This window comes from Mus musculus, chromosome 18 (genome assembly GCF_000001635.26).
Source record: "Mus musculus strain C57BL/6J chromosome 18, GRCm38.p6 C57BL/6J".
Lineage (NCBI taxonomy): Eukaryota > Metazoa > Chordata > Mammalia > Rodentia > Muridae > Mus > Mus musculus.
The window spans coordinates 6,580,538-6,652,626 of NC_000084.6; the positions used below are offsets into that span (position 1 = coordinate 6,580,538).

The 72,089-nt window shown below is 41.2% G+C and overlaps 1 protein-coding gene across 6 annotated transcripts; it reads left to right on the forward strand.

The window, feature by feature from the left end:
• The first annotated feature begins 23,091 nt into the window (after nucleotides 1-23,091).
• Nucleotides 23,092-58,433, forward strand: 4921524L21Rik (RIKEN cDNA 4921524L21 gene). 6 transcript variants are annotated; one of them, NM_027598.2, is made up of 10 exons: nucleotides 23,092-23,139; nucleotides 38,770-38,873; nucleotides 39,567-39,708; nucleotides 42,929-42,987; nucleotides 43,417-43,516; nucleotides 45,786-45,994; nucleotides 48,944-49,154; nucleotides 49,516-49,628; nucleotides 55,278-55,407; nucleotides 58,062-58,433. In NM_027598.2, exons 2-10 carry the CDS (start codon nucleotides 38,842-38,844, stop codon nucleotides 58,380-58,382), a joined length of 1,317 nt encoding a protein of 438 aa, NP_081874.1. In that variant the 5' UTR covers nucleotides 23,092-23,139; nucleotides 38,770-38,841; the 3' UTR covers nucleotides 58,383-58,433. The 6 variants fall into 6 exon arrangements, with proteins under 6 accessions (NP_081874.1, NP_001349803.1, XP_006526307.1 ...); XM_006526244.2 differs by lacking the exon at nucleotides 38,770-38,873 and having other exon boundaries at nucleotides 23,099-23,139; NM_001362874.1 differs by lacking the exons at nucleotides 42,929-42,987; nucleotides 43,417-43,516.
• Nucleotides 58,434-72,089: the final 13,656 nt, after the last annotated feature.

A 72,089-nucleotide genomic window follows, 5' to 3' on the forward strand; every position in this document is an offset into this window, starting at 1 on the left:
GGAGCCATCTAGGAGAGGCTAAGGCTTATAGGTGGCCTTCCTGGAGGTGGGCCACCACTTTTGCATGGTCTGCAATGGGTGCGCTCTATGAGGCAAGGTACAAAAGGACTTCATCTCAGTATTGCTTCTTTCAGGTGATATGTCTTTTCTGTCATTATTAAATTAATATAATAATTCTTGGGCATTAGCCCACCCTATTGGACAGATTTTCTGTAGATCAACATAAGGATGGACTTTTATGTAACTATATGTAGCAGAGGATGGCCTAGTCGTCCATCAATGGGAGAAGAGGCCCTTGGTTCTGTGAAGGTTCTATGTCCCCAGTATAGGGGAATGCCAGGACCAGGAATGGGAGTGCATGGGTTGGGGAGCAGGGGAAGGTGGGAGGAGATTTTCAGAGGGAAAATTAGGAAAGGGGATAACATTTGAAATGTAAATAAAGAAAATATCTAATTAAAAAAAGCAAGAAAGCATGCATACATGTCTGTGCATGCACAAACACACACATATGCCATATATATATAAATTAAATAAAATTTAAAAACTCTTAAATCTATAAAAAAGATGAACTTTTATGAATTAAGACTGTTTAGATGAATTAATGATTCTGTAGAATTCCTGATTTGGTTCAAATAATTGTAGGAAGAAAGTTTGAAGAGATGGTCTAAGTTGTTTTGCTAGAAAGATGTTATAAAGTTAGAATCAAGAATAGAATGTTCCTGTTCCTCATAATAGTAAGCAAAGGCTGCATAATAAAGTACAATGAGCTTTTATAATTATACTAAAAAGAAAAACAGACTTGGATCTAATTTGTGTTCAGGGAAAAACCTTTAGGACCAAGGAAGAAGCTACAGGTGTGCACTATGATAAGGCAAGGCCATGTGAGAACTGCTTTGAAATTATAGTGAGCATATAGAATGAAACTCTGCTTTGAACTTAATATCAACATCCTTCTGTAATTCCCATTTATAATGTTTTATCTCTGATGTAATTTTCTAAGAGCATTTGTCTAAGAAGGTGTAAAAAGGCCAAAGAAAAGAAATAAGGTTGGTGGCTTGGGGGTTTCTGCTCCATCCATCCATCCATCCATCCATCCAAATGTATATGCCTGTTTGTTTACATGTACATGTGAAGTTATATAGGTATGTATGTAAGTATGCATGAACACTTGTGGAGTTGATGAGACAGATGACTGGGTCTGGACAGAGTGTGTGTGTATGAATCTATGTGTGTCTGTGCATATTTGCAAATTAAAGGATTTTAATTCTTTTTTTTCTTTGTAACATTTTATATATAAGGTAATTCTTTTTTTACACAGAGAACCTTCTTGTCTAAAAGCTATAAAAACCTGAAAGCAATAAATAAAAGGTGGTGTAGCCATTTTCTGTTTCATCTGGTGTGTGTGTTTTCTGTGTGACTCCTTTCTTTTCTGGTTTACAAAGAGTTAACCACCCAAGTCAGTAAGGGGCTCCTGGCTCCCTGTCCAGAGAAGGGAGCATTAGTAATAAATACTTTACCTATTTCCCTCCCCAACTCCCTTTTAGCAACAAGTGTCCAGAGGCCTGCAGCTTCTGGCTTCAGTAACTTAAAGCCAAGATAGGTAAAGGTTATTGTAGAAACCCACTCTTATCTCTCATAAGACCGAGTCTTACACCTGCTGATGCTTTTCCCCTTCAGCTACCTTCAAGATAGAACCAGAGCTCTGAGCTGGCCTCTGGCATGAACAAAACCAAAAATTTTCACTTGAGGGCAATGTCAAGGTTTTATTCATATCTCTTCCTGTGTTTCTGGATATAACCTGGAAACTACCTAACTACACTCAGCATGTTCTTGTATCTCTGGATAATGGCATTGATGACTACCACCAATTGGTGTCCAACATATGTGATCATGGGCAGCTAAGGTGCTGGTCTATCCAGTGGGCTCAGTCAGATTGTTCAGGGCTTCTTAGTGGTCACAGATCTGCTTACTATAGCCTTTAAAAAAAAAAAAAAAAAAACCTCTTTTTATTTACTTATTATATGTTAAGTACACTTTAGCTGTCTTCAGACACTCCAGAAGAGGGAGCCAGATCTCGTTACAGATGGTTGTGAGCCACCATGTGGTTGCTGGGATTTGAACTCTGGACCTTTGGAAGAGCAGTCAGGTGCTCTTACCCACTGAGCCATCTCACCAGCCCTTACTATAGCCTTTTAGGAATGAAGGGGACTCCACTCATCAGTCTTCATGAGATTATTCTTAGTTAAAGGTCATACAAGTCTCAGGTCTCTAGAAGCAAGGTTCTGCACTTCAGAGTCCATCCACATCATGGCATTTGAGTTTAGCTTCAGTAGGGATGTAAAGGGTGAGATTTGCTGACGTAGCCCTGTTGTGCAGGAAGTCAGTCAAGAGACCCCCATCCTGACACAGGTAAAATCAGGCTTCCTGGTGGTACAGGAATTCAGCATGTGCCAGTCCAACACAGCAGGGGACAAAATTAGTAGTAGCAGTGGACTGGCTGTAACATTATAATAAAGGAAATACAAGATGCTGGAGATACTTGTGTATACACACATGAACAGCAGTGGAAAACGCCCTCACAGGTCAGATTAATTAGATATAGAAGCAGTGAGCCACACATGGTCTCATTAGAGGTAATGAGGGACTACCAAGTCATATGTAAATTATGGATAAAATCTACATCTATATCTTTATGCATGAATGAGCTACAAGTGAAATTAAAATTGATATCAGTAAGATATACAAACGAGTATACTTAAAATGTACACAGTGAGAATCAGAACATTTAAAAGAGAATTTGGGTAAATAACAATAAAGAGATCCTGTGTTAGTCTGTTCATAGATCAAAGATCCAACAGTCTCCACAGTTGTCAGTGTTGCTTGAGTTGGCATCATCACTGCTGTCAGCAGCAAATCAAGGAAAACCATTTTGGCTCTCAGCGTCAGAGGTTCCAGTTCACCAGGGCAAGAAGGGCAAGAAGGATGAGGACGTTGGGGAGGGCAGAGAAGGCAAGGTACAGTTCAAGAGCAGTTCACACCACACTGAGTCAGGAAGCAGAAGAGAATTAGGGCACTTGGCTGACTTTCTTCTGTGATTCTGTACAAACCCCAGACCAATGGGATAGCGTTGTGCACATCCAATGTGGGTGTTCCCTCACCATTGAATTCTCCTCAGAAACTCCACCACAGGACACATAGGTGCACTTCACCAAGCTCTGGAATTTTTTGAATGCACTCAGGTCTATAGTGACATTGAACATGAAATGTACAGAACAATGAGTAGGATAGAAGAAGGCAAACAAGGACAGAGCGTTGGGTGGGTGGAGCAGATGCAGGTTTGCAGCTTGATGGAAGTTGGGATGGAAAGCATTTACCTGGGAGGATGACATGTGGAAGTGCCTCTCAGCCAGCATGTATGGGCTTCCTGTGTTTTAGTCACAAAGTAATTTTACTGGGGTGAAATAGGTACAGAGCTCATGAGGATTCCTATGTGGTCTATGTCCATTTCACAGATTTACTCAAGTATTTATATATTGCAACCAGAATAGCAGTGGCCCACTGAACTAAGGCTGAAGGGTGGAGAAACTTGGTACACAGTGTAGATCAGGTCCAGACCACCAGAACTAGAGCAGGATGTGGAGGTCACATTCTGCAGTGGATTCCAACCAAACGGGGCACAGATGTATCATGCTACAGAAGATGGACATGTGCTTGAGAGCTAAAGAGTTTATTTCTCTCCCATAGAGTTGTCTGAGGTGGAGAGTTCAGGACAGCTGGATAGTCTTACATTGGGCTCCTGCTACTGGCTTCAACCTGGTCCCATTCAGTCTTTCTGACTGCCGCTTACTAACTAGTCAGACGTAGAATACATAGAAAAGATTTTATGCTTTAGTGTCTTTTCCCCAGCTAGTCATGATCAAACTCCATAAACTCTCATGCCTGCTCATCCTGGTGCTTTACAAGAAGCCAGGAACCAGCCCTTGTCTTACAGATGATGGTCTTACAGCCAGATGGACAGGCACCAACACCAATTAGCCTCCTTCTTCCCAAGGCCAGTTCTTTATGGTACTGTCATTGACTGTGTGGCATCTCTGGTTCCTGTTACCAGGCCTGGGACTGGCAAGCTGTGCTCAGATACCTTGTTAATAGATGCTCAGAGGTGACTCCACAGCTGCTATGCGGGAAGTGGGAGGCTGTTTCTGGCAGGCTGTGGATCCTAGCAGCAGAGGTTGCCTGATGGAGACCTGGAGTGACATCAGAGTGGGATGTAGATGGAGGGGGATGAGAACATAGGTCTCAGGAGTCCAGACAGCTCAGATATCCAGCTCAGAGTCTGGGATGGACAGTTCTTCAGAGAATAAGGTTGGCAGAAAGTGGAGTAGGTGACTGGGAGGCAAGGAGGAGGAAGTCTTGCCTGGAGTGTTCTCAGGCTCCTGTGATGGTATGAGGTCTCTCAAAGCAGTATTTTGGCACAGTAAGGAAATTGATTTGCCAGGCAAATGAAGGGCTTATGAAATTAATCTTTTTCATTTTTTAGCAATTTCTTTTTTTAAAATTTAATTTTATTTGTAATTCATTTTTACACTCCATATTCCATTCCCTGCCCCTCTCCACCCACACTCCAACTGCTCCACATCCCACACCTCATCCCCACCCCACTCCATCTCCACGTGGATGTCACTAGCCCCCACCCCACCTGACCTCTAAACTCCCTGGGGCCTCCAGTCTTTTGAGGGTTAGGTGCATCATCTCTGAATGAACACAGACCCGGGAATCCTCTACTGTATGTGTGTTGGGAGCCTTATATCAGCTGGTGTATGCTGTCTGTTTGGTGGTCCAATGTTTGAAAGATATCAGGGATCCAGATAAATTAAGACTGCTTGTCTTCCTACAGAATTGCCCTTCTCCTCAGCTTCTTTCAGCCTTCCCTAATTCAACAACAGGGGTCAGCTGCTTCTGTCCATTGGTTTGGTGCAAATAACTGCATCTGACTCTTTCAGCTGCTTGTTGGGCCTTTTAGAGGGCAGTCATGATAGATCCTTTTTTTTTTTTTTTTTTTTTTTTTTTTGTGAGAGTTCCATACCTCAGTAATAGTCTCAGACCTTGGGACCTCCCATTGAGCTGAATCCCACCTTGAACCTGTCACTGGGCCTTCTTTTCCTCAGGCACATCTCTATTTCCATCTCCATAATCCTTTCAGATAGAAACAATTATGGGTCAGAGATGTGACAGTGGGATGGCAACCCTTTCCCTCACTTGATGTCCTGTCTTCCTACTGGAGGTGGGCTCTATAAGTTTCCTCCCCCTACTGTCGGGCATTTCTTCATAGTCTCTGACCTCCCAGGTCTCTGGTACATTCTGGGGTGAGGTGGGGGCAACTTCCTATTTCCTAAGGTTGCCTGTTTACAGTCTTTCTTCTGGTTCTTAGGGCTTCAGTCCTTTTCCCTCACCCAATACCAGATCAGGCTCCCCTCTATCCCCAATTGGCCCCCTACCCTGTCCACTTTGCCTCCGAAGTCACTCCCTCCCTCCCCACTTTTGATTGCTTTCTTCTCTCTCCCAAGTGGGACTGAGGTGTCCTCACTTGAGCACTTTAGCTTGTTGAGCCTTTTGAATTCTGTGGACTGTATCTTGGTATTCTGTATGTTTTCTTTCTTTCTTTTTTTTTTTTTTGCTAATATTCAATTATTAGTGAGTACATGCCATGCATTTCCCTTTGGGCCTGAGTTAACTCACTCAGGATGATATTTTCTACTTCCATCCATTTACCTGCAAAAGTCAGGATGTCGTCATTCTTAATAGCTGAGCAGTATTCCATTGCGTAAATGAACCACATTTTCTGTACCCATTCTTCTGTCATGGGACATCTAGGTTGTTTCCAGCATCTGGCTATCACAAATAAGGCTGCTATGAACATAGTGGAACATGTGCCCCTGTGGCATAGTGGGGCATCTTTTGGGTATATTCCCAAGAGTGGTATAGCTGGGTCTTCAGGTAGAACTATTTCCAATTTTCTGAGGAACTGACAGATTGATTTCCAGAGTGGTTGTACCAGTTTGCAATCCCACCAGCAATGGAGGAGTATTCCTCTTTCTCCACATCCTCTCCAACCTGTGTTGTCACCTGAGGTTTTTATCTTAGCCATTCTCTGATCACTAAGGACTTTGAACACTTCTTTAGGTGTTTCTCAGACATTCGAGATTCCTTAGTTGTGAATTCTTGATTTAGTTCTATACCCATGTTTTTGATTGGGTTGTTTAGTTTTTTTGGTGATTAACTTCTTGAGTTCTTTATATATGTTGGATGTTAGCCCTCTATTGGAAGTGAGGTTAGTGAAGATTTTTTCCCAGTCAGTAGGTTGCCGTCTTGTCTTATCACTATGTCGTTTGCTTTACAGAAGCTGTCCAGTTTTATGAGGTCCTATTTATCAATTCTTGATCTTAGAGCATGAGCCATTGGAGTTCTGTCTAGGAAATTTCCCCCTGTTCCAATGAGTTCAAGGCTCTTTCCTGCTTTCTCTTCTATTAGATTCAGTGTATCTGGTTTTATGTTGAGGTCCTTGATCCACCTGGACTTGAGTTTGTACAAGGTGACAAATATGGTTCTATTTTCATTCTTCTACATACAGACATCCAGTTAGACCAGCACCATTTATTGAAGATTCTTTCTTTTTTCCATTGTATATTTTTGGCGTCTTTGTCAAAGATCAAGTGGTGGTAAGTGTGTGATTTTATTTCTGGGTCTTCAATTCTATTCCATTGATCAACATGTACCAATACACCATGCAGTTTTTATCACTATTGCTCTGTAGTAGAGCTTGAGGTCAGGGATGGTGATTCCCCCAGCTGTTCTTATATTGTTAAGAATTGTTTTCATCCCAGGTGGGGCAGTCTCTGGATGATAATTCTTTCAGTTTCTGCTCCACATTTTGTCTCTCTAACTCCTTCCATGGGCATTTTGTAATACTTTCTAAGAAGGATTGAAGTATCCATACTTTGGTCTTTCTTCTTCTTGAGTTTCATGTGGTTTGTGAATTGTATCTTGGCTATTCTGAGCTAATATCCACTTATCAGGGAGTGCATATCCTGTGTGTTCTTTTGTGATTGGGTTACCTCACTGTCTTAGTCAGGGTTTCTATTCCTGCACAAACATCATGACCAAGAAGCAAGTTGGGGAGGAAAGGGTTTATTTAGCTTACACTTCCATACTGCTGTTCATCACCAAACTCAAGCAGGGCAGGAAGCAGGAGCTGATGCAGAAGCCATGGAGGGATGTTCTTTACTGGCTTGCCTCCCCTGGCTTTCTCAGCCTGCTCTCTTATAGAACGCAAGACTACCAGCCCAGAGATGGTTCCACCCATAAGAGGCCTTTCCCCCTTGATCACTAATTGAGAAAATGCCTTACAGATGGATCTCGTGGAGGCATCTCCCCAACTGAAGCTCCTTTCTCTGTGATAGCTCCAGCCTGTGTCAAGTTGACACCCAAACCAGCCAGTACACTCACTCAGGATGATATTTTCTAGTTCCATCCATATGGCTAAGAATTTCATAAATTCATTGTTTTAAATAGCTTCATAGCACTTCATTGTGTAAATGTACCATACTTTCTGTATCCACTCCTCTGTTGAGGGACATCTGGGTCCTTTCCAGCTTCTGGCTATTATAAATATGGCTGCTATGACCATAGTGGAGCATGTGTCTTTATTACATGTTGGAACATCTTCTGGGTATATACCAGGCAGTGGTACTGTTGGATCCTCTGGTAGTATGTCTAATTTTCTGAGAAATCACCAAACTGATTTCCAGAGTGGTTGTAACAGCTTGCAATCCCATCAGCAATGGAGGAGTGTTCCTCTTTCTCCACACCCTCACCAGCATCTGCTACAACCACCAAACCCAGACACTATTGTGGATTCTAACAAGAGATTGCCTCAAATAGCTGTCTCCTGAGAGGCTCTGCCAGTGCCTGACAAATACAGAAGCGGATGCTCACAGCCACCCATTGAACAGAGCACTGGGTCCCCAATGAAGGAGCTAGAGAAAGCACACAAGGAGCTGAAGGGGGTTGCAGCCCCATAGGAGGAATGTATGAACTAACCAGTACTCCCTAGCTCCCTGGGACTAAACCACTAACCAAAGAAAACACATGCTAGGATTCATGGCTCTAGTTGAATATGTATCAGAGGATGTAGGTCATCAATGGGAGAAGAGGCCCTTGGTCCTGTGAAGGTTCTATGCCCCAGTATAGGGGAGCGCCAGGGCTGCGAAACTGGAGTGGGTGGGTTGGTGAACATGGGGAGGGGGAGGAGATGGAGGGTTTTCGGAGGGGGAACCAGGAAAGGGGATAGCATTTAAAGTGTAAATGAAGAAAATATCTAATTTAAAAAAAAAGAATTGTTTTCACTATTCTGGATTTTTTTCCTTTCCAGATAAATTTGAGAATTGTTCTTTTCATGTCTTTAAAGATTTGTGTTGGGACTTTGATGGGGATTGCATTGAATTTATAGATTGCCTTTGGTAGTGTCTTCATCAGGGTTTCTATTCCTAGACTTTGTCATCATGACCAAGAAGCAGTTGGGAAGGAAAGGGTTTATTCAGCTTACACTTTCCACATTGCTGTTGATCACCAAAGGATGCAGGACTGCAAGTCAAGCAGGTCAAGAAGCAGGAGCTGATACAGAGGCCATGGAGAGATATTTCTTACTGGCCTGCTTCCCCTGGCTTGCTCAGCTTGCTTTCTTATAGAACCCAAGACTACCAGCCCAGAGATGGTACCACTCACAAGGGGCCCTTCCCCCTTAATCACTAATTGAGAAAATGCCCCACAGCTGGCTGGATCTCATGGAGGCACGTGCCCAACTGAAGCTCCTTTCCCTGTGATAACTCCAGCCTGTGTCAAGTTGACACAAAACTAGCCAGTACAGGTAGGATGTCCATTTTTATTATGTTAATTCTGCCAATCCGTGAGCATGGGATATCTCTCCATTTTCTGAGATCTTCTTCAATTTCTTTCTTGAGAGACTTGAAGTTATTGTCATACAGGTCTTTCACTTGTTTGGTTAGAGTTACCCCAAGATATTTTATACTATTTATGAATATCATGAAGGGAATTGTTTCTGTAATTTCTTTCTCAGCCTGTTTATCCTTTGTATAAAGGAAGGCTACTGATTTGTTTGAGTTAATTTTATATCTGGCCACTTTCCTGAAGTTGTTTATCAGCTGGAGAGGTTCTCTGATAGAATTTTTGGGGTTACTTATGTATACTATCATATCATTTGCAAATAGTGATACCTTTATTTCTTGTTTTACCAATTTGAATCCCCTTGATCTCTTTTTTTGTTGTCTTATTGTTCCAGCTAACACTTCAAGTACTATATTGAATAGATATGGGGAGAGTGGGCATCCTTGTCTTGTCCCCAATTTCAGTGGGATTGCTTCAAGTATTTCTCCATTTAATTTGATATTGGCTGTTGGTTTGCAGTAAATTGCTTTTATTATGTGTAGGTATGGGCCTTGAATTCCTGATGTCTCCAATACTTTTAACATGAAAGGGTGTTGTATTTTGTCAAGTGCTTTTTCTGCATATAAGGAGATGATCATGTGATTTTTTTCCTTGAGTTTGTTTATATAGTAGATTATGTTAATGAATTTTTGTATATTAAATCAACCTTGCATCACTGGGATTGAGCATACTTGATTGTGGTGAATCATGGTTTTGATGTGTTCTTGGATTCAGTTTGCAAGGATTTTATTGAGTATTTTTGCATCAATGTTCATAAGTGAGATTGGTCTGAAGTTTTCTTTGTTGGGTCCTTGTGGGGTTTAGGTATTAGAGTAATTGTGGGTTCATGGAATGAGTTAGGTAGTGTTCCTTCTGTTTCTATCTTATGGAATAGCTTTTAGGAAAATTGTTATCAGGTCTTTGAATTTCTGGTAGAATTCCGCACTAAATCCATCTGGCCCTGGTTTTTTTTTTTTTTTTTTTTTTTGGTTGGGAGGGTTTTAATGACTTCTTCTATTTCCTAGTTTGATATGGGCCTGTTTAGATAGTTTATCTGCTCTTGATTTAACTTTGGTATGTGGCATCTGTCTAGAAAACCATCTATGTCATCTAGATTTTCCAGTTTGGTTGAGTATAGTAGGATCTGACAATTGTTTGAATTTCCTCTGTTTCTGTTATATCTCCCTTTTCATTTCTGATTTTATTAATTTGAATACTGCCTCTTGCCATTTAGTTAGTTTGGCTAGGGGTTTATCTGTCTTGTTGATTCTTTCAAAGGACCAGCTTTTGGTTTTGCTGATTCTTTGTATTGTTTTCTTTGTTTCTATTTGGTTAATTTCAGCCCTGAGTTTGACTATTTCCTGCCTTCTACACCTCTTGGGTGAGTTTGCTTCTTTTTGTTCTAGGGCTCTCTGATGTGCTGTTAATTTGTTAGCGTAAGATCTCTCCTGTTTCTTTACCAGGGCACTTAGTGCTATGAACTTTAACTCTTAGCACTGCTTTCATTGTGTACCATAGGTTTGGGTATAATGTGTCAACATTTTCATTACATTCCAGGAAGTCTTTAATTTCTTTCTTTCTTTCTCCCCTGGCCAAGTTATCACTGAATAAAGAGTTGTTCAGTTTCCACGTGTATGTGGGTTTTCTGTAGTTTTTGCTGTTATTGAAGACCAGCCTTAGGCTATGGTGGTCTGATAGGATACATAGTATTACTTCAATCTTCTTGTATCTGTTGAGGGTTGTTTTGTGACGAATTATATGGTCAATTTTGGAGAAGGCACCATGAGGTGCTGAGAAGGTGTGTTCTTTTCTTTTAGGGTGAAATGTTCTGTAGATATCTGTTAAATCCATTTGGTTCATAACCTCTCTTAGATTCACTATGTTTCTGTTTAGTTTCTTTTTTTATTTTGTTTTTATTAGGTATTTATTACATTTACATTTCAAATGCTATCCCAAAAGATCCCCACCCACTCCCCTACCCACCCACTCCCACTTCTTGGCGTTCCCCTGTACTGAGGCAGATAAAGTTTGCACGACCAATGGTCCTCTCTTTCCACTGATGGCCGACTAGGCCATTTTCTGATACATATGCAGCTAGAGACATGAGCTCTGGGGGGTACTGGGTAGTTCATATTGTTGTTCCACCTATAGGGTTGCAGATCCCTTTAGCTCCTTGGGTACTTTTTCTAGCTCCTCCATTGGGGGCCCTGTGATCCATCCAATAGCTGACTGTGAGCATCCATTTCTGTGTTTGCTAGGCCCCGGCATAGTCTCACAAGAGACAGCTATATCTGGGTCCTTTCAGCAAAATCTTGCTAGTGTATGCAATGGTGTCAGCGTTTGGAGGCTGATTATGGGATGGATCCCAGGATATGGCAGTCTCTAGATGGTCCATCCTTTCATCTCAGCTCCAAACTGTGTCTCTCTAACTCCTTCCATGGGTGTTTTGTTTCCAATTCTAAGAAGGGGCAAAGTGTCCACACTTTGGTCTTCGTTCTTCTTGAGTTTCATGTGTTTAGCAAATTGTATCTTATATCTTGGGTATTCTAAGTTTCTGGGCTAATATCCACTTATCAGTGAGTACATACTATGTGAGTTCTTTTCTGATTGGGTTACTTCACTCAGGATGATGCCCTCCAGGTCCATCCATTTGCCTAGGAATTTCATAAATTCATTCTTTTTAATAGCTGGGTAGTACTCCATTGTGTAAATGTACCACATTTTCTGTATCCATTCCTCTGTTGAGGGGCATCTGGGTTCTTTCCAGCTTCTGACTATTATAAATAAGGCTGCTATAAACATAGTGGAGCATGTGTCCTTCTTATCGGTTGGGACATCTTCTGGATATATGCCCAGGAGAGGTATTGCAGGATCCTCCGGTAGTACTATGTCCAATTTTCTGGGGAACCGCCACACTGATTTCCAGAGTGGTTGTACAAGCTTGCAATCCCACCAACAATGGAGGAGTGTTCCTCTTTCTGTTTCAATGACTTGTCCATTGGTGAGAGTGGGATGTTAAAATCTCCTACTATTATCATGTGGGGCTCAATATGAGTTTTGAGTTTTAATAAAGTTTCTTTTATGAATTTGGTTGCTCTTGCATTTAGGCATAGATGTTCAGAATTGAGACTTTCTCTTGCTGGATTTTCCCCTTGATGAGTATGAAGTGTCCTTCTTCATCACGCTTGGTAACTTTTCATTGAAAGTCCATTTTATTGGATATTAGGATGGCAACTCCTGCTTGTTTCCTTGGACCATTTGCTTGGAAGAACTTTTTCCATCCTCTTACTCTGAGATAGTGCCTGTCCTTGTTGTTGAAGTGTGTTTCTTGTATGCAGAAAAATGTTGGATCTTGTTTGTGTGTCCAGTCTGTTAGCTTATGATGTTTTATAGGTGAGCTGAGTCCATTAATATTGAGAGATATTAAAGAGAGATGACTGTTGGTTCCAGACACGTTTGTTTTTGTAGGTAGTTTCATGTGCTTCTGGCTCTCTGCTTTTGACTTTGTTGTGAGATGCTTAATATCTTGTTCTTTCTTTAGTGCAGATATCTTCCTTGGGTCCCAACCTGCAGGACAGTCAAACAGGGACTTGAGGGGCCACCTGGAAGAGAATGGGGGAACAAGAAACACAAAGAATGGACAGCAAGTCTGATGATCAAGCTGACAAATTTTTATTTTTCCCACACAGGTTATATATTCATAGGAGCAGGAAGGGGAGTCGCTTTGTCTCTGGGTATTGCACCTGCTCCCAGGAACAGGATATTGACTGGGCAAACAGTTAACCAGGAAACTCAGAACAGAATGTGTTATTAGGCACCTATTCACAAGATTTATGGCTATTTGTTCTCCACTGACTTCAGAATCTATGTCTATTTGTACTCAGCTGGGCTAGTACTTTCCCACAGAGCCCAAGACTTTATGCCAACAGCACTTAAAGCAGTAAATGTTCAGACAAGGTCACTCCCAACATCCTTGTGTTGGAGTTTTCCTTCCAGCATCCTCTGTAAGGCTGGGTTGGTAGATAGATACTGTTTGAATTTGGTTTTGTTCTGGAATATTTTGTTTTCTCCATCTATGTTTATTGAGAGTTTTGCTGGGTATAGTAGCCTGTGTTGACATTTGTGTTTTCTTAGAGGCTGCATGACCTTTGACAGGATCTTCTGGCTTTCATAGTCTCTGTTGAGAAGTCTGGAGTAATTCTGATAGGTGCCTTTGTATGTCACTTGGCCTTTTTCCCTTGCAGGTTTTAATATTCTTTCTTTACTCTGTGCATTTAGTGTTTTGATAATTATGTGATGAGACAGTTTTCTTTTCTGGTCCCCTTTATTTGGTGTCCTATAGGCTTCTTGTACCTTTATGTTCATCTCTTTCTTTAGGTTGGGGGAGTTTTCTTCTATGATTTTGTTGAAGACATTTTCAGGTCCTTTGAGATGGGAATCTTTGTTCTCCTCTATTCCGATAATTCTTAGATTTGGTCTTTTCATTGTGCCCTGAATTTTCTGGGTTCTTTGGGTTAGGAGGTTTTTTTGTTTTTTTGTTTTTTTGTTTTTTTGTTTTTTTGTTTTTTTTTTTTTTTTATGTTGACAGTTGTGTCAATCTCTTCTACTGTATCTTCTACACCTGAGATCTATCTCTTGTATTCTGTTGGTAATACATTTGTAATTTCTTACCTCTTTCCTAGGTTTTCCATTTCCAGGTTTGCCTCCATTTGTGTTTTCTTTATTGTTTCTACTTCCACTTTTAGGTCTTGGATCACTTTATTCAATTCCTTCACTTGTTTGCCTGTGTTATCTTGGATTTCTTTCAGTGAGTTATTGATATCCTCCTTAAAGGACTCTATTATCTTCATGAGATAGGATTTTAGGACAGATTCCTGATTTTCAGGCGTGTTGGTGTATTTACAGCTTGCTGTGGTGGGAGAGCTGGGTTCTGGTGATGCCCACATGTTTTAGCTTCTATTGTTTATGGTCTTGTGCTTGCCTTTCACCATCTGGATATCCCTGGTATTTGTTGATCTGGGTGACTATATGGAATCTCCCTCTTTTGTCCCTGGGTTACTTCAGGTCTCCTGGTAGGCTTGCATCCCTGGCTGTATCAAACCACCTCTGGGACCTTCCAACTGAGGGCTCTTCACATGGGCAGAGAAGCTGTTGATCTCCTGGCAGGCCTTCAGACTGTCGGGTCTTCCATGGAGTAGTCAAGCTGTTATCTAACTGTGCTGAGTACAGCCGATCCTCAACTGCTCTGAGAGCAGTGGATCCTCAACTGCTCTGAGTGCAGAGGGTCTTCAACTTCTCAACTGCTTTGAGCGCAGTGTGTTCAACTGTGGGGCAGTGAGTGTTGGGGAAAGAGGGAGTGGGAGAGAGGCCGCGTCCCGCTAGAATTCTGGCGCTCTGGCGGGTGGAGGTGGACTACTGCATGCTTTCCAAGTGGCCCCGGGTGGGTGTCTGGCTGTGTGAAGCCACTGGCCCCAGATCAGCTGGTGGTGGACAAAGGGCAGTCCTAGGTACCAGGTTCTCAGCCTCAGGCACCCCAGATACCACTGGACACCACAGGAAGAGCTGAGAACAGAATGGGGCCCCAGGGGTGGCTTAGTCAGCCCTGGGGCCGAAGGGAGGAGATGGCAGGGAGAGAGGGGCGATTATTTCTCATGTGGCTGAGAGTCCTTGGTCCTGTCTGTGGCTGAATGCAGGAAGGCCTTTGGTGGGAGGTTAGATGCAGCTCGTTAGGGGAAAGTCTATCTCATCATTCAAGAGTGGTTGGCCTTGATGAGCAGAGGCAATCTATGGTTTTAGAGCTTTATTGTAGAAAGCAGGGGGGAAGAGACAAGGTAGAGAGAGAGAGAGAGAGAGAGAGAGAGAGAGAGAGAGAGAGGCCAATTGGAGAGGGGGTAAGGGAGAAAGAGAAGGAGGACAAGAGAGGAGAGTAAGAAAGGATGAGAGCTTAAAGAGAGCAAGGAGGGGGTCAAGCAGCCCCTTTTATAGTGGGCTGGGCTATCAGGTAACTGTGGGGAGGAGCATACCTGGCTATAGTCAGGTAACTGTGGGGGTGGAGTGTAGCCAGAATGTCAGGAGCTTGGGACATTGTCTGTGTGACTGATAGTGACACACCTCTCCTGTTGGGGCTGTGGGGGCGGTAACTTAGACAGGAGCCAGGGCCAGGGATCCAGGAGACAAGATTGAACACCTTCCGTCCCATGTAGGTGGAAATCACCACCCATTGGGTCCTCCGGGATTCAAGACTTATGTTGGACTGGAGACCAGGCTGTCTGTGTGCATCCCACTGCCCCATGTTCAACTGCTCTGAGTGCTGCGGGTCCTCTAAGATGTATTGGGATATGGAGTCGTCATGGGAGCAGACCAACTAGAAGTCTGCCGCAGCAAGGACCAGGCAGAAGGGGTGGGAGGGATGGAAGGACATGGAGTGGTATTCAGAAGGGCAGGGATTTTGATGGGTGATGAGTCCACCAGGCTCCCAGCAGCAGCTCAGGGACTTGGGCGAGGGGTGCATGTGGTGTTCTTACCAATTGCTCTGAGTGCAGTGGATCCTCTAGGATGGATTGGGATATGGAGTCTTCAGAGGAGCAGACTAACTAGGGGTCTGCCCCAGCAGCAAGGACCAGGTAGAAGGATGAAATTAACATTATACCATGATCTAAACTTAATAGAAGAAAACAAAAGTCAGGAGAACATGAACTTCAGGCTCTGGAGAGGGGAGGCCCAGGAGCAGGCAGAGTGCTTTTGCTAGTGTCTCCTGAGGCTGAGCTTAGTCTCCCTGAAACCTGAGATAATACCTCTTGTTACTTAATCGCAAATCAGCAGGATACCTCTAGTTACTGCACATGTGATATGATGGGGCATGGACTAGAGGAAGCTTAGGGAATACGGAGAGATTTTTCTGATACTGCACTGCCCTAAGGTCCGCTCTAGGGCAAGCCCAGTGCTATCCAAAATCTGCTTCTTGTAGGGGTATGAGTCTGCTTTGAGCAAAGGAGCTGATGCTACTAGAGTTCCCAGGTTACCATGAAGTTTTGTGACTTTGGGGGTGTTACACTAAATATTGTTGGACAAATGTTCTGAGCATGTGTGTGAAGGTATACCTGCAAACTCCTGGGTCTATCACTGTTTTGGCTGTCAAATCCCTAACAAGTGAGCAATCCTGTGTGATTGGTGTAGGGGTGCTTGGTGCTTACCCTAATCTCTCCACTGACTCTGGACCTGGGACTTACTCTATAAAGCCTAGGTAGGATAGGGAGAGGGGGAAGGCCAAGTGGTACCTGGCCTCCAGAACTCTAGCACAAGGTAGATTTGAATCTTAAAGAGTCAGGCAAGTCATCTGTAGTCTCCTTTTCTTCCCTTGTTGGGATGCAGGGCAGCAGCATCCTTACTGCTCAGACTGGTCCAGACACCTTACAGGATCCAGAGCCTTCAGGAAGCTCTAAGGCAGCCTTCATGAGCAATGTCATCAGAGTGCAGAGCCAACTTACACTCGTAAATTTTGTTTGAATGACAGGAAAGAGGGGAGGTTAGGAGACCTGGGAATGAAGGGTGTTGTATGTTATGAGGGAGAATGGTTGCCTTTAATGGTTGTCTTATAACAAGAGAAACCAGAAAGTGCTGGCTCTGCCTTCATCCAGTATGATGGTTCCTGGGTTTCTGTGCCCACCATAGTTGGGCCAGGAGCCCACCCACCTTACTGTGGTGAGCAGTAGCTTAATACTAGGACTTCAATTGGTGTCTTCTTCCTTTCAATTCTCTTTTAAGAACACATTTGTCACCATGTAAAAGTGTACAGTGGCTTGACAGATCGTTTAGTGGTGGAGAGCACTCTGCTCTTTCACAGGACCTCAACTTGGTTCTCAGCACTTTGCTCTAGATGGTGTACAACTGTGTATCTTTCACTGGCTGTAGAGTATATGGCCTCTTCTGGCCTTGAGGGAACCTTCACTAACAAGCTCACATACACAGATATATAATTTAGAAATATTTTTAAGTGTACAGAAAGACAGTAGAATCTAAAAGAAATGTAACAATATTCAGTTACAATCTTTGTGACAGCAGGCAAATCTAATAAGGATGACTATGGAGAAAGCTGAGGTCATCTTAGTGGCCTAGAGGCCTATACCTATCAGGGACCACTAGGCTTGCTAACTTTAGAGGCAACCAGATGGCTAGAGGCCAGTGTAAGAACACAATGAGCAAAAGGCAGGGCTATATGGCATGACCAGAACCCAGCTATCCTCCTGCAGCAAGGCTTGAATGTCTAAAACACATCTGAGTTGCAAGAAGATGATAGAGACCTTTAAAGAGGAAATGAATAAATCCCTTAAAGAAATACAGGAAAATACAATCAAACTGGTAAAAGAAATGAATAAAACTGTTCAAGATTTGAAAATAGAAATAGAAGCAATAATGAAAACACAAACTAAGGGAATCCTGGAGATGGAAAACCTAGGTAAGAGAACAGGAACTACAGATAGAAGCATAACCAACAGAATACAAAAGATGCAAGAAAGAATCTCAGGCATAGAAGATACCAGAGAAGACATTCACCCATCAGTCAAAGAAAATACCAAATCTAAAATGTTTCTAACACAAAATATCCAGAAAATTGGGACACTATGAAAAGACCAAACTTAAGAATAGCAGGAATAGAAGAGGAGTGAGCTCTGGGAGTCTTTTGGAAGAGTTGGGAGAAGGATTTAGGATCCCGGAAGGAATAGGGACTGCACAGGAAGACCAACAGAGTCAATAAACCTGCACCAGTGTGAGCTGTCAGAGACTGAACTATCAAAGAGCATACATGGGTTGGACCGAGGCCCCCTGCACATATGCAGCAGACAAGCAGCTTGGTTTTCCTGTATGTACCCCAACAACTGGAAAAGGGCCTGTCCCTGAATCTGTTACCTGACCGTGGGTCCCATTCCTCTAACTGGGCTGCCTTGTCTCACCTCAGTGGAAGAGAATGCACCTAATAATGCATTGACTTGATATGTGTGTGGGGTTATAACCAGGGAGGGCTTCCCCTTCTCAGAGAAGTGAAGGAGGAGAAAATGGGAGAAGGATCTATATGAGGAGGTACTGGGAGGAGAAGGGGACTGATACTGGGATTTAAAATGAATAAATAAATAAGTTTTTTTTTTTAAAGGCACGGATGTGAGCTTCTCAAGAGAGCAATGCACTTTGTTGTGTTTACAAAGACACATATTGTGGGACTGTGAAAGGCACCCTGATTCCTGGCTGAGCTAAGGCCCTGGTCACTCTGAAGGGACAGTAGGCTTTTCACTGGTTCCCGGGTACCAGGCCCCTCTCACTAGCCACAGCTCCCCATAGATTTGTGGCTTTCAGTCACATAAGGGCTATGCCCCAAGTCCTTCCACAGGTAGAGGACATGACTGATAGTCACATGGGCTCAAGATGGATTTCTATTTTAATGAGGTACCTAAATGACTGGCGGACTTAATCAATAAGCTTTCCTTCTCAGACACTCCTCCCTGAAAAATGTATTTAACCTCAGGCCCACCCTGAAAAGTGGGGTATGGTTTTACTCATCCACTTTTTGCCATGACAATAAATGCCTTAAAACCATGGGCTGTCTCTTCTCATTGGGATCCGCCATGACAATAAATGCCTTAAAACCATGGGCTGTCTCTTCTCATTGGGATCCGCTGTGGGGAGCCATGCAGAAGGCCTTCGCCTATAGAGCTGTAGTCTAATGTTCTGTAGAAGGCCTCTCTGGGATCCCAGTCATGGTTGCTACCAAGCCCAAGTTCAAACCTGCCGTCAAGCCAAGGACTCTCCCTGTGGGACCAGGCTCCCAGAGGCTCCTGGGTGTCCAAGAGCCTGAGAACTAGGTGGCCCTGGGCCGGGGACCTCCGAGCAACTATGATTTTCCATTGCTCTCCATTCCTGTGTTTTGGTTGACTTTTCACAGGAGAGAACTGAGGGGGCCACACCTGAGGGGTGCTGCCCTCAGGTGTGGGTTGTGGGAAGATGGAGCCAAAGCTGGGCTTTTCTCTGTATACTGACAATCTGCTCTTAACTTTCATTCCTGTTCTCCATTAAGGAGACTTGTTTTCTTAACTCAATCCTTTTCTATGCTGATGGATTTTTAGAGTAACCCCTTTTTGGTTCTTTGATGAAATTTTAGGGAGAAAACACTTGAACAAGCACACACTTACTTCTGATGGATCTAGAACCATGCCGTTTGTATACACGTGTTAATTGCTTCTTCACAGACAGATACATGGAACAGACTAGAAAATACAGAAACACCCAAATACATGTACAAATTTGTAACTCAAGGCAGAGAAAATTTCTAATAAAGTAGGAAAAAAAAGAATGATTAGAGAAAGAAACGCCTTTTAACTCTTCCTAGAAAAGTTACCTTTGTAGTTTTACAAAATAGTAAGTTCTATATGGAATTTTTAATAATACAAAATGAGAAATGTATCAGTAGACAAAGAAGTTCTTTTAAAAATGATTCATTTTGAAGTATGTATATGTCTCTCTGTATGTAACACATGTACTCAGTGCCTGTGGAGGCCAGATGTCAGTGTCAGGTCCCTTAGACCTGGAGGTACAAATGGCTGTGAGCTTCCTACTGTGGACTTGAGAACCGAATCTGCATCCTCTGTCCATCACTGTGAACGACTGAGCCATCACTATTCCAGACCCAGGGAGATCCAGTTCTTATCCTCACAGCTTTATTTTCAAATATTGGCCTGAGAACAACTTCAAAAGAACTTCTAGTTGGCTTTTTTTTTTTTGGTTGTTATTATTCTTATTTAGTTCTGGGGACTGAACCCAGGGCCCAGTGCTTGCTAAGCACGCATCCCTCCCTGAGCTCCATAACCAGTCTCAGAGAAATCATTGTGAAGGTTAATTTGTTGAAATGAAAATCAATCCTTCCTATGTAGCAGAAAACATGAAGATAAGCGAAGTCCAACTGTCATAATATTCACAATATGTTTGTCTCGGGTGAACAACATATCTCTACTTTACAGGCAGTTAATTATATCATAAGGAATGCCAGGCTTTGTTAATTCACCAGTGTTAGGATTTAGCCTTAGGCCACAGGAGGAGTATGCGTCCATCTTTCATGAAATGGTGCTGATCCAAACATGGTGGACAGGCACCACATCACTGGCCCACTGTGCTGTGTATATTGAAGGCACCTCATTGATAGCATGGTCTGCTCACACTGTACAAACACAGAGAGAAGAACAAGGCACAGATGACACAACTTTATTTCCCAAACACTCAAAGAGTACTTGTTTTTTGTTGTTGTTGTAATTCAGCTTTAATGATGGAACACTTGGTTTCAGTCAATTGTTGAGGGCTGCGAGTGACATTGTGTTTTAGCGTCAGACATTGCAAGTAACTTAGCAATTATATTACAGCTTTCAAATGGTTGTTGACGGGATATCTGCAAGTGAAGTCATAGCAATTTTGAAAGAGAATGTTAATAAAAATACACCTGCCTTGTAGTGGAAAGTGAGGCTTTAATATCTCTGCTTTGAAGTGAGGCAAAGCCTTTGTTTGGTATTAACTAACATTATGATGGAGGAATAATCTATCTTTCATATGTAAACAATTATCAGCAAATGACATTTCAAACCACAAGAGAGGTAGTTAAAGGAATTAAAGAAGAATGAGCACAGCTAATTTGAAGCTACTAGCATCATTTGGAAATGACAATTTTAAATCATTCTGAAGTCTTTAACAATTACAGAAAATGGTCAAAGAACAAACATTTATACAGTTACTGAGTCACTTTTAAGGAATATTCACATGTTCTCTTATTTGTAATTACCACGAAGTGTTTTCAAATAGTCATATCTTTCTAATGTTAAGAAACTATCACCTCATTCTATTCTTTTATGATTATCAAGTGACTGAATCTTGGGTCATTAGAAAAAGAGTATTTGTATTAACAGTGACATAGTAGGTACATTTGACTCTCTACCTCAAAGTGCAAGCACTCTGAAAAAAATATTTTGAGGTAACTTGTCAGCGTTTCTCTGTATATTTTGATGGTTTAAGAAAGTGGAAGAAGATATAGCCCTCTATTCTTCCATGCACACATGGGAAATACTTGCGAAAACCCCGAATCTGTTCAAAGCAAAACTCATATTTTTCAAAATCTTTTATTCAACAAAGATTTTTTTAACATAGTAAAGCAAAATGAGACCCCAAAACAGGCTCCATTGTGAAGAAAATAAAAGTATTTGTATTTTATAATAAGTGGAAATCTTGTTACTGTTGAAAATTATCAAAGTGATTTATATTTAGAAGCAAGACTACAGCAAAAAGAAGAGGAAGGGGAGGAAAATGAGGAGGAAGTGGAAAAAGGAAGATCAGGCATCCTATGTGAAGACCAGATTATAAACTAAGCTATGCAAGGGCATTGCCCAATTGCAATGCTAACAAAATGCTCATAGTCTAGATTCTGTGTATGAAAGAGAGCTGGAGCTAATAACCATCCCAACTGAGCTACAGACATGCCCAAGATGAGTTCCAGAGGCCCCCCAAAAAGCAAGTAGCACAAGTGTGACTGTGTGGAGCACTGTAGAAGGGTCAGAAGCATACTGCTGTGTTATTGTCTCTGGCAGAAGCAAGCCCTTAGGTAAGAGCTGAAACTCATTTCAACTCTTCAGTTCTTTGTTCCAGAATTTTATATGATAGAATCAACTTGCGTTTGGAATTTTATGGCTCCTAGCTGTGGAAATTAGCATTTTTAGGAAACAAATGTATCTCATTTCTTCATCTGGCCATATGTTCAGATGACAAGGGAACCAAGCAGTGTGGGTGAGTAACAAGGCTGAAGGGGATGCTTGTTTGCTTTTAATTAGACTGTCCATTAAAATGACCTGGGGAGAGTTTTGAATAATTGCAAATGCAGGTTATCCCTAAGCATCTGATTTAGAAGGCCTTATATGTCCTGGATGTGGATATTTAGGTGTTTTCTAAAGATTCTGACAATTCCTAATAAGGAAGAGTGTAATGAGTCCTGGGATCTCAAAAGCTTGGGAGAGTTCTATCAGTGTTGAAGTACGGTTATATACTATATTATATATATACTATGCCTGCAGTGTCTTCTCTTTTAATAATATTAGCCTAACCTTCTTCTTTCTTAGCTTCCATTAATTGGCAAGTTAAAAGAAATACTACTGGTTATAAGTAGTGGTTCACAGAATCCTATCATGTTTGCTGCAACTGTAAATGAGTCATTTCACTCACAAGGTCTTTAGAAAGTTGCTTTTTTAGTAAGTACAGGTTGCCTCTTAAAGACTTCCTATCTTCCTTTTCTTACTTCCATCCTCAGGTCAACAAATACGAAGGGCTAACGATTAGTCAAAGTAACACAATTTATAGAATATATATATATATATATATATATATATATATATGTGTGTGTGTGTGTGTGTGTGTGTGTGTGTGTGTGTGCGCGCGCATATATGCATATATATATTTATATATTCATAGAGAGAGAGTGGAAGGAGTGTGTGTGTTTGAGAGAGAGAGAGAGAGAGAGAGAGAGAGAGAATAGGGATTTACTAGAATGATTTACAGGCTGAGGCCAGGCTAATCCCACAGAAGCTGGCTATGAACAAAGTCCAAGAATCTAATAGTTGCTCAGTCCATGAGGCTGGACGTCTTAGTAGGTCTTCAGTATACACTGGCATTTTGAGGAAGTAGGCTCTAATAATGCCAGTAAAGGAGTGGGAGTCAAACAGGCAAAGGGCAAAATTTCCTTCTTCCATGTCCTTATATAGGTTTCCAACAGAAATCTATTAGAAGTGGGTTTTCCCAGCTCAAATGACCTGAATTAAACGATCTTCCTTATATTCCTCATTCAAGTCCCAGCTTAAAGGTGTGTCTTCCCAGATCAAGATCCTTACCTCAAGAGTCTGGATTTAAAGTGTATCTTCCTACTTTGAACTAAAGAAAAATCTCTCACAAGTGTGTCCTCCACATTTATGTTTTAGTTAATTCCAGATGTAGTCAAGTTGAGCTAAGAATAGCCATTGCAGCAAGCAAGCTTTTCTCTGAGAGGAGAGTAGTAGGAGATTCTAAACAGTTTTTTTCAGTTGAAGTTGTGTCTGTCGCACTGGTAGGAGATGGTGTCATCAGCTGGTATGTGTAAACACTGGAAACAATACCTTTAGTAAGAATACAAATAGAAATCGTTGTACTAGCTCAGTTTCAAGAATGTGTGCCAACTAACTGTTCAGTTACTTAGCAGGCTGGGAAAATTCAATGTAAATGAAGTGATAAGTTCTGGAGGCCAGGTGACAAAGGCATTGTGATTCCTTCTGTTTATGCTTGGACCTGAGTTTTTGGTAAAGTGTGATATTAAGAAAAGAAATAATTCCATATGCCAATAGTTGTTCAATCATTTGAAAAGATTCATACAGCAAAGACCCAATGATTTTGGCCTCAAACTGGCATACAGGTGTACTGAGTTTCCTCCATGATTTGATTTTTGGGATTTTTAAAAAGCATTTTCTTTGATATTTTTAACTATTCATATTCCCACTAGAATCCCTGGAAGCCTAATGGGACTGGTTGTGGTTTTTATTGAGGGAAGTTATGCTTCTTGCAAACAAAATTATATACTTCTCTTCAGCATTGTCCCTTAACAATGCAAGTGACTTAGTGACTTTCATTATGCTTAAATTAATATATAAAGAGATGTATTGGATTTTTTGATATTTCTACTCCTTATATACTTTACCTAAAATGAAAGATAACCAATGGTAATGAACATAGAAACGGAATAAACATTAGTTTGAAATAGTCATGTGACTAGCTGGAATTCAATTTTCTTCTCTACACATGACTTGGTTGAATATTCTTCAAGGTTAGTGATCACATGAAATATACTGAGTGTTCTTTAACATTAAATACACAAAACTTCTAATAACTTCAGTATAATGCTAAAAGCATGCTATGTATCTAATAAATAATTAGTAAGACAGTCTTTTTAAAGCTGTAGATGAGACCATAAAGACTATAGAGTCTTGCTTGTTGTAATAATGGCTGTATTATTTCCATTGTCTAAAAGAATGTTTATCCAGTTATTTTTTTAAAAGATTGAACACACACACACACAAAGAAATAGTCATGTGGCTGGGCGGTGGTGGTGCATGCCTCTAATCCCAGCACTTAGGAGGCAGAGGCAGGCAGATTTCTGAATTCGAGGCCAGCCTGGTCTACAAAGTGAATTCCAGAACAGCCAGGGCTACACAGAGAAACCCTGTCTTGAAAAACCAAAAAAACCAAAAACAAAAAACAAAAACCAAAAAACAAAAACAACAACAAACAAAAGAAATAGTCATGTGTACTGGGGTCATGGAATATCATTCTGTGTGCAAATACAATTCTCTATTGAACTTTTACACAACTGAACTATAAGCCTTTCATTTCTATAGGAGAAAATGCACGGGCCATTTAGTGAGAAGCACCCACAGAGTTCTGCATTATATACATGTTCTTTAATTCAGGACTCATTTTCTTTGCTTTGCTTTGCTTTGCTTTGCTTTGCTTTGCTTTTCTAGATTTAAAAAATTATTTACAATCCATCCATTGCCCCACTCCTAGCCCCCTCTCCCACAGTTGCTTATCCCATTCCTCCTCACCCCCCCTTCCTGAGAGGATGCTCCTCCCTACTAGGCCTCCCCGCTTCCAGGGCTTCAAGACGAGGCAGTCCTCTGCTATATATGTCTGGAGTGCCTTGGAATAGCTCATGTATGCTGGTTCGTGGCTCAGTGTCTGGGAGCTCCCAGGGATCCATGTTAGTTGAGACTGCTGGTCTTCCTATAGGGTTGCCCTCTTTTGTTTCTTCCATCCTTCCCCTAATTCAACTATAGGGGTCCCTGACCATAGAGGTCCAATGGTTGGGTGTAAGTATCTGCATCTGTCTCAGTCAGCTGCTGGTTGGGTTCTCAGAGGACAGCCATGCTAGGCTCCTGTCTGTAAGCACATCATAACATTAGTAATAGTGTCAGGCCTTGGTGTCTCTCCTTGGATCCCCATTTGGGCTGGTCACTGGACCACCTTTTCCTCAGTTTCTTCTCCATTTTTGTCCCTGCAGTTCTTTTAAACAAGAGCACTTCTGAGTCAGAAATTTTGACTGTCCCTCCTCTTGAGCCTGTGTTTATCTACTGGAGGTGGATTCTTTGAGTTTCCTCTCCCCACTGTTGGTTACTTCACCTAAGGTCACTTCCATTGAGTTCTGAGAGTCTCACCTCCCAGGTCTCTGGTACTTTCTAGAGGGTCTTCCTACCTCCCACTTTCTGAGGCTGCATATTTCTATTCATTCTGCTGGCCCTCTGAGTTTCTCTCCTGTCCCCCTCCCTTACCAGATCCTGTTTTCCTTTTCCCCTTCCCCTCCCCTTTCCTGCCCAAATCACCAATGCTCTGCCCCCCCAAGATTATTTTCTTTCCCCTACTAAGTGAGATTGGAACATCCTTAACTTGCCCTTTCTGCTTGTTAACCTTCTTAAGTTCTGTGGGCTGTATCCTAGATATTCTGTACTTTATGGCTAATACCCACCTATAAGAAAGTACATACCATGAATGTCCTTTTGGGTCTGGGTTACCTCACTTAGGATGATATTTTCTAGTTCCATCCATTTTTCAGCAAAATGCATGATGCCCTTGTTTTTAGCAGTTGAAGAATATTCCATTGTGTAAATGTACCACATTTTCTGTATCCATTCTTCTGTTGAGGGACATCTGAGTTCTTTCCAGCTTCTGGCTATTACAAGTAAGGCTGCATCATGGAGCATGTGTCCTTCTGGTATGCTGGGGCATCTTTTGGGTATATGCCCAAGAATAGTATAGCTGGGTCCTCAGGTAGGTAGGTCTATTTCCAACTTTCTGAGGAACTGCCAGATTGATTTCCAGAGTGGTTTTACCAGTTTGCCATCCCACCAGCAATGGAGGAGTGTTCCTCTTTTTTTCCATCCTCACTAGCATATACTGCCTGAGTTTTTTATCTTAGCCATTCTGATTGGTATACAGTAGAATCTCAGGGTTGTTTTGATTTGCATTTCCCTGATGTCTAAGGACTTTGAACATTTCTTTAGGTGCTTCTTGGCCATTTGCGATTCCTCTGTTGTGAATTCTCCTTTTAGCTCTGTACCCCATTTTAAAATTGGATTATTAATTTTTTTTGGAGGTTAGCTTTTGAGTTCTTCATATATTTTGGATATTAGCCCTCTATCAAATGTGGGGCTAGTGAAGATTTTTTTTCCATTCTGTGTACTGTTGATTTATCCTATTGACTGTGTCTTTTGCCTTAAGAGGCTTTTTAGTTTCATGAAGTCCCTTTTATCAATTGTTGATCTTAGAGCCTGAGCCATTGAAGTTCTGTTTAGGAAATTTAATGAGTTCAAGGTTCTTTCCCACTTTCTCCTCTATTCGATTCAGTGTATCTAGTTTTATGTTGAGGTCCTTGATCCACTTGGACTTGAGCTTTCTGCAAGGTGATACCTATGGATCTATTTTCATTTTTCTATATTCAGACCACCAGTTAGACCAGCACCATTTATTGAGGATGCCTTTTCCCCCATTATATGTCTTGCCTTCTTTGTCAAAGATCAAGTATACATAAGTTTGTGGGCTTATTTCTGGGTGTTCAATTGTATTTCATTGATCAACCTGTCTGTCTCTGTACCAGTATCATGCGGTTTTTATCGCTATTGCTCTGTAGTACAGCTTGAGATCAGGGGGTGGTGATTCCCCCAAAGTTCTTTTATTATTAAGTATTGTTTCTGCTATCCTGGGTTTTTTGTTTTACCATATGAAATTGAGAATTGTTTTTTCCATGTCTATGAAGAATTTTGTTGGAATCTTGATGGAGATTGCATTGAATCTGTAGATTGCTTTTGGTAGGATAGTCATTTTACTATGTTAATCCTACCAATCCTTGAGCATGGGAGATCTTTCCATTTCCTGATATCTTCTTCAATTTCTTATTTTAGGGATTTGAAGTTCTTGTCATATAGATCTTTCCCTTGTTTGGTAAGAGTTACACCAAGATATTTTGTACTATTTGTGACTATTGTGAAGGGTATTGTTTTTCTAATTTCTTTCTCAGCTTGTTTATCATTTGTATGAAGGAAGGATAACTGATTTGTTTGAGTTAATTTTATATTGAGTCACTTTGGCAAAGTTGTTTACCAGCTGAAGAAGTTCCATGGTAGATTTTGTTTGTTTTTTTGTTTGTTTTGTTTTGTTTTTGGGGGTTGCTTATGTATACTATCCTATCATCCACAAATAGTGATACCTTGACTTCTTTTTGATTTGTATTCCCTTGATCTCCTTTTGTTGTCTAATTGCCCTAGCTAGATCTTCGAGTACTATATTGAATAGATATGGAGAGAGTGGGTAGCCTTGTCTTGTTTCTGATTTTAGTGGAATTGCTTCAAGTATCTCTCTAATTTGATATTGGCTGATGATTTGCTGCATATTGCTTTTATTATGTTTAGCTAAGGGCCTTGAATTCCTGATCTCTCCAATACTATTAATATGAAGAGATGTTATATTTTGTCAAATGCTTTTCAGCAACTAATGATATGATCATGTGATTTTTCTTTTTGAGTTTGTTCATATAGTGGTTTATGTTAATGGATTTTTTTGTATTTTGAACCAACCTTGATCATGGTGAATGATACTTTTGATGTGTTCTTGGATTTGGTTTGCGAGAACTTTATTGAATATTTTTACATCAATATTCATAATCTAAATTTGTCTGAAATTCTCTTTCATTTTTGGGTCTTTGTGTGGTTTAGGTATCACAGTTACTGTGGCTTCATAGAATGAATTAGGCAGTGTTCCTCCTGTTTCTATTGTATGGAATAGTTTGAGGACTGTTGGTATTAGCTCTTCTTTGGTAGAATTCTGCATTAAAGGTATCTGGCCCTGGGTTTTTTTTTTTGGTTAAGAGGTTTTTGATGACGATTTCTATTTCTATAAGGGTTATGGGACTAATTATATAGTTTATCTGTTCTTGATTTAACTGAGATACCTAGTATCTGTCTAAATAATTGTCCATTTCATCCAGATTTTCCAGTTTTGTTGAGTTATACGCTCTTGAAGTAGAACCTGATGATTTTTTTTTTTTTTGGATTTCCTCAGTTTCTGTTGTTATGTCTCCCTTTTCATTTCTGATTTTGTTAGTTTGCATAAAGTCTGTGTCCTTTAGCTACTTTGGGTAAGGGTTTATCTATCTTATTGATTTTTCTCAAAGCACCAGCTTTTGGTTTGGTTGATTCTTTGTATTGTTCTCTCTATGTCCAATTTGTTGATTTCTACCCAGAGTTTAATTATTTCCTGCTGTCTACTCCTCTTGGGTGTGTTTGCTTCTTTTTGTTCTAGAGCTTCTAGGTGTGCTGTTAAGCTGCTTGTGTAGGATCTCTCTAGTTTCTTTATGAGGGCACTTAATGCTATGAATTTTCCTTTTAGCACTGCTTTCATTGTGTACCATAAGTTTAGATATGCTGTGTCTTATTTTTCACTGAATTCTAAATAGTCTTTAATTTCTTTATTTCTTCCCTTATCAAGTTATCATTGAGTAGAGTTGTTCAGTTTACATGGGTATGTGGGTTTTCTGCTGTTTTGGTTGTTATTGAAGTCTATCTAGCCTTAGTCTGTGCTTATCTGATAGGATGCATAGGATTGTTTCAATCTTCTTGTATATTTTGAGACTTGTTTTGTGGCCTATTTTATGGTTAATTTTGGAGAAGGCACAGAGAGGTGCTAAGAAGAAGGTATATTCTTCTAGGGTGAAATGTTCTTTGTTAAATCCATTTGATTCATGATTTCTTTTCTTCTTTTTTTGCCATTAGAAAATGCCTTTTGTCCTTTTTGTCTTTTTTGAGAGAAATACTTGTTTCTTTTTCTTTTTAATTGGATATTTATTTACATTTCAAATGTTGTCCCCTTTCCTGGTTTCCCCTCTGCAAAACCCCTATCCCATCCCTTACCATGCTTCTATGAGGGTTCTCCCCCACCTACTAGCCCACTCCTGCCTCACTACCCTAGCCATTCTTCTACACTGGACCATCAAGCCTTCAGTGACCAAGGGCCACCCCTTCCATTGATGCCAGATAAGGCCCCTCTAGCTCCTTCAGTCCTCCGCTAATTCCTCCATGGGGTCACTGTGCTCATTGTGATGGTTGGCTGCGAGCATCTGCATCTGTATTGGTCAGGATCTGGCAGAGCCTCTCAGGAGACAGCTGTATCAGGCTCCTGTCAGCAAGCACTTCATGGCATCACCAATAGTGTCTGGGTTTGGTGTCTGCATTTGGGATGGATCCCCGGGTGGGGCAATCTCTGAATGGCCTTTCCTTCAGTATCTGCTCACTCTTTGTTCCTATATTTCCTTTAGACAGGAGCAATTCTAAATAAAAATTTTGGACATGGATGGGTGGCCCCATCCCTCAACTGGAGGGCCATGCCTAACCTCTTGATATGTTCTCGAAAGATTCTCCCTGCCCTTTGGGGTATTTTAACTAATGTCATCCCTGTGAATCCTGAGAGGTTCTTGCTTTCCTGGCATCTGGGACTTTCTGGTTGCTACCCACAGTTCCTCCCACCCCCACACCCCCATTGCTACACACCTCTGTTCAATTTCCTGACCCTTTGTACATCTTCTCCATCTCCTCCCATACCTCCCATTTCCCCCCTCCTGCTCTTCTCTTCCTCCTGAGCCCCTCCCACCCTCTGCTTCCTTGGTTATTTTATACCCCTTCTAAGTAGGATGGAAGCCACTCTTTGGTCTTCCTTCCTTTTTAGCTTCATGTGGTCCATGAGTTGTATTGTTGATATCCCATGCTCTTTGCCTAATATCCACTTATCATTCAGTACATACCATGTGTAGTCTTTTGTGACTGAGTTGCCTCAGTCAGGATGATATTTTCTAGATCTATCCATTTGCCTGCGAGTTTCATGAAGTCATTGTTTTTAATAGCTGAGTAGTATTCTGTTGTGTAAATGTGCCACAGTTTCTGTCTCCATTCCTCTATTGAGGGACATCTGTGTTCTTTCCAGCTTCTGGCTATTATAAATAAGGCTGCTATGAACATAGTGGAGCATGTGTCCTTATTACCAGGTGGAACATCTTCTGGGTATATGCCCAGGAGAGGTATTGCTAGATCTTTTGGTAGTACTATGTCCAGTTTTCTGAGGAACTGCCAGACTGATTTCCAGAGTGGTTGTACCAGCTTGAAATCCCACCAACAATGGAGGAGTGTTCCTCTTTCTCCACATCCTCACCAGCATCTGCTGTCACCTGAATTTTTGATCTTAGCCATTCTGACTTGTGTGAGGTGGAATCTCAGGGTTGTTTTGATTTGCATTTCCATGATGATTAAGGGTGTTGAACATGTATTCAAGTGTTTCTCAGCCCTTTGGTATTCCTCAGTTGAGAATTCTTTGTTTAGTTCAGTACCCCATTTTTTAATGGGGTTATTTGATTTTTCTGGAGTCCAGCTTCTTGAGTTCTTCGTAAATATTGGATATTAGTCCCCTATCAGATTTAGGATTGGTAAAGATCCTTTCCCAATCTGTTGGTGGCCTTTTTGTCTTATTGACAGTGTCTTTTGCCTTACAGAAGCTTTGCAATTTTATGAGGTCCCACTTGTCGATTCTTGATCTTACAGCACAAGCCATTGCTATTCTATTCAGGAATTTTTTCCCCCTGTGCCCATATCTTCAAGGCTTTCCCCCACTTAGTGTCTCTGGTTTTATGTGGAGTTCCTTGATCCACTTAGACTTGAGCTATGTACAAGGAGATAAGAATGGATCAATTAGCATTCTTATACATGCTAACCACCAGTTGAGCCAGCACCATTTGTTGAAAATGCTGTCTTTTTTCCACTGGATGGTTTTAGCTCCTTTGTCAAAGGCCAAGGTTATAGGTGTGTGGGTTCATTTCTGGGTCTTCAGTTCCATTACATTGATCTACCTGCCTGTTACTGTACCAATACCATGAAGTTTTAAATCACAATTGCTCTGTGGTACAGCTGGAGGTCAAAGATGATGATTTCCCCAGAAGTTCTCTTTTTTCTTTTGGCTTGTTCATTCTGCTTTGTGTGTGTGTGTGTGTGTGTGTGTGTGTGTGTTTTGGATATTTTCTTTATTTACATTTCAATTGTTTCAATATTTCTAGGTCTCCCCTGCAAAAACCCCTTGTCTCAAACACCCTCCACCCCCAGCCTTTATGAAGGTGCTCCACCCCCCCCCCACCCACTCCCATCTTCCTACCCTGGCATTCCCCTACACTGTGACATCAAGTACCCTCAGGCCCAAGGGCCACTCCTCTCACTACGTCCAACAAAGCCAACCTCTGACACATGTGCCATCAGAGCCATGGGTCCCTCCATGTGTATTCTTTGGTTGATGGTCCAGTCCCCTGAGCTTCAGGGTGTCTAGCTGATTGACACTGTTGCTCCTCCTGTGGAACTGCAAACCCCCTCAGCTCCTTCAGTCCCTTTTCCAACTCCTCCATCAGGGACTATCCTGAGCTTTTGTCCCCGCCAGCAAGAACACACTCAGGACAACCGGAATCTTCTGCGGCAAAGCTTTTATTGCTTACTTATCAGGAGGGAAGACCCCGAACTGGGAAAATGGCACTGCTTATATAGCCTGCAGTGTGACGTTTCAGCACCTGATGTGGCGTGACAGCTCCTGATTCGTTGCTCGCCCATCACCCCATTACTACGTCGCGAGATGGGCAGTGACTAGGCATGAGTTCACTCTTGCACTTGTGCATAAGGCTTGTTTACTAGTTAGGTGCAGTGGAAGCCAGCGCCATCTTATAATGGCGATTGCTCACGGCACGGCTCTTCACAGGGGACCCCTGTGCTCAGTCCAATGGTTGGCTGCCAGCATCCAACTCTATTTGTCAGGCTCTGCCAGAGCCTCTAGGAGACTGCTATATCAGGCTCCTATCCACAAGCACTTCCCAGTATCCACAATCTTGTCCTGTACTTTCCAAGAGTTTTAATATGGAGGGGTGGTGAATTTTGTTAAATGCTTTTTCAGCATCTAATGAGAAGTCATGTTGTTTTTTCTTTGAGTTTTTTTATATAGTGAATTATATGGATGTTATGTCTCCCTTTTCATTTCTGATTTTGTTAATTTGGATGCTATCTCTGTGCTCTCGTTAGTCTGGTGAAGGGTCTATTTATCTTGTTGATTTTCTTAAAGAACCAGCTCCTGGTTTGGTTGATTCTTTGTATAGTTCTTTTTGTTTCGATTTGGTTGGTTTTGATTATTTCCTGCCTTCTACTCCTCTTGGGTGTATTGGCTTCTTTTTGTTCTAGAGCTTTCAGGTGATGTTAAGTTGCTAGTGTATGCTCTCTCCAGTTTCTTTTCAAGGTCACACAGAGCTATGAGTTTTCCTCTTAGCACTGCTTTCATTGTGTCCCATAAGTTTGGGTATGTTGTGCCTTCATTTTCATTAAATTCTAGAAAGTTTTTAATTTCTTTCTTTCTTTTACCTTGACCAAGTTATCAGTGAGTAGAGTGTTGTTCAACTTCCATGTGTCTTTGTATTGTTCTTTTTATTATTGAAGACCAGCCTTAGTCTGTGATGATCTGATAGGATGCAGGAGATTATTTCAATCATCTTGTGCCTGTTGAGGCCTGTTTTGTGACCTATTATATGGTCAATTTTGGAGAAGTTAACATAACATGATGAGAAGAAGGTATGTTCTTTTGTTTTAGGATGAAATGTCCTATTGATACCTGTTAAATTCATAACTTCTGTTAGTTTCACTGTGCCTCTGTTTAGTTTGTGTTTCCAGGATATGTCCATTGCTGAGAGTGGGGTGTTGAAGTCTCCCACTATTATTGGGTGAGGTGTAGTGTATGCTTTGAACTTTACTAAAGTTTCTTTAATGAATTTGGGTGCCCTTGCATTTGGAGCTTAGATGTTCAGAATTGAGAGTTCATCTTGGTAGATTTTTCCTTTGATGAGTATGAAGTGCCCCTCCTTGTCTTTTTTGTCTGTCTTTGTCCCTGAAATGGGTTTCCTGTATGCAACAAAATGTTGGGTCCTCTTTATGTATCCAGTCTGTTAGTCTATGTCTCTTTATTGGGGAATTGAGTCCATTGATATTAAGAGATATTAAGGAAAAGTAATTGTTGCTTCCAGGTATATTTGTTGTTAGAGTTGGGATTCTGTTCTTGTGGTAATCTCCTTTTAGGTTTGTTGAAAGATTACTTTCTTGCTTTTTCTCGGGTGTAATTTATCTCCTTGTGTTGGAGTTTTCCCTTTATTATCCTTTCAAGGGCTGTATTCATGGAAAGATATTGTGTGAATTTGGTTTTGTCATGGAATACTTTGGTTTTTCCATCTATGGTAATTGAGAGTTTTGTTGGGTATAGTAGCCTGGCCTGGCATTTGTGTTCTCTTAGAGTCTATTTGACATCTGTCCAGGATCTTCTGGCTTTCATAGTCTCTGTTGAGAAGTCTGCTATAATTCTAATAGGTCTGCCTTTATATTTATATTTGCCTTTTTCCCTTACTGCTTTTAATATTCTATCTTTGTTTAGTTCAGTTGTTGTTTTGATTATTATGTGTTGGGAGGAATTTCTTTTCTGTTCCAGTCTATTTGGAGTTCTGTAGGCTTCTTGTATGTTCATGGGCATCTCTTTCTTTAGGTTAGGGAAGTTTTCTTCTATAATTTTGTTGAAGATATTTACTGGCCCTTTAAGTTGAAAATCTTCATTCTCATCTATACCTATTATCTTAGGTTTGGTCTTCTCATTGTGTCTTGGATTTCCTGAATGTTTTCAGTTAGGATCTTTTTCATTTTGCATTTTCTTTTATTGCTCTTTCCATGTTTTCTATGGAATCTTCTGCACTTGAGATTCTCTCTTCCATCTCTTATATTATCTTGTTGATGCTTGCACCTATGGCCTCTGATTTCTTTTCTAGGATTTATATCTCCAGAGTTGTCTCCCTCTGTAATTTCTTTATTATTTCTACTTCCATTTTTAGATCTTGGATGGTTTTGTTCTATTCCTTCATCTGTTTGGTTGTGGTTTCCTGTAACTCTTTAAGGGTTTTTATGTTTCCTTTTTAAGGACTTCTACCTGTCTAGCTGTGTTCTCCTGTATTTCTTTAAAGAAGTTATTAATGTCTTTCTTAAAATCTTCTACTAGCATCATGAGATATGATTTTAAATCTGAATCTTGCTTTTCTGGTGTGGTGGGGTATCCAGGACTTGCTGTGGTGGGAGTACTGGGTTCTGATGATACCAAGTGGTCTTGGTTTCTGTTGGTAAAATTCTTAAGTTTGCCTTTTGCCATCTGGTAATCTCTGGTATTAGATGTTCTAGCTGTTTCTGGCTGGAGCTTGTTCCGCCTGTGAGTCTGTAAGCCTGTGTCAGTACTCATGGAGATCAGCTCTCTCCTGGCTAGACCAGTGCACAGGGGGCTGAGGAACAGCCCCACCGCCTGGCTGCAGATGTAGGCCAACCAATAGCTCCACCAACTGGTGATTAAGTATTCAAACATAGGAGAATATGGAGGCCATTCTCTTTTAAACACCATATAGACTGTTTCTCTTTCTTTCCCAGGAAAGCTTCACACTTTTACTTGAAACACAGGAACTTAGACAAATGGTGGCAGATTTTCATTACAAAATAAAGAAGCAAAACACATGACGTTGATAAGTAGGATAGGTACAGTAGTTAATATTTTAGAAGAATTATGTGTTATTCTAGAGTGGTAACAATCATCCAATACAGAAATACTTAATCGAAGAAGAGAAGTGGCTTCATGTAGTGAAAATTATGATACAGTACAAAACAGTAACATAGATAACCAACTAGGGACAGAAGCAAGTTTTTGGTTTGAGGTAAGTAAGGTTTGTGTAATACAAGGATTAATACTCCCTTGAACTGCTATCTAATGTGTGTATACACACACACACACACACACACACACACACACACACACACATATATATATCTGGCATCATCTAGTCATGTGACATTGGCTACAGGGCTGTTATATGAGTATTGCATGTTTTATCAGCACAGACTTTTGACTTGATTTTCATTGATGGTGAAATATCACCATTTTGTGGTGTTTTCCACCTGTGCTTTTCCCTTTTACAGTGGTATAGGAAGTATGCACAGGTTTTATACACATTTTTCTCTTAAATTAGCCTTTGCTTTACATTGTTTTATTTGAAGAACACTGGGGTGATATCTTAGTTGGGGTTTTACTGCTGTGAACAGACACCTTGACTAAGGCAATTCTCATAAGGACAACATTTAATTGGGACTGGTTTACATGTTCAGAGGATCAATCCGTTATCACCAAGGCAGGAACATGGCAACATCCAGTCAGACATAGTACAGGAGGAGCCTTCATCTGAAGGCTTCTAGAAGAAGACTGACTTTCAGGTACCTAGGATGAGGGTCTTAAAGCCCACATCCACAATGACATACTTTCTCCAACAAGGCCACATCTCCAAATAGTGCCAGTCCCTGAGCCAAGCATATACAAACCATCAGAGCTGAGTTCTCCCCCAAATGACTTAAGACTTCTCAGATGAGGGTTGAGAAACTCATTGATCTATGTATAGAAAGATAAATTATCGAGACAATTTAACACTATGTCAATTTAGCAGCATAATAGTAGTAGGTTCTCCCCTGAAGCTATGACTTGTCTAGACAGTTCTTGGCCTGATAATGGTGCTGAATATGGGGTCCATCTTGTGGCACGGTCTTTCAATTCAATCAGAAAGAGGTTGACTACTCCCATGATATTTGTGCCTCTGTAAGCACCCATACTTACTTACTTACTGGGCCAAGGTTACCTAATATGGCCAGTGGATGAATTAAACCAGGTTTGGGTTGGAGGAACTACAGTAAGACTGAGGCTGTGACAGTTTTATTGAGGACAATCAGACTTTTTATACCCTTATCAGAAGCAGAATATAGTGGTGATTGCCAGAATCAATACAGTTGTAGTTGCCAGGATACAATGATATTTGAAAGCTATGTTGGGTACATAGATTAATGTCTAAGGCCAATTGTCCTGCCAAGCTTCCATACTTCTTTGACTTCTAAGGGAACATACAGAAAAACACAGAGCAGCCTGAACCTTTCACTGCCTGAGGGAGTGCCTTGGTTTCTCAGGAGCTGAAAGGCACATAAGTGCTCCAAGAGCCATGACTCTAGCCTGGAAAACCTACGACACATGCCTTTCATGGCAGCTAGGCCAGGTTAACCACACGTCTATTGCACCAGTGGCCACTTGTTGTCAGGACAGTCTTTATTGTAGCTTGTTTGGAGGACACTGTGAATGGTATATTTTTTCTGATTTCCTCCTTAGTAAGTTTGTTTTTGGTGTGTGTAACTGTTACTGATTTTATAGTCTGCTACTTTACTGAAGATATTTATTGGATTCAGTGTATTTTAGAAATTAGGGTTCTCTAAGTATAGGATCATGTAATTTGGAAGCAGGGATAGTTTATTCTCTTCCTTTCTGACTTCTAACCCATTGTAGTTTTCTCTCATTATGTTGCTGCAGCTAGAGCTTGAGGACTATATTTAATAAGAGTAGAGAGAATATGCACACTTGTCTAGTCCAAGATTGAGAGAAAATGGGCTCAAATTTCTTATTAGTGTAATTCTGAATATAGGTTTATATAGTTTTTAAAGTGTTGTGATATGAGGGGATATCATTTCTATAAGTTTCTAGACTTATTTACTTTGAATGAGGTCTTCAGCAAAAAACTAAATATTTAAGGAACTTAAAGAATGCTTTTGATCTAGGTTTGTTGGCACATGCCTTTTATCCCAGCACTCATGAGGCAGAGAGGTAGGTCCAAGCAAGCCTGGTCTACATACAGGTCAATCAAGACTACATAGTGAGATCCTGTCTCAAATAACTTAGTACAAATAAAGAAATAAATTTCCATTTATTTATTCACTTTACATCCCCATTGCACCCTGTCTTCCCTCACAACCTCCCCCTCTATCCCACTTCCCCTTCTCCTCTGAGAATGGGGAGGCTTTCCTGGGTACCAACCTATGCTGGGACATCAAGTCACTGGAAGACTGGGCACACCTCCTACCATAGAAACCAGACAATGCAGCCCAGTTACAAGAACAGGATCTACAATTAGGGAACAGAGTCAGAGAACACCCAGCACCACTGCCACCCCTGCTTCAGTTATTGGGGGAGTCGCATGAAGATCAAGCTGGACATTTGCTACATATATATGGGAGCACTAGGTCTAGCCCATGTATGCTCTTTGGTTGGTGGTTCAGTCTTTGGGAGCCCCCAAGGGTCCAGGTTAGTTAACTCTGTTCATCTTCCTGTGGAGTTCCTATCCCCTCCAAGACCCTCAATCCTTCACCCAACTCTTCCACAAGACTCCTTGAGCTCTGTTTAATTCTTGACTGTGGGTTTCTGCATCTGTTTCCATCATCTGCTGGGTGGAGCCTCTCTGACAACAGTTATGCTAGCCTCTTGTTTGCAAGCATAACAGAGTATAATGGTTCCAGGGATATGTTCTTGCCTTGGATCTCAAGTTGGGTTGGTAATTGGTTGGCCGTTTCCCCAGTCTCTGTTTCATCGTTGTCCCTGAACTTCTTGTAGAAAGGACAAATTTTGGGTTAAAGGTTTTGTGGACCACCAAAAGAAAAGATGGTGGAACTTGTGGCTCTAGCTATATATGTAGCAGAGGATGGCCTAGTTGGTCATCAATGGGAGGAGAGACCCTTGGTCCTGTGAAGGTTCTATGCCCCAGTGTAGGGGAATGCCAGGACCAGGAATTGGAGTGGGTGGGTTGGGGAGCAGGTGGAGGAGGGAAGAGATAGGGGATTTTCAGAGGGGAAACTAGGAAAGGGGATAACATTTGAAATGTAAATAAAGAAAATAGCTTTAAAAAAAGTTTTGTGGGTGGGTTGTATACTTATTCCTTCTCTGGGAGTCCTGCCTGGCTACAGGAGAAGATCACTTCAGGATCCACATCCACCACTGCTAGGAGGCTGGGCTACAGTCACTCTCAAAAACCTCCTGGAGCTTCCCTAATCCCATGTTTTTGGCACATCCTAGGGATGCTCCTCCACTGCCAGCTGCCAATTTCAATTCACTCTCCCACACCTCTCTCCCCAGCTCTCCCCGTATCTGATCCCTCATGTCCTCTTCCCATCCCCTCTCCCACCCAGTTCCCTGCTCCATCCACCTCTGATGACTATTTTATTTCCCCTTCTGAGTGAGATTTAAACATCCTTTCTTTGGCCTTCCTTGTTATTTAGCTTCTGTGAGTCTGTAGAATGTAGCCTCGGTTTGCTGTACTTTATGGCTAATATCCACTTATAAGTGAATACATACTATGTGTGTCCCTCACTCAGGAAAATATTGTCTAGGTCCATCTATTTGTCTGCAGATTTTATGATGTCCTTGTTTTAAATAGCTGAGTAGTATACCATTGTGTAAATGAACCACATTTTCTTTATTCATTCTTTAGTTGAAGTGGTTTCTAGTTTCTGGCTATTACAAATAAAGCTGCTATGAACATAATACAGCAAGATCCTTGTGTGATTGTGGAACATCTTTTGGGTATAGTATATGTCCAGGAGTGTTATAGCTGGGTCTTAAAGTTTATAAAAATATTTATAAAATATATAATAATCCACAAGATAACTTGAAAATGTTATATTAAAAAAAAGGAGTTGAAAATGTGATAGCATCCAGGTATGAATGATGACATTGTATTTTCAGCATTTGAGAAACAGAGACAGAATCATCATCACAAGTCCGTAAGAGCTAAAGATTGAAATCCTGTCTAAAACAATGAATGGAACTCTATCTCAAAGTGATGTAAAGTGAGTAAATAAATAAATAAATGGAGAAAAATAAGATAAATAAAAATGGAGCTTTAAATGATAAAAAAAAATTGTGTGGTGACAGACAATAGACTTGGTAGCCTACTCTTACAGTTAGTAATATATAAATACATGACACTTGAAAGATATCTCAAGGTAGTCAACAGGATCACCTTTTATGAGAATAGAATTTCATTTCTAGAATTTATAAGTTAGTTTATAGTTTTATGCACTACTCTGTAATCTTATAAACAGTAACTTTTTTTAAGGCAAGATTTCTTTACATATTCCTGGCTATCCTAGAACTCACTATGTAGACCAGAGTGGCCTTGAACTAACAGAGATCTGCTTGCCTCTGTCTCCTGAGTGGGATTAAAGGCATGCGACACAATGCGACACAATGACTAACTTTTTCAAAATTATTTAATTCTAAATTATCTGGTCCAATTGAGGAAACATTTAGAAAAGAACTTTAAAGTTGCCAATTTCCTGGGAAAACCATAATGTTAAGTAAAATAAGAGAGAAGAGATACTTTGTTATTGTCAAAATGCTTACATTGTGACCATTTGAGTGTAAGTACTTTGTAAAAGTTCAAAGTGAGAAATGAAGAACAACATTTTACTGGATAGTAATTAACATATGAATAATAATAACCATATGAATAATTTCAATGAAAGCATCTTTAATTGCAGATTTGCCTCACAAGAGGAGCAGTTGCCTTTTGGAAACATGGAAAGCCTGAGATTTGAAAGACAGCGATCCCCTCAGAAGCTTGATGTGACCCTCACTGGAATCTGTCCATGGATAGAAACTGAGGCAAAAACTTGGAATGAGGTGAATTAACCTTTTATAAAATCTAATATTTCTGACTTTATTTGATCAATATAACATATAGCACTCCCTTGATTTGACATACAGTTGTGTTTTGCATAGAGACAGGGATTCAACCTGAGAATGTTGTGTTTGGCAATTTTACTATTTTGGAACATCACAGTCCTGTGCTCATACAAACCCCACATCACTATGTCCAGCAGGCCTGTGGTTCATGGTGGGCCAGAGCATTGTGTGATGTATGACTTTTATTTAGACTTAAAACAAAATGTCATCTCATGCTAAAAGTAAATGATGACATTAATGAATAAGTTTTTGACTTCCATTTGTTGTAAATCTTGGTGTATCGTGGCTGTTCAGCACATATTTTCTGGCATGAAAGGTGAACCGAGGGCAACCTCTAGGATAAAGGTTAGTTTCAGCACTGTTATGCAGTGTAGGCTTACTTAGCTCTGAAATCACCGTGATGTTAGTTAAATGTTTTGTAATGAGATGTACTATCTCTGCCTGCATTAAAGAACATCTTTTGTTTTTGGAAAATCATGCTGTCATTCAAGCAATTAGAATCTGAATAATATATATGAGAGAGCACTCTAATAGGCTATGTACTTTCAACAAGGTTTTGTTCTTGTAGGTTGTGCTCTTGATTACATATTTAGACCCCACAGACACCTTAATAGTTGCTCAACTTGCTTTGTTCTTTGAAAGTCACCAATCTACACCCTGTGAGTTTAATTTACATGCAAATAGTTATACAATATTTATCCCTTTAACTTGCTCCATTTAGTTAGCATAAAACTTTGGGGATTCTTCATTTTTTTATGTTGTTGTGCAGCATCTCTCATGTGGTCAGGCATGGTGGCTCATATTTGTAATCCCAGCACGGAGTCAGAAGAAGAAAGATAGGCTCAAGTTAAAAAAATAAAAGAACCTGGGTACCTAATCGGTACCTAATCGTATCCTGTCTTAACACACAGACACAGGCACACACACACAGACACACAGACACACAGACACAGGCACAGACACAGACACAGGCACAGGCACACACACACAGACACACAGACACAGAGACACACACAGACATACAGACACAGGCAGACAGACAGACAAACATATACACAAACACACAGACACACACACAAACACACAAACACATAGACACACAGACAGACACACACAGATAAACACACACAGACATACAGACACACACAGAGACATACAGACACACACAGAGACATACAGACACACACAGACAGACACACAGGCACAACACACAGACATACAGGCAGACATAGACACACAGATACACACAGACACACACAGAGACATACAGACACACACACAGATACACAGAGACATACAGACACACAGAGACACACACAAAGACCTACAGACACACACACACAGACACAGACACACACACACAGACATACAGACACAGACACACAGGCAGACACAGATACACACAGAGACATACAGGCACAGACAGACAGACACATACACAAACACACAGACACACACAGACAGACACCCAGACACACATAGAGACATACAGACACACAGACAGACAGACACATACACAAACACACACACAAACACACAGATACTCACACAGACGCACAGACATACACTGACTCACATACACAGAGATACACAGACAGACAGATACATACACACAGACACAAACATACACACAAACACACAGACACAGGCATACACAGATACATAGACACATAAACCATTGTGAGGCTGCACGACACACCTGTACCTTGGCTGATAACTGTGCTGTGAGTGTTGTTCCACCTGCTCTGTGTTCTCTTCTTGTTTCCTTCTGACTGGGTGTTGCCCTCCTAGCCAACTGAGTTCATGGTGCTATCTTTCTGCCTTTCCTCATACTGTTCTTTTTGGCTTCATATTTTCTCATCTGGCTTCATTTTTTAGGAGTGTCTCACCATTTCTCATCCTTGAAGCCTTCTCTAACTGGACTAATTTTTTCAAAGTCCATCTAGAACTTACCTGTTTGTTCAGAACAGCTTATCCTTCAACTTTGCATAATTATCTAAGTGTAATTGCAAGGAATATCAAACGATATATGACACTTTTTCTTAAATAGACTTAAAACGTTTTTGTGGGCTGGAGAGATGGCTCAGTGGCTAAGAGCACTGACTGCTCTTCCAAAGGTCCTGAGTTCAAATCCCAGCAACCACGTGGTGGCTATCAACTGTTGCGGCCGACCAGCAGCTCGCAAGGAATGGTTCAACTGAGATGGCAACACGGGCTGCAAGAGAGGAACTAGACGGGCGGAAGAAAAAACGAAGCCAAGTCAAAGTCACTCTGATCAAAGCTCCATTTTTACTGTTGCGACACTCAGTTATGAAGGAAGGGGGAGGGGACCCAATTCCCGCCAAATAATCTCGGAATCCAGTAGCAGGATGAGCACGTGTGTGGCTCCAAACAGCAAAACGGCACGGTCCAGCAGTGGGCGTGGCAGAACAAATGAGCAGGAAGCTCCACCCCTGAGCAAGCAGGTTTCAGGCTGGGGGAGGGGAGACTACAATCAACCATCCATAATGAGATCTGATGCCCTCTTCTGGTGTGTGTGAAGACAGCTACAGTGTACTTACATATAACAATAAATAAATCTTTAAAAATGCTTAAGTTATAGGATAAAATCTATATCATACCAATACTTTTTCCTGAGGACAAAGATGTTCTGAAGTTTTTATTTTCATATTCTGAGAATTATTTAATATTCTGAGACGTTAAATGTAAAATCAAATGCACTTAATAAATAGGAGACATTGTTTAATTGAGTGCTCCTATTTGCCTTAAAATGGAAAAACATATACCTGCCTTCTTTTCTTATGTAGCCAGAACTGGAGATTATAGATCTGGTGGGAAGGCCCCTGCAGTAGTTTTTCTATATACTTGTCCATATCACCTTAACCTGCTCCTTGGATGTGGCAAAGCAGGTTCATGTGACAGTTGCTGGGACAGACTAACTGAGGAACCTGATTCCACAATGGAGTCCATCCATAGCTTTCGCCTGACTCTGAGGCCAGGTTACGTCCACATACTTCTTCCAGTAGGTGCCATCTGTGCTGCATACGCGATCACAGCCTGCGATCACAGGACTGCTGAGACCTTGGAAGGTGTGGACTACTCTAAGTGGGCAGAGTATTACTGACTAGTTGTAACTTTACCCTGTTCTTTGTTCTAGTTACGAGGATCACTAGCGATGCTAAAAGCTGCCAAGAAGATGCGCTGTAGGATTCAGAGGTATAACTACATGCAACTTGCAAAGAATGCTGGCACGTTTATGAAGCAGACAGGCAGAGTAGTGTGAGCACTACACCTATGTGAGCAGAGATGCACATGTGTAAGGCCAGGGTAATATTTCTGTTTTCAGTCATGTTACATGATTAAACAGTTGCATGGGGCAGGGAATAAGTCAGTGGTAGAATGCATGTTTGCACAATGTAAGGCCCTGGTTTCATCCCCGTGCACCACAAAAATAAAAGGAGAAAGTAGTTATTTATGCAGTCTCTAAACCTCACAACTAACTACATAACACAGCTAGAAAAGTGATAGAGCAACCAAATAGCTTGTTTTTCAAAGAATTTGTTAAATTACTTTAAAGATAATTATTTAGAAATCATGTGGCATTTAAAAATTCACCCATGAGAATAATTCCTTTAAAATATTTAGGATTGAACTTGAAAATTCCAACTTAGTCGTCACTATTGAAAAACAAGCAAGAGAAATGAAAGCACTTGGTGAAAAACTGTTAAACACAGGAATCAGTGTGGTAAGTTTAATAGGTTTCTCATTAGTGCCATTACTACGGAAGAGATGTTGTTCTTTCTCTAGTACTATTCCATAGAACTCTGTTATCCAGAATGAAAAGGCTTATTGATAAAAATATTTTTTAATCATGTTGCTACTATTTATTAGTAGAGATGAAAGTCCTCTGGCTTTACAGAAATTGACTGAATTAATAAAAGAAATGATTTTGGTAGAATTTTTAATGAGAAACATTGATGGTCCTATTTTACATAGCCATCCATTGATGGGCACATACAATGCTTCTCACAGTTTGGTTGCTGTCAACAGTGTTGCTTTGGACGTAGTGAATATGTCTGGGTCTCTGATAAAAGTTTTAAATAACTCTTACATTCAGTGGTGGTTAGTTGAAGACTTCTGGCTTTATCTTGTTGCCAGTCTCTTATGGTTAGCTTTCGTTTTGCTTTCTGTTGCTGCCAACTTGGAGAGAAGAATATTATTTCACTTTAGATCTCCCCAGTCATAGTCAGTCACTGAGAGAGGTCAGGACAGGAACTGAAGGCAGGAACTGAAGGCAGGAACTGAAGCATATGCCTTGCTCCCCACAGCTTGCTCAGCTATGCTTTCTATGCAGCCCAGGTCCACATGCCCTCAGTTGGATGGGCCCACCGATGTCAGCAGTCAGTCAAGAAAATGCCCCCATACATGCCCCCAAGCCAATCTGACCGTGAAATTCCTCTTCCCAGATGTGTCAAGGTGGCAAGTAAAGCTAACTGTGACAGCTTTGGGGGAAAAATAACTTACAACAGAAGGTTTGTGTGTGTGTGCCAGAGAATTGCTGTGTGTTACTCACTCCTTTGGGTTTTAAAAAGAAAAGTTATGTTTGTAAACAACAACAACAACAAAACAAAACAAAAACAAAAACAAAAAACCATGGCTTCTTGATTGTCTTGGACCTTGCAGAGTACACTAGGACTCCTACCACTGACTGTCATCAGTGTCTGAGCTTCCCAACCATGTGACTGCCCATGCCCCTGAAAGGTGGATATTCCACTAGGATGGAAATGCTATTGTTGTAGAATGAAAGCTGTGCATCTGTACACCAACAGAGCATCCATGCTCTCCTTCCCGGAAGCTGACTCTTGTTGCATTGTGCACCCCAAATTGGGCCAACGAAAGCAGTTGCTCTCTTTACTCAGTGAGCCCAGGCTCTTTTCGTTTAAGCATCTTTCTTCAGCTCAGCTTGAACATTGATTTGCTCTTAGCATTGTGCTGCAAAATCCTCTGTTCATCAGACTTCATAGGCTTCCAAGCCCTAACTGCCAATCTCTTGAAGCATCAGCCGGTATCCAGTGACGTCCTTTGAAGCCCCTATGACTTTCATCTTTTCTATTCCCAAGATATACCATATTTAGCTTATCTTTAATTTTTAAAATGATCTTTATAATTTCTCACCTGGATAGACTGTGTGCTTGCCACTCCCATCCCTTTTCACTCCTCTCCCTCCTCACAAATCTCCTCACATTGTTGTCTATTCATTTGTTTTGTGACCCAGTGAAATTAACCAGGGCCATCTGTGTGGGCTCAAGACTAAAGATAGTGATGTTCCCTCTCCAGAAATTTTTTACATAGCTCCTTTTGGGTTACAGTGTTTGTGATTAAAATTTGTGAATTGATTTTATTATTTTGGGAATTATGAAATTACACAAGGCCATTCATGGCTGAGGATGTGACTCTGTTTGCCTAGATTGTGCCAAGGTTGGCTTTCAAAACACAGCACTTCACACCCACCACACTCTCTCTCTCTCTCTCTCTCTCTCTCTCTCTCTCTCTCTCACACACACACACACACACACACACACACACACAAACACACACACACGAGACAGATGTGATCACTCACACATGTACAGGTACATGCACACACATGCAAAGAATGACTCACAAATACTTATTAGTCATATTTAGTAAGTTGATATTGAAAAAAATGAACCTCAGTACTGTTTTTCTTTATTGAATTATTTTTTACTAGCATGCAGAGAAACAGTGGGACATTTTTGTGTACATATGTCTTTATCCATTGTTGCTAATTCTTCAAACCCCAGTGCCCCTCCTGGGCCCCCTTACTTCCCTATCCTAAGTCACTTTATTTCCCCAGAGTTTTCCTCAAAAAGTATATTCCATTCCTGGCATACTTACAGTTGCTGAGTTATGAGTGGAAACTGAAAATTTAAGATTCACAGAAGTTACTTACATTCTGATTTGTAAAAGTCCACCTTTGTTATTTGTCTTAGGTGGAGGCAGCACCGGAAGGAGAACCGGGGGCGACAAGGGAAGACGTTGCTGCATCGTGGAGTCAGATGGAGCTGATGGAGCTCACATCTGAGCTTGCTAAAGCAAGAATGCAAAATGATTCTTGTAAAATGGAAGTACAAAAATATAAGGAACTCTATCTAAAAGAATTAAGAAGTAATAATGCCTTACTCTCACGTCTTCAAAACAGGTGAGAGTGAGAGAGCTAGAGCGAGAGCGAGAGAGAGCGAGAGAGGGCGAGAGAGAGAGAGAGAGAGAGAGAGAGAGAGAGAGAGCAAGAGAGAGAGAGAGAGAGAGAGAGAGAGAGAGAGGTGTGCTGAGACCAAACTAAGCCGGATAATGCCAGTCACTAAAGCATACTTCTCAGTGAGCTGCATTCCTGCATCTGTGGTGGCGCACGCCTTTAATCCCAGCACTTGGGAGGCAGAGGCAGGCGGATTTCTAAATTCAAGGCCAGCCTGGTCTACAGAGTGAGTTCCAGGACAGCCAGGGCTACACAGAGAAACCCTGTCTCGAAAAAACCAAACCAAACCAAACAAACAAACAAAACCACCACCACCAACAACAAAACCCCACCACCATCACCATGAACAACAACACAAAACAGATTATGAGAACTAAGTGGACATTGTAATTCTGTGAAGTTACGCTAAAGCACTTCACCCCGGCAAGTTACGCTAAAGCACTTCCTTTGAAATGTTAATTCGGGACACTTCTTACTCCTCCATTCTTCACTTTATGTCTATTTCCACCGCAGTATTCTCACCTAGTTAATCTACTGATTTGTTAGGTGTTTATGAAAGGCTTTAGCTAACATGGTTGTTATTATAACTTGATTATTTGTGTTTTCATAAAAATTTATCTATTTTTGGAAGATTATAATCTAAACCCAGGCTGTCAAGTGCACCCAGGGCACATTCCGCATTGAATTTTCCTGTAGTCTTCAGTGTCACCACTAGAGGGTGCAGCAGAGTCACTGCCCTTCAGCGTTTCTCTCCCTGCGTTTTTGGGATACAGAAAAGACCAACCCTAGCTGAAGGGAAGCAGAAATCTCAGCTGGTTACAGAAATTCTTTATTCAGTTGGGGTGAGAGTGTGTGGCAGACAGAAAGGTCAGCTCCACCTTGCTGCCTTGGAAAGGATGTTCTGTTCCCAGGCTGCTTGCTTCAGTTTCTTGTTCTCTCTCCATCTTGACCTCCCTGACTCAGAACTCCTCAGGAACAAAGGCTCAGTTTCTTTCACGTCGAAGCAATGAATGTACAGATGGCAGAAGTAAATGCTTGTGGGTGTCTGTCTTAGTCAGGGTTTCTATTCCTGCACAAACATCATGACCAAGGAGCAAGTTGGGAAGGAAAGGGTTTATTCAGCTTACACTTCCACATTACTGTTGATCACCAAAGGATGTCAGGACTAGAACTCAAGCAGGTCAGGAAGCAGGAGCTGATGCAGAGGCCATGGAGGGATGTTACTTACTGACTTGCTCAGCTTTATCCTATACTAACTTCTAGTTCTGTTTTCTTGTGGGATCCCAGTTCTTGTATGTGGAGTTTCCTTGATTGCCCTGTGGAGTGTGGATAGCAGAGGCAGACTCCACTCAACCAGCAATGTTGCACGCCCACAGGCCTGCAGGGCTATGTGGTATTCAAAGCACTGTATGAAGCTTATACTTGTCCCTCTGGGGTGCTGATGGTGGCTCTGACAGCAGCTGCTGGGAGTCCTCCTGTGGGATACCTACTCACACACCTGTTTAGGTTTCCTGGTAGGAGTCTGGACTCATTGGTCACATTTGTAGTAGCAAGTGCAGTCCAGTGGGAGGGAAAGTTCAGGGCCTGGAGGTAGAAGGGGTTGTTGGGGTACTGATCAAGTCAGTTGTCAAGCTGGAGAAGTAACTTATGGGGTGATAGGAAACTCCTATTCATGGTGTTTTCCAAAATCATTATCAGACAATTGTTCTAGTGTAGCTTCTTGTCTTCTAGCTTACCTGGAAGTTTTCAAGATTTTATTTCTTTTAATCACTAAAGTGTTTTGCTAAATACAAGTGTATTAGTCAGCGTTGTCTAAAGTGTATATATGCATGTGTATGTGCATGCATGTTCACATTCACACACAAACAGAGTGGGGGCATTTATTATATTGTTTTACAAACTGCAGTCTGCGTAGTTCAATAATGGCAGCCACATAAAGTTGAGAATCTGCTATCTGCTCAGTCCATGAGACTGGATGTCTTAACATTCTGAGTCTGGCATTTGAGGATTCCTGGAGAGCTGTTGGTCTTTAGTCTATTGTGGAAGCCTAAAGAAATTGGTTCTAATGTTGGTGAAGAAGAGTTGCTGCAACTAGTTAGATGAATTTGCCAGCAAGAGTGAGGGGAAACGGACAAAAAGAGAAGTTTTTCTGTCTTCCATGTCTTAAAGTCTGGGCTGCACCGGAAGGTTCCACCTACATTTAGAGTGGGCTTTCTGCTTTAAAGGATTTGATGAAGAAAGACCAGCCTGGCCTAGGACTCACAGAGATCCTCCTGACTCTGCCTCCTAAGTGTTGTGATTAAAGGCATGCATTACCACTTCTGACTCAGGTATTTTTAACTTTTACTGATTGCATGTATTTAGTAGTATGGCATGATATTTGATATGTTCATATGAAATGGAATTATTATAATTATCAAGTATGCCTTTATCTTACAGTTACCCTTTAAAATTTAGATCTTTACAGGCACATTAAAAAAACCAAAGTAGATTCCTTCCATAGGCCATAGCTTTACCTCTTAAGCCACATATCATTAATCTGTCCTATATTGCTTGATTCACTAGTTGGCTCAAAGTTTCTGTTGTTGTCTTTTGAGACAAGGTCCACTCTGTAGATGAGGTTAGGCTGGAACTCACAGTCTGACCTTAAACTCACAACCTTCCTGCCTCAGCTTCCGAAGTGTGAGGATTATGGAAATATGCTTCCATACCTCAGTGTGTGTCTTGAGACTGATTCTAAGCCTATAACTGCGTGCAGACCAGCTTCAGAGTTCAATCACTAGTTTGTTTACTCAGATGCCACCATTCTCTGAGATGCAAGTCATGTAGGAACCCTGAAAGCATTTGAGGGAACATGAGACATACTCCACGTTAACATTTTTTCCATCTGTGCAGGACTTGCAAGTGTCCAGAGCAGTCATGTTCAAATCATGGGGAGGAGATGCGGTGGAAGACCTCTTCAATGGTGGCTCTTGTAGGGCCCCACCCTGAGTGCCCTCAAGTGCCATATCTAACAAGAAGCACCATGGAGCCACAAGGAAATGTGCCCCAGCCCTCCCAATGCCCAGAAGCCAGATGTGAATTCATGGAAAATCCTAGGAGCTGGGTGAGTTCCTTTGAGTTTTAACTTCCTGACATCACTTGGTGCTTAATTTGAGTGAACTCCTGAGTTATTTAGTTGATTTACACTTTGATAGGAGAAAGTCACAGTAATGCATATAAGGAAAAAAGAAAATTTATAATTAAGAATATTACCCTTGAGCTCACATTTTCAATAAGTACTGCTCATCATTTGTGTTAATACTTATAAATAGGTGGACAGAGATTAGCTTTGTCAAACTTTGCACCTACATCAAGTGTTGCAAAACATGCCATGAGGTGGGTAGAGGAGTCCTGCATTATTTTAAGAAAGTTGTGCAAAGTCTTTTTACTTAAAAACGTAACCTTCTACTACTTTCTTTCCACAGTCTGAAGATAAGGAAAAAGGATGGCTTGAACTGATCAGCTCCATACGTTTTCTTCATTGTGCTTTGCATCAAGAAACCAGGAGGACTAAAGAGCTACAAAAAGAGCTAGCCGAGTAAGACTTTATTCATTCAACCATTATTTGGCTTAGCTATAATTGCATGAAACCCTAAATACAAATTCACACTGAAAGTGCAATATTGTAATATGGACTTTAGACACTCAAAGTGCATCTTGAACAATTTTGGTTGTCAAAATATTACATTTGCTCTTTAATCACTTTAAAAACAGTAAGAATGGGGGCTGGAGAGATGGCTCAGTGGTTAAGAGCACTGACTGCTCTTCCAAAGGTCCTGAGTTGAAATCCCAGCAACCACATGGTGGCTCACAACCATCCATAATGAGATCTGACGCCCTCTTCTGGTGCATCTGAAGACAGCTACAGTGTACTTAGATATAATAATAAATAAATCTTTAAAAAAATTTAAAAAATACAGTAAGAATAATGCCAACTGCTCCCCTCTTCTTCTGCCTTGAATTTTTATTCCCATTTCTTTTATCTTATCCTAATAATAACTTGATTTAAAATAAAAGTGGGCCAAGCTTTTTTCCACGTTAATTTTCATTGTTGATAGCTAGTACAAAAAGAGAAACATGTACAATTATATCACACAAAAGTGATTTTTATTATTTTATTAATTTTTCACTGTTTCAGAATTTCATATGTACACATGATGTGTTTTGATAAAACCCACCTCCCCACCTTCTCCTCCAGTTTCTCCTTTGTGCCTCCTACACCGTTTTCCTCCATACTTTATGTGCTTTTTGTTTTTTAAAAGACACACCACAACCCTATAGGTGGAACAACATTATGAGCTAACCAGTACCCCGGAGCTCTTGACTCTAGCTGCATATATATCAAAAGATGGCCTAGTCGGCCATCACTGGAAAGAGAGGCCCATTGGACTTGCAAACTTTATATGCCCCAGTACAGGGGAATACCAGGGCCAAAAAGGGGGAGTGGGTGGGCAGGGGAGTGGGGGTGGGTGGATATGGGGGACTTTTGGTATAGCATTGGAAATGTAAATGAGTTAAATACCTAATAAAAAATGGAAAAAAAAAAAAAAAGAGCACTCTCATTGGTATGCAGGATTACATTTACAGTATTAAGTTACCTTGAACTCTATTTTATATTTTCTCATTTACCTGTATGTGTTTAATACTATAAAACTTAAGCTATGAATATACAACAAATATTGACTAATTTATAAATTAGAAAATTTCTGACTAAGAAAATTTGTAATGTCCTTTAGGAATTCTTAATAAATTTTCAACTCATGGTTTGGGATGCATAAGGCACTGTTAACAATATTATATAATAGGGGTCTTTTAAACTTTAGAGAATTGTTTATTCTATTACAATGGTTGCTTTTTGTTTTTCTTCATAATTACTTCTGTTAATACTTTATTCTGTTATATGGGAAATGATTCAAGCTGATTAAGAAGTGTCTCAGGTCTTACATATATAAAATTGCACAGGTAAACATTTGAATTAGTTATATAATCATATAGCTTTTGTGTACATCCATATCTTATATGTATAGCAATTTTACATATCACAAGCAAATGTTTAAGATGGTGGTGCAATTTTCTTTATGGCATTTTCACAAGTAGGGTCAGGAACAGGTATAACTGCCTAGTTATCAAGTACAGATTTTGATAACTAGGTTGTTTGGATAACTACAGCTTCAAAAAAAAAAAAAAAAAAAAAAAAAGACACACCAAGTCTCTTATTCCTGCCTGTATGAGAATGGATATAGGACTATCTACTAGAATATGGCTAGCCCTCCAAGGACCACATCCCTAAAGAAAACTGATTCTCCCTCTCCCAGCAGCTATTAGTTGCCAATAGCTCCTCATCTCAGGGTAGAAGGTTCTGAGCCCATGTGCTGCATAGTTTTGTGCCAACTTGACACAAGCTAAAGTCATCTGAGAGGAGGGAACCTCGATTAAGAAAGTTCTTCCAGCTAAGTGTGATGGCACACACCTTTAATCCCAGCACTCAGGATGCAGAGGCAGGCAGATTTCTGAGTTCGAGGCCAGCCTGATCTACAAAGTGAGTTCCAGGACAGCCAGGGCTACACAGAGAAACCCTGTCTCGAAAAAAACAAAACAAACAAGCAAACAAACAAAAAACCCAAAAAAACCAAAACCAAAACAAAAACAAAACCAAAAAAACTCCATAAGATCAGTCTGTAGGCAAGCTTGTAAGACATTTTCTTCATGATTGATGGGGAGGACTACCCTGGGATGGTGGTCCGGGCCTCTATTAAAAAAAGCAGGCTGAGCAAAGTCAGTAAGCAGCACCTTTCTATGGCCTTTTACATCAGCTCCTGCCTTCAGGTTCCTGCCTTATTTGAGTTCCTGTCCTGACTCCCTTCATTAATGGACAACTTAGGTAAATAAAAAGTGTAAGCCAAATAAACTCTTTCCTCCCCAACTTGCTCTTGGTCATGGTGTTTCTGCACAGTAATTGAACCACTAATTAGGCAGCTACCTCTCCCATTCTTTCTGTGATTTGTACTGGTTTGATCTTCTGCAGGTCTTACGCATGTAGTCGGACTACTTTGAGTTCATGTGTATAGCAGTCCTATTGTGTCCAGAAAATAGTTTTGCTTCTCGTAGATATCCACTACTTACTGCTCTTGCCATCTTCCGTCACACTCTTTGACAATGGTCCCCAAGCCTTGGGAAGGGAAGAATATGGTGATATAGGTCCCAGTTGGACCTAAGCACTTCCAGTCTTTATTCTCTGCATCTTGGCCAGTGTAGGTTACTGTGTGAATCACCATCTACTGCAAAAAGAAGCTCCTCTGATGAGGGCTGAGAGATGTCCTAATCTATGGGTATGAAGATATTGTGAAGGGAACTATAGAACTGTGTCCATTTAGCATATTAATATTAGTTTTCTCCTAGAGCCTGTGACCCAGCCAGCCACAGATTTGGGCCCAGTTAACAGTACCAGGCATGAGTTTGTTTTTGTGGTGTAGGATTTAAATCCAATCAGAAAGGGCCTGTTTCCTTCACAACATTCATGGTGCTGTGGTGGGCATTTATGCAAACCAGTTGTTATTGTAGCTCTCAGGAGTCACAGCCCTGCAGGACTGTTGATTGCTTCTAGTAGCAAGCATACTTCCAGCACCATGAAAGATAGCTGATGGGTGAGAAGTATGCAGGTAAATTGGGACCAGCTTGATTTCTCCACGTTCTATGAAACAAGTAAATGGTATCTTCAGCAGCAAGTCTTATTATCAAGTTCTAGAGGGGACTGAAGACAGTGGCAACAGCATGAAGTGCTTGTGGGGAGACTACGCAGTCCACTGATCAACACTTAAGAAAGGGCTTACTCTTACCTGGCATTGGTAAGCCTGGGGTATCTGGAAGAAGGAGTTTTCTCCTTAGCGTAACTCCGTGTAAGTGCCTTTATATAGTATTTGCATATATTTTACGAAGTGTCTATGTAGCTTTTCTTTTGTCATTTCCAAGAGTCTACAGTTTGTCATCCCTCCCATCCCCCACGTCATTTAACCCTTCCTATTCCATCATTGCTTCTCTGCTCCACATTGCCTGTGTTTCACATCCTTCCCTGAGACCCCTACGCTTACAGCCCTCGACTATTTCCTTCCTTTTGTGGGTACTCCAATTTAAACACACATGTCTACAGACAAAGCTAGCATCCAGGCATGAAGGAGAACATGTGACGATGGTCTTTCTGGGTCCTGGCCACTTAATTCAGAATTATTATTTCCAATTCCATCCATTTTCCTAAATGCTTATTTTTCTTTATAGCTGAATAAAATTCCATTGCGTATAGGTAGCACATTTTTATTATCCAAGTGACCACCTGATGGGTATTTAGGCCTTTTCCATGTCTCAGCTATTGTGTATGGAACAGAAATGCACATGGGTGTGCATGTGTCTCTGTTCTAGGATGTAGGGTCTTTGGAGACTGTGTATTGCTGGGTCATATGGTAGTTCTATTTCTAATGTTTTGAATCTAATATCCATCTTGACTTACTTAGTGGCTGTACAAGTTTTCCCCCTCACCAGCAGTGAAGGAGTGGTTTCTTCCTCACATCCATGCCAGAATTTATCACCTTTTTGCCTTTTAAAAAATGTTAGCCATCCTGACTTGAGTAAGATGAAATGTAACAGTAGTTTTGATGTGTATTTCCCTATAGTGAAGGATACTTATGTAAAATATAGTTCTTAGCCATTTGTATTTCTTTGAAATCTCTGTGTTTGTTCTGTCTTAGTTGCTGTTCTGTTGCTGTGGAGAGTCACCATGACCAAGGCATTATTTATAAAGGGAAGCATTTCCTGGAGGCTTCATCATTGTTTCAGAGGCCTCGTCCCTTATTATCATGTTGCTGGAGCATTAGCTAAGAGCTATGTATTGATCTGCAGGAAGAAAGAAGGAGGAAAGGAAAAAGAGAGGGAGGGAGAGACAGACAGACAAACAGACTGGGTCTGGCATGGTCTTTGCAGACCCCCATATGGCTGCAGTTATATTTATTTGCTGAGTGCTTGAGTTTTATTTGCTGAGTGTAATCAATTTTCTCCAATTTAACTTCCTGTGCATGTTTTTTATTTCATGTGTTTGGCCAATATTGTGTAAGTCAAGACATGGATTTTTTAAAAAAATAGTGGTTTATTATTCTTTGTGAACTTCCTTCCTCCAAAACCTTTTTATTTTTTGTCTTACTTTTTCTCTCTATAGAGATTTCAAAGACGTTTTCTATTTTCAACTATGAATGTTCTTGATGCCTGTGTTTTGTGCTGGCTCTGTGCTCAGAATGTGGCTTATAAACCCAGCTTCTAATCTCCCTGATGTGAGCTGCATCTTCTAATCTCCCCGATGTGCTCTCATGTATACTGTATTCTTTTTATAGAATGTATTCTATAGTTAACAAGGTATATTTTTACAGGTATTTTGAAAACATATAGAACTATTATCTTGTTTGCTTTGGCTACTGACTTCTGGATTATAGCTAATATTTAATACCAAGTTAAAGTATTGTTAACATACTGAAATTGATACTAATCATTATAGAATTTCATATATAGTCATAGTATGAACCATTTGTCTGCCATGCATATCAATTGTTCCGGCTAGTCTTATATCAACTTGACACAAGCTAAGAGGATGGAACCTCAATTGAAAAAAATGCCTGTATAAGATCCAGTTGTAGCAGATAAGCCTGTATAGTATATTCTAAATTAGTGATTGATGGGGGAGGACCTAGTTCATTGTGGGTAGGCCATCCCTGGGCTGGTAATCCTGAGTTCTATAAGAAAGCAGGCTGAGCAAGCCAGGAGGAGCAAGTCAGTAAGAGAACCTGTTCATGGTTTCTGCATCTCCAGATTCCTCGATGCCCTGTTTGAGTTCCTGTCTTGGCTTCCCTGATGGTCTGTGATTCAGGATACACATGCAAAATCAACCCTTTCCTCCCAGAGTTGCTTTTGTTCACAGTGCTTCATCGAATCAATAGTAACCCTAACTGAGACATCAGTTATCTACGATTATAAATGTAATCCAAGTGGTTTCAAATAAAGTTACTTTGAGACAGGATGTGATTTACAGGCATTTCTTACACATTATAGGGTATATTAATCTTAAAAAGAAAAACAAACAAAACAAAACAAAACACCCTTTCACCAACCACAAAAAGCCCCAAAACTCTCTTCCTTTGCTTTCTTGCAGAATGAAGAAGATCTTTAACATGCCCCCACAGGAAGGTCGTGGACATGAAGGCAGAAGACATAGTTGTCGTGAGGTTTCAAAAGTCAGTCAAGCTGAAATGGGTGTTCCAGTTGCCATGCTGAGACTTGAGGTGATAAAGTTTTGGGATGAAAATCACTTAATCTTGGGAAAAATAGCTGTCTGAAAATGCCCAAAATCCCATGAAGATTGAACTATAGTATTATATACATGACATCAGGAAAATACAGGATTAATTTTCTAATCTTAAAACTGGCTTATGTATAGCCGTAAGCAGCACACACCACGTCAGTACTCAGATTGCAAGTAGGAAATCATTGGCTTGTAGTCAACATGCCATGAATTGTAACCATGCAAATTACAGAAGCTAGTAGCTGTTAGTATATGCATAATTAAACTATCCTTACCTCTCTTTTCTATATTCCCCAATTTGAGGAAAACTTCTGGACACATCGGCCTTTCTGTAAGATTTTACAATAGAAGGGTGCTATGCATAACCTTCCACGTAGGCGTAGCCATAGAGTGCTTTGTGGCTTCTCATCAACATTGCTGATGGTGTTCAACCATCAACCCCTCCCTGCCACCCAAACACCAACTATTGTGGGGAAAGTGGCTGTCTTACTGAGTCTTTTGCAAGTCAATCTTTCCCTTTTTCCTTTTAGATCACTCAATTTAGTGGCTTCAGAGACTTATTTTCTTTATTTATTTCCTTTCTGAATCTGTGATTTGGGGAAACTTTGGAGACACCTTGTCTCTTATGCCTTTCAGCTGAGGTTGGGCCAGCTTGATGCCTAGGGTGCTGGGTGGTCTTTAGTTGCTGTAGATGTTGCTGCTATCCTGGGCTACCACTTTGGCTGGGGAGGCAGCTGGAACTCCTGTACTGGAACACCTGGGGATGTCATTTGAAGTGGCAGTTGGAACCCTCCTCCCACCTCCCACTGGAATATCTGATCTAGCTCTGTGGCTTAGTGACCTCACAGGGTAGGGTTGTGTCCCAGAGCAGCATTCTGAGACAGTTTTCTAATTTAATGTTGGAAGTCACATGTAATCCCTTTATCAGACTCTGTCACCCTTCTCTGTGGAATGACCATGAGAGGATGGCCTGTCCAAAGCCAGCATACTCTGCTCTTTGTTTGCAACGACTTACATCTCCCATTCAAAAATGTGAGTACCTGCCACTGTTCAGTTGTCAGACTTCATGCTGACTTGGAGCAAACTTGAAACCCCAGGCCTTACCAGCATTTTCAGGTCCCAGTGGGGCTGAGGGCCTCTGGATGTGGTTACTGTCCTTTGAAACAGTTTCTCTCTGTGTGGAGACTTCAAAGCTCAGGTGTCAAGCTGCCATGACCCAGACACAACATTCTTCCTAACCTGTCACACACATTTTTGATGCTATTTTGGTTATGATTAATCCAAGTGAATGAGCAATAAGTTGTTGTTTCTTAATTTCTCTTAAGAGATAGTCTTGGGGTTTTATTGCAGTCTGTGACACTATATATAAGAATCTGTTTTTGCAAATCTCTCTGAGATGAAGCTTCTCATCTTGGAATGCCCGGGACACTGTCCCCAAGCAATGCCTCTAAGATTTTTATAGCTTTATGGTTATAGAACTTTATAGGAACTACAGTACCAGTTTACATGTTTCTGAAGTCTTAGCACACAGCGATAGTGAAGGCTGGTCCAGTACACCGAATGTTTTCAGCAGCAGCCTGGATTTGATGTTACCTCAGAAGATGTTTATTTGAGAATTTTGTGGTGATGTTACTTGTGTTGTGGTTTCAGATGGGAAGTGCTGAGAGTGTATGCTCCTGCAAGCATATGCTGGCTTTTTTTTTTTTTTTACTTTATCTCTCCTTACTTCTCACATTGGTTCCACTCTGGGCTGCCCTTAGCTGAGTCCCTGCTCTGTCAGACTTCATGATCACTTCCCACTGGCCTTGAAATCCTCATCACCTCTGGTTTTTCTAGGCCTAGAGACTGTCCTTCTTGTAACTCACTCTTAAGTTACGCTGTTAAAGTTTTCAAACACCTTCTTATGAATTTCTGTATTGTCACATTACATGAATGCTAACACAAGTGTAAATCAGAGCTAAGTGTGGCTGAGTGGGAGAGAGCTTCCTAGCACATGCCAGGACATGCTTCCACACCACACCACTGACAGACACAAACCTGTACATGCACCGAGGATAAACTAAAATTGTTTAGAATTTTTTAAATTTTGTTTTATTTTTAAAACTTATGTGTGTGTGAATGTGGGTATGTGCATATGAGGGATGATACCCTCTGAGGCCAGAAGAGGGTGCTGTACCCTCTGGAATCAGACTTACAGGGGTTATGAGCTGCCTGACAAAGTACTGGGGACCGAATGGTCCTCTAGAACAGCGAAAGTGCTCTTAACCACCGAACCATCTCTCTGGTACCAATGAATATAAACACTGTAAGAGTTGTTGCTGGCCAGGCGTGGTGGTGCACGCCTTTAAGCTCAGCACTCGGGAGGCAGAGGCAGGCGGATTTCTGAGTTCCAGGCCAGCCTGGTCTACAAAGTGAGTTCCAGGACAGCCAGGGCTACACAGAGAAACCCTGTCTCGAAAAAACCAAAAGAAAAAAAAAAAAGAGTTGTTACTGATTTCAAATATTCAAAACTACAGAATTCTTTTTCCATGCATTTAAGTAGTTTTCTGAGTTACTGATACAAAATGAGTATTCGACACAGCATGGTTCATTGGGTTTTGATTTTAAATAACACACCACTTTCATTTGTCTCAGGGGGAAGCAACAACTGCAGAAAATTTAGTGTGCATTCACAAGACTCCAACTGCCTCATTCCTAACTCAGATGGAACTTGAAATGAAAAGTATTAAATCTGCCATCGCTGAAGTGAGCACCCAGGAATGCTTGGTTAAAAGAGAACTGGAAGTCATGAAGCACCTTTACCGAGGAGAGTTAGAGCACATAGACAGCGTGTCTGCCATTGGATCGGAATATGTAAATGGAGAGAGAGGAGGTACAGAAAGAGAACCCGGGCCTTTCTACAAAAGCAGAGCCTCAGAGAACCCAGCTCATGACTCACGTAGGCTGCAAAAGTAACTGGACAGTGTAACTCTGGACACTATGTTGATAAATGAGCTTCCTCTAAAATGCTAGTCCAGGACGGTTTTTCTTCCTCCATTTACATATGGCATTTGCTACCTTCTTACATAGTTGATTTAATAGATTTGATCTTTACTTGTTTGTATTATTTTAAGTTTTTTTTTCTTTTGGTTTTTCAGGACAGGGTTTCTCTGTGTAGCCCTGGCTGTCCTGGAACTCACTTTGTAGACCAGGCTGGCCTCGAGCTCAGAAATCCTCCTGCCTCTGCCTCCCAAGTGCTGGGATTAAAGGCCTGCACCACCACACCCGGTTTATTATAAGTTTTAAAATTATAGATTAATTATAGGTTAATTTTCAGAGTTCCAATAAATATAAACACCAAAAGTTTAACTGTTGAAAAAGAGTATAACCTAAACCCAAGCCTTCAAGTGCTCCTGACACTACTCTGGGCACATTCTGGCATTGGCAATTTAACGTTCTTGTGATATTCATTGTTACCACTAGAGGGAGCCTGCAGAGGGGCTGCCATTTGGAGTCTCTCTCCCAGGATGTATTGCTGGAATACAGGGAAGGACCAACAAAGGAGCTGACGTACCAGAACTTCCAAGGTAGTTAGAATAACTCCTTGTTCAGTGTGGGCAAGAATGTGTAGTCAACAGGAAGGGCAGCCCCACCTTGATGGCTTGGTAAGGATGTGCTAACAGCCTTAGAACTTGTTACTACATTGGACCTCAAGTTTGTTCAGAATGATTCCTGAGATCCAAACACTTCCAGCCTATGCGTGGATGAACAGATAAAGAAAACATACTGGTAATTTTCCTTGGATAGTTTTAAAAACACCTGCAGCTTAGTTTAATAAATGCAAATATTGTTGGATATTTTCCTTTTTAGTTCAATCTATTCTATTTAAGTGACGCTTTTAATAATTTATACCTAATGAAATACCTACTATAAGCAGATTGACACCCTTTCACCTTAGAAAGTTACCTTCTAAGTACAAGTATTCCTTTTTTATTATTAATTTAGTTCTTGGACAACTTCATACGTGCATATTACTACATTCTGGTTACTCTGTCTCTCTTATATCCCTCTTGCCCCATAAAGCTCCTCTCTACCCTACTTGCCTCTTTCTGAGTTTGTTTTGCAGTGAGGTCCCATAGGGTCTCCCAGACCCATTCCTGGCTGTTGCTGGTTCTGTCCTTCTGCAGACTCACTGCAAGCATATGCAGTTGTTGAAAGTCTATAGCTACAATGGCTGTCCTGTCCAGAAGATGGCATTTGGCAGCCTTTTCTGTCTGCCTTCTGTTTAGTGGTATCCCCCAAGCTTTGGAGGGAAATGGCATGTTAGTCTTATTTAGGCCTGAGCACTCCAGCACCCTTTTCTCAGCTCTGTAGGGATAGTGCTCCCAGTGACACACCAGGGGGTCTTCTCTACCGGTCTCTCCAGAAGCCACAGGATTCCTCCTGATATGATCCACTTTCCTTTCATTCTTGACTGCCCCCCCCCCCAACATATATACCTCTTAAGAATGACTGTAAACGACAGGTGTTTACAGTGAACCCATTCTGGTAGGTTTTTGGTGTTGAAACATTACTCAGTGAGAAGCTTCACTTGCAGCAAGTAAGAAGTTGAGAATGAAATACCCAGGTTTTGCAGTTCACAACCTCACAGCTCTAGTCAAAGCGGAGTGTTAGCAAATCACGAGGCCTCTGTGAAGCATGGTTCTGAATTACACTACTCTGACAGAGCCCTAACTTCAACTCTCTTGCACTGGAAATGTTTGTAAGGGTTTGGGACTCAGTGGAATCTTCCTGCCAAGAAAAAACCCTGGATGACACCAACTGCAAATTCAGGGCAGCTATGTTTCAGGCTGGAGACATTTTCAAGTGAGCTTAGCATTTCTCCTCTGAGTTACAGCTTTCTGGTATGATTCTTAATTTTTTGGAAATATTTATAAAAAATTATTGAAATACTGACCTGTTTGTTTAATCATCTGTGCTTGGCTGGGTATGGTCACAAAAGACCAATTACAAAAGAAAAAAAGTTTGTAATTTACTAAAACGGACCATCATGAGATGTACCTTTCTTAAGTTGATTCAATAAATGTGCTTCAAAATTATGAATCTGGACTGCTCCATGCACACAGAGAAAAAACCCTCAGTAGCTTCTACAGCGAATCAAATAGGGCACAAATATGAAATGCCCCTAAAGCTCCAACCAGAGAAATCAGAGACTGTGTTGTTGTGATGGCTTTATCTTTATTATTGTAGGGCCCATGATTCCTGAAGAATGGTAGCCCAGATTCAAATAGATTGTAAACACAAAGAGTGTTTTATTCTGCAGAAGTCCAGCATGTTGGTATCTACCATCTACAAAGATGGAGACCCCAACGTGAGCTCACAGGCCTGAATTAAAGCACATTAGGGGAATTCCAAGGAGGGGTAGGTAATCTTAATCTGTTGGCTCTATCTCAAGGGAAATTCCAGAACTATTGCTGGGTCCTGGGAAGATGGAAACTGTTGCTGGAGCAGCCTGGAAACTGTTGCTGAGGAAGTCTAGAAACTGCTGCTGACCCATTATCTTTGCCTCAGGTCAAGTGATGGGGCAGCTTCTGAGGCCTGGACTTACCAGTTCTTGGAAATAAAGATTTAGGCCTAGTCTCCTGAACTGCCAACTTGAAGTCTGTCATGTGAGAGGCCAAACCTGCTCTATCTTGGAAACAGCCTCCATCTTAAAGGGAAAAGAAAAGACCAGAGAACTTGGCCAACAGCTGAATCTAAGCTGCAACCAAATACCAGGAAGGACCCCACGGCTTGTCCTTGGCCAGAGTTACTCCCTAGTTACTTCCTAGCAACAGTTAGCCCAATATTAGTCTGATTGTTTCAGGTGTACTGTCAGACCATTTGTGATTGTATACAGTACTTGCTTCAGAGCACCCATAGTAGCCATTCTATTAGATGATTGTCAGGCTAGACATCCCTCCCCCGGCCCTTCCCTTGCTTGCCGTTTCCTATAAAACCTTGTCCCCATGAGAGTTTGGGGCTGCTGTCCCATGGGTTGACTGAGAGTAAGCCCAAACTCGAGTTTGTAGTAAAGAACCTTAATGTGATTACACTGGAGTTGGTCCCTTGGTGGTCGTCTGGGGTTCACGAATGCTTCCTGGCATAACACAGGGAGTCAGCCTAGTCTGTCTCATTGTAAGCACAGCAAGGTTCCTGACATAATGAGGACACCGTTTGGAGGTAGGAAGGGGGTTGGAAGGGTAAGGGACTCAGAGAAGACCTTCTGGAGTGTGGCTGCAAGCATGCAGGGTTGTGAGCCTCTCAGAAAGTGTGACTTGTCTTCTTCACATCTTCTCTAAGCTCTCCTTAATTATTTGGGCTTGCTAGTTTTCATTTTAGTCCTACTTCTACTCTGGCTTTAGTGGCACGTCTCCTTCTTCTTTCTTCCATTCTCCTCTGGGCAGCAGCTGACATTCTCAGCTTGCTTGCTCTGTGGTTATTTTTCTAAACTCTAAAATTATCCTTGAGTTTTTATTAGAGTCTGTCTTTAGTTTCTTCTATTAATGAGACTAAGAATCCCAACGGGAGACCCCAGTTTCCCCTGTATCATAAACTGGGGTGGGGGAGGGGGCAACTTGACTCCTGAAGACCCACATGCAGTGGTGGAATGTGTGTAATTGGAGAGTAGAAGGAGCTGAATCGGGGCCTGCAGTCCCTTCTGGTCCCTAGTTAATGTTCAGCCATTTTTGTTTCATAACTAATATCTGTTGTGCAGAAGCTCAAATTCCTCTGTTTAGCCACTGTCCTGATGAAGGCATCAACAAATGATTGACACTCAGTGTGAGATCTTCACCTTCACTATCATCTGGAGGTTTCTCTTTAAAAGTATAGGTGATAAAATGTAATGGCCAACTAGATGGCTTTAAGAGGCAGGAGGTTATGAGCTGACTAGGCAGGTGGTCTGCCCCCTTGCAGATGGGTATGGGTACCATTCAACAAAGGATGGGAGGAAGATGGGGGCTGTTCTTCCTTTTACCACACAGACAGTTGGGGGTTTTGGTGTTGTTTTGTTTTGTTTTTCTCCCTCCACAGAATTAACTTTCCCAGTTAATGGAACCTAATAGTATTATTTTGATTGTGGAGTTCCCAGCCTCCAGAACCATAAAAATTCATTTCTGCGCTTTTTTATATATAAATTATCCAGTCTCAAGTATTTTGTTGTAGTTGAGCAAAGACCTAAAGCATACTCTATAAACAAACTGTCTTTTTTGGACAGGAGATGGCTAATAAAGTTTAGCTGTATCAAGTCTAAAGACTTGAGTCCAAGAACCCATGATGGAAGAGGAGAACCAACTCCTGACAGTTGTTCTCTGACCTCCATACTTGCTGTGACACAACTATGCCCTCATTCATACACACACACACACACACACACACACACACACACCACAGAGATACACATAGACATATACACAGAGACACAGACACAGATGTACATAAACACACATATTTTTTAAAAGATATTATTTGAGTTATGGACAGAAAATACTGTGAACACGCACAGTTTGCACTGTTAGCAGTGAAGTTGGAAACAGTGGAGGAAATTTTTCAAAGTATTGACAGAAGATTTTGCCTTGACTTGAGGCTGAATCCACCTCAGTGAACACTAGGGTTGTTGTTGCCACCTCTGAGGTACAGCAACACAGGGATCAGGTTGAGCATGGACAGACACTTCCACTAAATTTCACACTGGAAACTGTGGAGAGCTGTGTCCACTTACTGGAAGAAGGAGTAAATGCTGCTATGACATGCCAAGGAGCATTGCATGAAATGAGTGTGAACACCACATGAAATGAGTGTGAACACCACATGAAATGAGTGTGAACACCACATGAATGAGTGTGAACACCACATGAATGAGTGTGAACACCACATGAAATGAGTGTGAACACCACATGGAATGAGTGTGAATACCACATGAAATGAGTATAAACACCACATGGAATGAGTGTGAACACCACATGGAATGAGTGTGAACACCACATGAAATGAGTGTGAACACCACATGGAAATGAGTGTGAACACCACATGGAATGAGTGTGAATACCACATGAAATGAGTATGAACAGTACAGGAGATGAGTGGGAGCACTTCATGAAATGAATGTAAGATTGTGGGGCAGTGGACCGTGAGAGATAGCCTGGTACTTGGTTGAGCTAAAGGCTTTGAAGCCCTGGAGACTCTGAAGGGACTGTACGGGCTTCTACTCCTGGGTATCAGGCCCCTGTCACTAACCACAGTCCTCCCATAGATTTGTGGCCATCAGTCACAGTAAGGGCAATGCCCTAAGGCCCTTCACATGTAGATGAGGCATCTCTAACATCTCAGACCAAGACAATAGGAAAAGAGACTTGACCTGTGGTCACATAGGCTCTAGAGATCTCCATGCTAATGAGGTACATAGAGGCCTGGCGGGCATAGGCAATAAGCTTTCCTTCCCAGACATTTCTCCCTGCAAAAGGTATTTAATCTCAGGCCTACCTTGAAAAGTGGGGTATGGTTTTATACATGTACTTTCCACCATGGCAATAAATAATTGAAACCACAGACTGTCTTTTTTTTTTTTTTTTTAATCAGGATTCGCTGGGGGGAGCCATGGCGAAGGTCTTTGCCTATAGAGCCTTTGTCTAATCTCCCATAGAAGGCCTCTCTGCACTCCCAACCACAACCACCACCAAGTTCAAGTCTGCTGCCCATCAAGCCAAGGACTACCACTATGAGACCAACTTCCCTATGGATCAACACCCACCCTGTGATGGTGTGGAGGAAGTGCAGTCAAACACCCCACATCCTGCCTCAACAAGTGGCAGAGCCCTGTGGCAGAGCAGACACGGGACCCACAACCCTACATAACATGTCAGTTTGTGTCACTTCTGGCCTTCAGATCTGATTTCCTTATTCTACTGCAGTTGTACAAGGACGTTGATATGGCCCTGAAAAGTCCCTTTTCAGTAATGTTTGTTCACCTTTATCCCAACTCTGTTCTTCAGGTAAAGTTTGTCCTTGCTTGATCATGACCCCTCCCCCAACTCTGGGATCAGGTGGTGGTGTCCAGCCCATGCACACACATGGCTTCCTGAATCCTCATCCTCTGTGACAGGCCAAGGCTCTGCTGACGTGTGATGGTACACACTTGTTCAGAACCACAAGAGTCTTTATTTCTGTGCCTGGGACCTTCATGTTCAGAGAGCACAGATGACCCTAAGCAGAGGGTAGAGTCCCTGAATCATTGTACTTTTTTTTCCCAGATATTTTATTTATTTACATTTCAAATGGTATCTCCTTTCTAGGTTTCCCCTCCCCCAACCACCCTACTCCATCCCCTTCCCCCTACTTCTATGAGGGTGCTAGCCCATCTACCTACCCATCCACTCCTACCTCACTGTCCTGGCATTCCCCTAAACTGGGGCATTGAGCCTTAACAGGACCAAGAGCTTCTCTTCCCATTGATGCCAGACAAGGCCATCCTCTGCTATATATGTGGCTGGAGCCATGGGATGCTCCATGTGTACTCTTTGGTTGGTGGTTTAGTCCCTGGGAGCTTGGGGGAGTGGGTGTCTAGTTGGTTGATAATGCTATTCTTCCGGGGTTGCAAACCCCTTCAGCTCCTTCAGTCCTTTCCCTAACTTCTCCCTTGGGGTCCACACACTCAGTCCAATATTTGGCTGTGTACATCCGCATCTGTATTGGTCCAGCTCTGGAGGGGCCTCTCAGGGGACAGCTATACCAGGCTCCTGTCAGTAAGCACTTCTTGGCATCAGCAATAGTGTCTGGGTTTGGTGTCAGCAGATGGGATGGATCCCTAGGTGGATCTGATGGCCTTTCAGTTTCTGCTCCACTCTTTGTCCCTGCATTTTCTTTTGACAGGAGGAATTCTGGATTAATATTTTTGAGGTGGGTGGATGGCCCCATTCCTCAACTGGGGGCCATGCCTATCCACTGGATACGGTCTCTATAGGTTCTATTTCTCCTTTGTTGGGTATTTTGGCTAATGTCCTCCCTGTTGGGTCCTGGAAACCTCTTGAGCCCCTGGTATCTGGGATTTTCTAGTGGCTATCCACAATTCCCCCTTCTCCACTGCTACACACCTCCTTTCAAATTCCTGACCTGTGTGTGTCTCACACTGTCCTACACAGAGTCCTGTTAAGTGGGCCACTCAGTCTTAGTCTGCAAGAACACATCCTGTTCTGTTTTAGTGACGTGTGGATTCACTACACTAAAGCCTCACCAGCAGCTTCTTGGTCATCTTGTGGTTGCTGCTGAGCTCATTTATTCAAATGCCTCACTGCCTCAGGTGGCTACCCAGCATCTGTGATCTCAGAAGCTTCAGGGAAGGCACCACATGCCTGACATATTTGATAAACAGGAGACTCCAGCAGGCAACCCAAGTGTTGTACACTCCTGCACTGCAGTCTACCTCTAAATAAAGCAGGCCTGACAGAAAAATCAGCAACGTGAGGGTGGAGCTTTGGCTGTATGATTCCTGTATCTCATGAAACATGGCTGCTAGATGCCTTTACAAATAACTGGGCAGGGTACTGAGTCCTACATGCGTGGCAAGAGCATCATAATTTCGTCTGGAAGATAGATAATCTATCTGAGCAACCCAACTGGCAATTTGTGTGCCATCTCACTGACTCTAGCTAGTGTGTGGATTTTTAAGTACCCTACTTGCTTGAAATTTGGAGATGGATTTACTGAGGCACAGGGTCTGGTAGTCCTGACCCAGGCAGCAGACATGGTGCTTTGGATATGTAGAAAGTTCTTTCAAAAGTGCTAAAGTGGGGTAAAACAGAGATAATAGGGCAGGATTGTCCTTAAAATATAGTGACTCTGCAGCGATCACAAACCAGTGACAGGCATATTCCTACCTCTTGTCCTGTCATGTGATCTACATGAGCAGCAACACATGAGTATGACACTGTTAGACATTCTCCTTTATGAAGCAGAAAAGGACACACACATGCTGTAAACTGAGTAGACATTGTCACTGGATGCACAAAGCTTTCCTTAGTGAGGGAGCCACTCAATTTCCATCCTCTAAGGCTGTGAGCAATTCATGTGGTATACAACTAACCAACCAGGTTATCAATGAGCAGGGTACTCACTTCACCAACCATGCTGATAGTCCTGAGATTATCATGTGGCCTGACACTTGTCTGGTACATAAGCCCCAGGCAGTAAGGCTGGTACCTATCTTGGCCAGTTGGACTGAAACACTTGGAGAAACATAAGTATTAAGCTACGCCCTCCCATGATTGTCCCTTATGTACACCAGGGACTCGTGTAGTTTCACCTAAGACTGACCCTGTCCAAGTTGTACCCAATGGCACACTGTGAGAGCTCATAATGGGTGTACACTGCTCTGGTGTACAGAACACCTCAATCCTAGGTAATGAGCAACCCAGTGAAAGCCAAGTGGTTTTTCTACCAGGAGATAGGTCATCTAGCTCTTTTAACAGTGTGAGGAGTCTCTGGACTTCCTAACTCAGTACTTTTGATCCTTTGTGTCTGTTCTGTTACTGATTGTGCCTAAAGATAGTTCTTCAGTGTAACAGTGGCCCCTGGTCCTGTGTACCACTTCACTGTCAATTCCAAGAATGATGCATGGACTCTTGGCAAGTGTGTGGTATCCTCTGTACCTTCCATCATGGTGTCTGTGGGAAGGTGCCAGTGGTGCTGTTCTTACATGGTGCAGATTGACTCTGACATTCTGTAGTAATGACTTGTTTTCAAGTCCACTTCTGGTCACCTCTATATTGTATGTTATCAGGACAAAATGCATGCCATCTCTGATGTCACAAACCACATGTCACATTAATTTCAAATTAATATCTCAACTGATTGTGTTTCTGGAGGGATGATGCTGAGTCATTGGCTTCTTTTCTTAGTCTTCAAGTGTAAAACAATTGGTTGTTGCTCTTATTGCACAATTACTTTATGCCTTAGCAACACTACCCTCACTGTGGCCACAAATTCTGTCTAAAAGTTGCATAAATCACCTCCTAGCTGATGTCTGCAGCCTCTCCAAAGCTCAGTGAACACTGCAGAAAAGGATGTGTGAAATTGTCAAAGCCTATAAGGAGGAGTGGAATATGTAGATTCTGTCTAACATTACTGCAGCCAGCTTGAATTCAGATTCCTTGTAGTGTTCCAGAGTAATCATAGCTACATTTCCCCACTTACTCTCCTGCAAACTACAAATAGACAACCCATAGAGAGCTGTGTGGAGCTCTATAGTAGGACTCATGCTTCAGAAGTGATCCTCAACTGGTGCCAGGATAACCACACGTCAGGGTTAGAGACCTATATGTCCACACCTACATAGACCTCTGTGACATAGACTGTGGAAGGCTCACTGCTGCTGTTGTCACCCAGGCCCATGCTTCTGTACTCTCAGGAAAGTATGTCTTGTATAGCTCTATGTCTGTCTTTTTTTAATTCTTCCATCTGTGGTCTCTTGCTGCTGCATCTCATATACTAGGGTATGTTGCTCTAGAAGAAAATTCTCAGAAAACAAATATCATCATGAGAGCTGAAAGTACTTCATCTTTACCAGGAATACAAGGTTTTCTAAATGCTCACAGACTGCACTGAACAGAACACATTTTAAGCAACAGAATTTTTCAGTTCAGAAGTTTTGTGGAATACTTGCCATGTCCTTTTCCATTTTGTGGGTTTTTTTTTTCTGTTCTGAACATTGCAAATTAATTTAGACCCTTGTTGCAAGTTAAATTGGGGCCAACTCTAGGCTCACAGCTGTCCTCTATCCACAATAAACATTTGATTTCTCTCTAATTCCTCTACCAATGTCCCAGATTCTTGTACCTACTCAAAAGGAACAGAGAGAGAATTGGCTCATACATCTACCCCAACACACACACTTTCAGCTTTCCAACCACCAATCCATCTATTCTTTCAGTACCAAATTCAATAAAGTCCCATGTTGAACACTTACAACTTTGGCTTCTTGTGACATGGCTTTGCCTAAGTAGAGATAGTTTAACTTTTAGGTTGCCCAAGTTCCTGGTCAAAACGAATCCAAGAGTGCTTTTGGGAAAATAGAAACTGCACTTCTTGGACCCCTCAGAAATATTACCCCAAACAGTAGTGTCCTTTTAATGTCCTTAATGTCCCCTTGTAAAAAAATTCTGGTACACCTAGTTTCATATAAAGCATGCTACTGGACTTTAGACACAGTGTAAGGAACAGTATATTTTAATACCTCACTTCCACCAATAGACAGGTCATCTGAACCAAAAATAATCAAAGAAACATAAGAATTTAATGGCATCATATATTACACAAACTTAACAGATTTCTAGAAAATATCCCATTCAAGCATGAAGGAAATACATTCTACTCAACAACCTATAGAAGTGTCTCTATAATAAATAATGTACTAAAATACAAAACAATAATAGAGAAAAATTGAAATAACTCTGTGTATTCTATATGACCACATTGGAATAAAGGTTAAAATCAACAGCAAAAGAATGTCTAGGAGCACAAGGTCCCCCAACAAAGGAACTAGATAAAGTTCTCAAGGAGCTGAAGGGATTTGTCGCCCCATAGGAGAAACAACAATATGAACTAACCAGTACCTCCAAAGCTCCCTGGGACTAAACCACCAATCAAAGAAAACACATGGTGGGACTCGTGGCTCTATGTAGCAGAGGATGGCCTAGTCGGTCATCAGTGGGAGGAGATGCCCTTGGTCCCTTGAAGGTTCTATGACCTAGTATAGGGCAATGCCAGGGCCAGGATGCAGGAGTGGATGGGTTGTGGAACAGGGGGAGGGGGAAGGGAATAGGGGATTTTCAGCAGGGAAACTAGGAAAGGGGATAACATTTGAAATGTAAATAAAGAAAATATCTAATAAAAAAGAATGTCTAGTCATTAAATGAACTCACACAAATTAGACAACACATTACTAAGTTGTCAATAGTTCAAATAAAAATTAAGAAAAAGGATTAAAATTCATGAAATGAAATGAAAAAGGAAACACACCACAGCAAAACCTCTGGGACACATTGAAAAGTGGGAAATGTGTTGCTCTAAGGCCACACCACACAGTTGTGGCCTCCTCATCACAAGGGCTTCTGGAAGGGAAAAGGAGCCATAGCCTCTCCTCAGTCTCCATCCCAGCAGCCCCTTCTGCCTCCTTTCCCTGCTTCCTCCTTCCAAATCCTACTGCTGAATCAGTCAGAAATAGACCTCTGTCCATGCTTTGTTCCTTCTCCCTGAGCGCTAATATTCATCTTTGTAGACATATATTTTGCGCAACCTACTTTAATAAGGGTTCAACCTCTAGCCTACCACCAACCAGAGCTAATATAAGGAAGGTAATTAGGATAGGGGAGAAGTGAAACTGTTTGGAAATAATTCTTTGGGTCAATCCCAATCTGTGTTTTTCTCTTTCTAGTCCCCTAGCAAACACTAAACAAGAATAAGCAGCTGGAGTCCAATCCACTAGCAAACACCAAACATGAACCAGCAACTACATTCCAGTCTACTTGGCAGACACCACACATGAATCAGCAAGAGCAGTTCACTGAATTTCACTGAAGATGGTCTCCCATCATCTAGGTCTGTAAAGCAAGCATCTTTTTCTGCACAAAGCCTTTTAAGTTCATGTAATCTCATTTTCAGTTCATGAGGCTTTTTTCCTTGTTCTATTGGAGTTCTTATTTTTTCCATTAAATTTTTATTCACTTTACATTCTGATTACAACCCCTCCTCCCTGTCTCATCCTCACAAATACATCCGCTATTACCACCCTTCATTCTCATCAGAGAAGGGTAGGGGAGTGCTACCCGTGTTCTATAGTACAGCCTAAGGTCAGGGATGGTGATACCTGTAGGTATTTCTTTTATAGTTCAGGATTTTTTTTTTTTTTTTTTTTTGCTATACCAGGTTTTTGTTTTGTTTTGTCTTTCTATATGAAGTCGAGAATTGTTGTCTCAAGATATATAATTTATTGTGTTGGACTTTTCATGGGGATTAGACTGAATCTGTAGATTGTTTTTGGTAAGATTGCCAATTTTATTATGTTAATACTGCCAATCAATGAGCACAAGAGATCTTTCAGTGTTCTGATTACTTCCTTAAATTCTTTCTTTAGAAACTTGAAGTTCTTGCCATAGGGTCACCAAGATATCCCATATTATTTGTGGGTATTGTTAAGTGTGTTGCTTCCCTAATTTCTTTCTCATCCTGTTTATCACTTGTATAAAGGAGGGCACTGACTTTTTTTTCCCAGTTAATTTTGTATTCAGCCACTTTGCTGAGGTATTTATCATCTGTAGGAGTTCTCTGATAGTATTTTTGAGGTCATTTTATACGCTATTATATCATCTGCAAATGGTGATACTATGACTTCTTCCTTTCCAATTTGTATCTCCTTGATCTCCTTTAGTTGCCTTATTGCTGTAGCTAGAATGTCTAGTACAATGTTAGAGAGGGAGGGAGGAGGTTGGCAGCCTTTTCATGTCTTAGATTTTAGTGGAAATGCTAAAGACTAAGTTTTTAGTCCTCTCCACTTAATTTGATGTAGGCAATTGTCTTGCTAAGTATTGCCTTTATTCTGCATTAATTTTTTTTGTATTCCTGATATCTCCATGACTTTAACTTGAGTTGTATTGGATTTTGTCAAAAATTTTTAGCATCTAAGAGATGATCATATAGATTTTTTTCTTTCTGTGTTTTTATATGGTGGATTATATTGATGGAATTTCATATACTGAACCATCCCTGGGAGGAAGCCTCCTTGATCATGATGGATGGTGTCTTTGATGTGTTCTTAGATCAAGTTTACAAGTACTCTATTATGTATTTCTACATCAGTGTTTATAAATAAAAGTAGTCTGAAATTCTTTTTCTTTGAGTGTTTTTGTGGTATAGGTAACATGCTGACTATGGCCTCATTGAATGAGTATCAATGTTTCTTCTTTTTTTACTTTGCTGAATAGTTTATTAGTATTAGCTCTTCTTTGAAAAAGTGGTAGAATTCTGTGTGAAACAATTTGCTGTGGGCTTCTTTGCATTGAAGGTTTAAAGATTGCTTTTATTACCTTAGGGGTTTATAGCATTATTTATTATGTTTACCTAATTTGATTTTAGTTTGGTAAATAGTATTTATCAAGAAAACTGTCTACTACATTTAGAGTTTTCCATTTTTTTATCAATTTTTTCATTTTTTCTTTTTCTTTCTTTTCTTCCTTTCTTCTCTCTCTCTCTCTCTCTCTCTCTCTCTCTCTCTTCCTTTTCTTTTCTTTTTTTTTTTTTTTTTTTGCATACAGGCCTTTGCAGTCTGACCTAAGGATTCTTTGTATTTCCTCAATGTCTATTCTTATGTCAGTCTTTCTTTTTCTGACTTTGTATCTTTGGTCTCTCTCTCTCTCTTCCTCTCTGCCTTTTAGTTTGGGTAAGGGTTTATCTATCTTGTTGATTTGCTCACAGAATCAGCTCTTGGTTTCATTGGTTCTTTATATTGTTCTCTTTGTTTCTATTTATGGATTTCAGCCCTGAGTTTGATTATTTCATACTGTTTACTCATCTTGTGTGTGTTTGATTCTTTTTGTTCTATATCATTCAGGAAGTGGAGAGCTCTTCTACTAGCAATTTGAAAGAATGCCTGAC

Bases quoted from the DNA above. Each gene is read 5' to 3' on its own strand.
- 4921524L21Rik (NM_027598.2), top strand. From the start codon at position 38,842: ATGAATGGAACTCTATCTCAAAGTGATGTAAA. The intron at 43,517-45,785 runs GTAAGTTTAATA...TATTTGTCTTAG, and splicing joins TAAACACAGGAATCAGTGTG to GTGGAGGCAGCACCGGAAGG. The intron at 49,629-55,277 runs GTAAGACTTTAT...GCTTTCTTGCAG, and splicing joins CTACAAAAAGAGCTAGCCGA to AATGAAGAAGATCTTTAACA.